Source organism: Pelodiscus sinensis, chromosome 14 (genome assembly GCF_052426305.1).
Source record: "Pelodiscus sinensis isolate ZL-2025 chromosome 14, ASM5242630v1, whole genome shotgun sequence".
Classification (NCBI taxonomy): Eukaryota; Metazoa; Chordata; order Testudines; family Trionychidae; genus Pelodiscus; species Pelodiscus sinensis.
Window position 1 is genome coordinate 7,679,393 of NC_143065.1, and position 69,521 is coordinate 7,748,913.

A 69,521-nucleotide genomic window follows, 5' to 3' on the forward strand; every position below is an offset into this window, starting at 1 on the left:
GACCCCATGCCCAGTTCTGGGCCTAGAAAAGTACCATGTAGGTCAGATCCTGCGATGTTTTTTCCTCGAGGGTTTCAGAAGAAACCGGTGCTTTAAATGCTGACTGGGTGTGGCGGCGCGTTGGGGTTTTCCAGTCTCCTGCACCCCCGTAATGGCACGGACAGACTCCACCAGCCAGTAGACTAGAGGGAGTTTATTGCTTCTCCAGGATACAGCACAGCACAGCACAGATGTCATCTGGTTCCAGGGCAGGCCTAGGATGCCTCTGCCCCCCTTGAGATGGGGGAGACTGGGCGCCTAAATCCCAGCCCCTTTCCCTAGGCTGCTTCCTCCATGCTCCCAGACAGAAACTAACTACCAGGGCTCCACTCCCCTTCTTCCCATTGTTCCGCTCTCTGGGAGATGACTGGTCAGACAGGTTCGAAGCCCCCTTGCATAATGACTCATCCCCTGCCCTGCTGGGCTGTGCTGCAGACAGCAGCCAGTGGAGGTCACTCGCAACCCAAGCCTAGCAACCAGCAAGGTACCCCCACTACGTCACACTGGGTTTCCCGGCTCTCCCTCCCATCCCTCATGCTGGGGACCGGGCAGTCCAAAGCCAGGTGTGTCCTAGCAGTGGGGGCAGGGGCTGGACAGGGCCTGGATACTGGACAGGGCTAATTCTAGAACCCTGAAGAATTCCTTGGCCTGCTGTTTCTCTGTTTATTTTTCTCCTTCTCTTAGCATCCTCCCCCCCCCCCCCTTCACTGGGGGCTGGAAATGGCAATGCTGATGTAAGGGGCACTTGCCAGCTGTCTGAATAACAGAGTTTTTTGTTCAGCGGCAATTCAAAACAAATTAGAAGGGAAAAGTCAATTTGGTTCAAATTAAAAAGAGCAAATAGCAACTTAGCTAAATGTTCATTTTGGGTCAAATGTAAGGTTTTGATTGCACAAAAGTAAAAAATGGCCATTTTAAAACATTCCATTAAAATAAAACTAAAAGGAAATGTTGAAACAATAAAGTCATGTTCAAACAAAAAATGAAATACCTTTCCATGTTTACAGCTTCTCCTCCTGCCCCCATTGGAACACTCTGGCAAAACTGACATGAATTTGCCAAGTGTTTTGGAGTTGTAGGATCTGAAGTTCTTGCCAAATAAAGTTTTGTTGGAAAAATGTTACCCAGATCTACGGAAAAGGCTGCGGAAAGGAACTCCACTAGATGGTGCTCTGAGCCAAGAGCTCCAATGCACTGGAGACAGGGGATTGGGTGAAACTGGAAACAAGGTTGGGACTAAAATAGGAAAAGGGAAATCAGAAAAGTCCCGCCCCCCGGAAGGGGCAGATGGATGGAAAAGGAGGCCCCCGATATTTTGGGCTAGCACAATGAAGTTCTGGTCCATGACTAGGACTCTTAGCTACTCTTATAATGGAAATAAATAAGGAGACCAGAAGACCCTGGACATAAGAGATTAGCAAAGACACATGGTGCGACCTGCAGATGACTCCCCCATGTGGGTTTCTGCACCTGAGCTGGGTTTCAGGCAGCACGGTGCAGAGAGCTGTGGAGAAAACCTCTGGAAAGCCACACACAGAGGAGGTTCTGGTCCTGCTCCAAGCCAGGCCTTACTCTTGAATCGCCAGCGTTCGCTTGGGCAGATATTTCTGCTGAGGACAGCAGATACCAGAGCCTCGGCTGGACACACCCGCTCACCGTGGGACAGGATGGAACTGGGACCTCTGGAGCTAAACGCATGAGCCTTTCCTGCAGGAGCTCAAAGCCAGGTGGACATTAGCTACGCCTGGAGCCAACTCATTCATCTCCGTGCCCCTAGGGGCGACAGAGCACCCCCACAGGAGGCTTGGGCATGGGACACTGGGAGCAGAAGTGCCAGTTCAGCCTTCTGCGTGTGAACTCTGACCCTATTCCCCCATTATGACAATGCATCTGGGCCCCCCAACGAACGCACACAAGCACTGAGGCTGCTGATGGGCGGGAGGACTCAGATTCACTCGACGCATGCTTGGGTCGGGACTCCATGTCAACCCCGAGCCCAGACAATTATCCACCGGTTGGGGCACGGCCCAGAAATAGCTGGAATTGAACTGTTCCAAAATTGCCCCCTCTCCAGCAGCCGCCGCTTCTGCTTGGCAGCCTTCCAGAGAGCCGGGGCTAGCTGTGAAAGCAGAACACATAAGCCTCCCTCATTGCTGTCTCCCCACAGGTAGCACATGGAGAATGACAGTGCACCTGCCAGCCAGGGAGAGCCTCAGTGACTGTCTGGCATCTAGCTGGGAACAAGGGATTGTTATCTATTGTTTGCTTAGAGGGGAACATAGGCCTCTTCTCGGATGCAGCCCAGGCCGGCCTCGGCATGCCCCTCGGTCGACGGGCGCACAGGCGGGTATCACTGACAGAGGCCTCGTCCCTCCGGCCCTAGGCTGGCCGAGTAGCCCTTGGATTCCTGTGGCGACAGGCACCAGCCTCCAGAGCACTGCAAACTGGCACGCGGTTCTCTGCGGGTATGGAGGCGGGGGGGTTAGAGCCACAAAGGGGCTAAGCACCAGCTGCCCCTTTGGGTACCACTCCGACCCGCAGTCACGTGCTTCAAGCTGCACGGCAGCACCGAGCCTGCCTGGCCTGCCTTGCTCCCCAGGTGGCCACACTGGATGGGCCTTTGGTAAATACCCTTAAAGCATGTAACTCGGGGCCTGGGATGGCAGGACCTCTCACTCAGATAGCAGCAAGAGCTTGCTACTGCTGACAGCAGTGCCCAGGTAAGCCTCTCCCAGCAGGAGTTCATGCTGCCCAGGCCCAAGCTGCCTCCCCTTTCTGATTGGCAGGACACAAAGTGACTGTCCCTGGCTCTTCATTGCTTCCTCCTCTGCCTTGATCCGCCTTTAGCTGCATTAGCAGGGTGTCTGATCACCACCTCCCGTTCACTACTCTCACCGTCAGGCCCCCCAGGGCACTGCCGGGAGTGATCCCAGCGCACGGACAATCACCTGGCCTCTTGGACAACGTGCACGTACAGATACGCACCACCAAGTCACACAGCAGGCACCTAACCTGTCTTGGTGCAGGCACCTAAAACTACTTAGTCACCTTTGTAAATCCCTCTCGCAGCCACAGCACCTTGGTAAGTCCGGCCCCAGGAGAGCAGGGAGCCCCGCCATGGCTCCATCCCGCCCCTCAGCAGGACCTGTGCTGCTCCCAGACACTGGTTTTCTCTCGGAGCCCTCCGAGAATGGGGCAGTGATGTGTGGCACACCTGGGGCCCAATCCAGCCTAGTGAGTAGCTGGGCTGCCCTTGGCTTCCAAGCTGGGGGGCGCTTTCCATTGCTTGCTGCTGTAGCCTAGTGTGCAGATCACTCCCAGCCTGGGCGTGTGCACTGCGGCCAGCCACACCTCGGCCCTTACAGCCTGCAGGGAGACCCCAGCACATGCAGTCGTACTGCCCAGTCCACGCGCGTCTGCGACCCGCCATTTCATTCCTAGACCTGCTCTGCCCACGACTTCTAACTGCAAATGGGGCTTCCCAGACGCCTCCTTTCAAACATGCCGGTCTGGCTCAAACTAGCTCATTCAACAAAATGCTTCCTCTGGGTAGCTACCACAGGTAGTGAGGCATAAATGGCCACAAGACAAATCCAGCCCCCAGTCCTGGGGCCAAGTGCCCAAGGCCAGCCTTAGACAGCTGCAGCTACTAGCCACTAGCCGCGGGAGGGGGGCAATTCCAGGGGGGATGCCCCTTACCAGCAGCAGGGCCCCTAATTCCTACGCACCCCTCAGCAAGCAGAGTCCTGCAACGTGCAGCCTGAGTGTTTTCGAGCCTGAGCAGCAGCTCTGCAACAAGCTCACACGGACCCCCCTGCTGTGGGGCCAGGACCCCTTGGAGACAGTGGGGTTACCCTGTGTATAACCAGTTCCGCCCAAAGCCTGCAAAAGTGAGCAAGAGGCTTTTCATTGCCACTAATAAGAATATAAGAACAGCTGTACTGGGTCAGACCAACGGTCCATCCAGCCCACGGCCCTGTCTGCCCACAGTGGCCAATGCCAGATGACCCAGAGGGAGGGGGCAGAACAAGTAATCCTCACGTGATCCCTCCCGTCACCCACCTCCAGACAAACAGATGCTAGAGATACCATTCCTACCCATCCTGGCTAATAGCCATTGATTAACCTAACCTCCATGAATCTATGTAGCTCTTTTTGGAACCCTGTTAAAGTCCTGGCCTTCACCACATCCTCTGGCAAGGAGTTCCACAGGTTAATAACTGTGTGCTGAGTTGACTTCCTTTTGTTTGTTTTAAACCTGCTGCCTATTAATTTCATTTGGTGACCCCTAGTTCTGATATTGTGGGAATAAGTAATGTGGGGGAAATCTCGTTCCCCTGGGGTACAGAGCCCCCAGAAGGGTCCGAGGCCGGAGGTCAAATCAGTGAGGCAGGAGAGAAATCTAGAAAGGAAAACTTTATTATGCATGCATGCAGGCTGACAGCAGAGCCATCGCAGTCAGCCCTGAGTTACAGGTTTTTGGATCCTTTATACAGAATGCTTAGACAGTTCAGTTGTGGATTGTTTTTCTTTAACATATCAAAGTCTCAGCAGAAGTACTCTGAGACTTCTGTTCACCCCAGGAGTGCTAGAAGTAAGTTTTACAAAACAAAGGCACATGAGAATGTGGAGTGAGTAGTCTTACAAGGCAAACTGTGACAAAGATAAGAGTATACATGATAATTTGAGACAGACTAGGAGTATCCATGAATTTGAGATAGGCATTTGTAAGGGTCTTTGATTAGAGTTAATTTGATTTCACTCTGATACAGGGAGAGAGGTCTGGAAAACTTAACCCTTACAGCAGTTTTCTTTTAGAGAGTTTTGATTTCTGCACAGTCCCCCCTTAGACACAATTGGAGTTATTTGATTTTCCCCACAGTAAATAACTTTTCCTTATTCACTTTTTCCACACCAGTCATGATTTTATAGACCTCAATCATATCCCCACTTAGTCTCCTTTCTTCTAAGCTGAAAAGTCCCCGTCTTTTTAATCTCTCTTCATATGGGACCCATTCCAAAGCCCTCAACATTTTTGTTGCCCTTTTCTCAACCTTTCCAATGACAAAATATCTTTTTTGAGATGAGGCAACCACATCTGTATGCAGTATTCAAGGTGTGGGCGTACTATGGATTTATGTAAGGGCAATAAGATATTCTCCGTCTTATTCTCTATCCCTTTTTTAATGATTCCTATCATTCTATTTGCTTTTTTGACTGCCGCTGCACACTGAGCGTATATTTTCAGAGAACTATCCACAATGACTCCAAGATCTCTCTCAAGTAGTTGTAGCTAAATTATTCCCCGTCATACTGTATGTATCGCTGGGATTCTTTTTTCCAGTGTGCATGACTTTACATTTATCAATACTAAATTTCATTTGCCATTTTGTTGCCCAGCCACTTAGTTTGGTAAGCTCTTTTTTAAGCTCTTCCCAATCTGCTTTAGTCTTAACTATCTTCAATAGTTTGGTGTTATCTGCAAATTTTACCACCTCACTGTTTACCCCTTTCTCTAGATCATTTATAAAGAATTTGAACAGGATTGGTCCCAGGACAGACCACTGGGGGACCCTGCTGGTTACCTCTCTCCATTCGGAAAATGGGCTGTGCATAGACACAAAGGACCCATTTCCGACCCTAGGAGCAAAGTGTCGTTTTCTAGGCTGCACTGGCTTACTGGTTGTGACTATTTTCTTACACTATTTGATATGAGGAAGTGGGTCTGGCCCACGAAAGCTCATCACCTAATAAACCATCTTGTTAATCTTTAAAGTGCTACATAGTCCTGTATATTGAAACAGAAGAGTCTCAACCACCTACTGAATAATCAACGCCTCCTGCAGCACTTTACTCTGAGAGGCCTCCCACCCAATTATTCAATATAAACCTGCTGACAATGCCAGGGCTGAGACCATCAGGTACTGTGGCTACACGAGGAAGGGGCTTCCGAATTCAGTAGCAATTTTGGCTGTGCACAAAGCAGATTCTTGCCTGGTCACAGCAGTGCAGGAAAGTGGAACAATTTTCAGTTTGAGTGACTGGAGGATATCTGGAGCCATAGTGTACAACTGTCCCATGTTCTGAGGAAATGTGGAAGCGACTTTATTGTTTTGTCTTAGTTTCTGTGGGAAATTGCCAATGCAATATTACCGGCATCTTTAAAAAAGAAAAAAACCTGAAACTGGTAATAGCTGTTGAAAATAGCAACTCCAGGCCCAATTAACACTGGGAACATACCAGCATGTGTTGCTCAATGTAGTTACCCTACCTTTTCTACAGCTAAGGGCAGGGTTAGTGTCTGACTTGGGAGAAATGAAGTAAGACCAGCCCAAACTGAACTTCAGCTCTCCTGAAGACTGATACCATCTACATGTTTTGTCAGTCTTTAGGTGCTACCTGGCCATTTGTTGTTTGCTAATTAATGGGTCTTATCTGCCTTTTTTGACTATCCAGCCCATGGGTTCCCAAACTGGGGGGTGAGAAGAAATTCCAGGAGGGAACGAGGTGACCCAGCCCCATACACCCGTCAATCCCACCCCAAGTTTTGATGCTTTTTTTGTGGGGGGGAGGGATGAAGGTTTCTCAAAAATGAAAAAGGGGGCGTCATGCCAAAAAGTTTGAGCACCACAGATCCAGCCTTCAGGCACTGAGAAGCGATTTGTCTTTCCTAGTTCATTCCACCTCCGCTTTCCCCGTGATATTCTCTATCGCCGCCTTATCCCCTGGCCTCTATCGCTCTATCGCCGCCCGGCCCCTGGTCTCTATCGCCGCCCGGCCCCTGGTCTCTATCGCTCTAGCGCCGCCCGGCCCCTGGTCTCTATCGCTCTATCGCCGCCTTATCCCCTGGTCTCTATCGCCGCCCGGCCCCTGGTCTCTATCGCCGCCCGGCCCCTGGCCTCTATCGCTCTAGCGCCGCCCGGCCCCTGGTCTCTATCGCTCTATCGCCGCCTTATCCCCTGGTCTCTATCGCCGCCCGGCCCCTGGTCTCTATCGCCGCCCGGCCCCTGGTCTCTATCGCTCTAGCGCCGCCCGGCCCCTGGTCTCTATCGCTCTAGCGCCGCCCGGCCCCTGTGCGTTTCCATCCCGCTCTCCCGCACCTGGCGAAGGCTGCGCCAGGACCCCCCCGGCGAGGCTGCGGGCCTGTGCCGAGCCCCCGTTAGACAGCGGGGGGGGAGCGCCCCCCGCACTGCTCCCCCCCGCGCCCACGTGATCCCCATTCACTGCCCCAGCCGCTTCCGGCCGCCGGCTCTCCACCCACAGCGTCCCGCGCCCTTTCCTGGCGCCCCAGCGCATGCCGGGAGATGTAGTCCCTTGCCCGCGCCGGGGCCGGCCCGCCAGGCGGGGAGCTGGCCAAGGAACTACAGTTCCCAGGCTCCCTGGGGGCGGGGCCGCCATGGCCAAAGGGCTGTGGCCCCGCCCACGCGGAGCACGTGGCGGAGGCGGGCGCTTCGCTTTGCCCTGGGCCCGCGCGCCCAGATCGCTTGTTCTGCGGCAGCTCGTGACGTGCCCCCCCCCCCGGGCAGTGGGGTGCGCGGGACGCCCAGGTGCCCCCCCGCCGCGTGCGGGGCCCAAAGGAGGGTTCGGGGGGTCCCGAGACTTGGCGCCAGATCCGCCCCCCCCCCCCCGGTCCCCGCCGCGGAGTCAGAGCCGGGCCTGCGGGCACCGGGCCATGGGGCTCGCCCAGCCTGCCGGGCAGACGCCGTGTCACAGCGGCGGGACTGGCAGATTCCCACGGTCTGGTCCTGCTCCCGCGAGTTCTCCTGGTTGCGGGAATGGTTGAACGCACAAGAGACGGAAACGAGGAGGAGGGAGATCGAAGGGTTCTGTTTGCAGAATCCCCGACCTCCCTGCCGTCCCACCCATGCGGCCCTAGCTCCCTGGCTATGTGCACAACAGTCCCCGTGCAGGGCGCTAGTCGGACATGGGGGACATCAGGGCCTGATGAAATGCATCCCAGGATACTCAAGGAACTGATAGAGGAGGTATCTGAGCCTCTAGCTATCATCTTTGGAAAATCATGGGAGACAGGAGAGATTCCAGAGGACTGGAAAAGGGCAAATCTAGTGCCCATCTATAAAAAGGGAAATAAGAACAACCCAGGAAATGACAGACCAGTTAGTTTATCTTCTGTGCCAGGGAAGATAAGGGAGCAAGTAATTAAGGAAATCGTCTGTAAACACTTGGAAAGTGGCAAGGTGATAGGGAACAGCCAGCATGAATTTGTAAAGAACAAATCATGTCAAACCAATCTGATAGCTTTCTTTAATAGGATAACGAGTCTTGTGGATAAGGGAGAAGCAGTGGATGTGGTATACTTACACTTTAGTAAGGCGTTTGATATGGTCTCACATGATATTTTTATCAATAAACTAGGCAAATACAACTTAGATGGGGCTACTATAAGGTGGGTGCAGAACTGGCTGGATAACCGTACTCAGAGAAATGTACATGCATCTGACGAAGTGGGTCTTTGCCCACGAAAGCTTATGCTCCTACGCTTCAGTTAGTCTATAAGGTGCCACAGGACTCCTCGCTGCGTACTCAGAGAGTAGTTATTAATGGTTCACAATCCTGCCAGAAAGGCATAACAAGTGGGGTTCCGCAGGGGTCTGTTTTGGGACCGGCTTTGTTCAATAGCTTCAGCAATCATTTAGATATTGGTATAGAAAGTACGCTTATTAAGTTTGCAGATGATACCAAGCTGGGAGGGATTGCGACTAATCTGGAGGATAGGGTCATAATTCAAAATGACCTGGACAAATTGGAGAAATGGTCCGAGGTAAATAGGATGAAGTTTAATAAAGACAAATGCAAAGTGCTCCACTTAGGAAGGAACAATCAGTTTCATACATACAGAATGGGAAGTGACTGTCTGGAAAGGAGTACGGCAGAAAGGGATCTAGGGGTTATAGTGGACCACAAGTTGAATGTGAGTCAGCAGTGTGATGCTGTTGCAAAGAAAGCAAACATGATTCTGGGATGCATTAACAAGTGTGTTGTGAGCAAGACACGAGAAGTCATTCTCCCGCTCTACTCTGTGCTGGTTAGGCATCAATTGGAGTATTGTGTCCAGTTCTGGGCACCGCATTTCAAGAAAGATGTGGAGAAATTGGAGAGGGTCCAGAGAAGAGCAACGAGAATGATTAAAGGTCTAAAGAACATGACCTATGAGGGAAGGCTGAAGGAATTGGGTTTGTTTAGTTTAGAAAAGAGAAGATTGAGGGGGGGACATGATAGCCGTTTTCAGGTATCTAAAAGGGTGTCATAAGGAGGAGGGAGAAAACTTGTTCATCTTTGCCTCTGAGTATACAACGAGAAGCAATGGGCTTAAACTGCAGCAAGGGAGGTTTAGGTTGGATGTTAGGAAAAACTTCCTAACTGTCAGGGTGGTCAAACATTGGAATAAATTGCCCAGGGAGGTTGTGCAATCCCCATCTGTGGAGATATTTAAGAGTAGGTTAGATAACTGTCTATCAGGGATGGTCTAGACAGTATTTGGTCCTGTTATGAGGGCAGGGTACTGGACTCAATGGGGGCACAGCCAGAGGGCAGTGCCCTGAAGACAACACCAAAAGGGGGCATGTCGGAACAGTCAGCTACTTCCCCAAAGCCACCTTGAGAAAGGAGCCATGCTGGTGAGTCATAAAAACATAACATAAGAACGGCCGTACTGGGTCAGACCAAGGGTCCATCTAGCCCAGTATCCTGTCTGACGACAGTGGCCAGCACCAGGTGCCCCAGAGAGGGTGGACCGAAGACAATGATCAAGCGATTTGTCTCCTGCCATCCATCTCCAGCCTCTGACAGACAAAGGCCAGGGACACCATTCCTACCCCTGGAGTCAAACCCGTTACACCCACATTCCCTCATCATCCTCCCCACCCATAACAGAGCTCAGCTTTCTCCCCCCTTGTCAGTCTGTGATCCCCCCCCCCATTGCTCTGTGACTCTATGCTGACCCCCGTCGGGCGGCTGGCAGAGCAGAAATGGGGTGTTGTGCTGGAGATGTTCCCAGGTGCCACCGACCACTTGTCTGATCTACAGTTGACTAAAAAAGTGCTGAAGCTGCAGCTTTGCGTCTGTGGAGCTGTTCAAAGTCACCGTGTGGCCATCAGCTGGGAGTAGGAACTAGCAAGCTCAGCCATTCAACCCTGAGGGGTGCTCAGAGTGTGAGCCAAGGGCTGGCTGTTCTGACTGGCATCCATCTCTGAGACAAACCGAGGCCAGGCAAATCTCACTGATTTTCAGTGGGACCTGAGCACCAGGGTCCCTCTTGTGCCTTTCCAAAAATCTCCTCCATCGGCCTCTCACCTTTGCAGAGCAGGTGTGGACCTGGGAAGTGCATTGCATGATTAGACACAAAGAAGCAGACTCCCATTCGCGCCTGTGCTGGAGGACGCGGTACCGACAGATTCTCGATGTCTGATCCACAGGGAAACCGTTAGTCTAACTTTCTAAGTGACACTCATGCAAATTAGCCAAAGAATCTGTCCATTTTGCCTGAAATTTCTGGCAAATTAAAATAATTGCTTGAATTGTGAATTAATTTATTTGAGAAGCAATGACATTAATTAGCAACTTAATTGCCTAAATATTTTAAGTGATTTAAAATAACTGGCCATGTGAGTAATTGGATCATATTGAATTATTGGGTGACTTAGCAGACTCAGATTTCTGAAGCAAACAGATCTGTTCAACCCACGGAACTGATTTATAATTAGGAGCAAAAGAGCATGTTTGACTGTGGCCAGTTTGTAAGTGGAGCTGTACGTTAAATGTGTCTCAGGGAAATCACCGACAAGCATCCCTGCACTGAGGCAGGACCAGGTACCCTGAATGGCCCTGATAGGCGTTTATCTAACCTGTTATCTAAAGCCTCCAATGACAGGGACCCCGTCACATCAGCTGGCGACCTGCCTCAGTGCTCACCTATCTGCATCACCAGAAAACTTTCCCTAATATTCAGCCTAAACTTCCCTTGCTGCGGACTAATCCACTGCTTCTTGGCCTACCCTTGGTGGATATGTAGAATAGTTAATCTTCCTTCTGTGCCTCCCCTCTGACTCTTCATCTCAAGACTAAACAGCCCCACTTTTTTCAACCTTTTCTGGCAAGGCAGGTTTTCTAAACCTTTTACCATCTTTGTTGCTCTCTGTGTAAAGGTGCTATTAAATTATAAAATTATATATGGAGAAAGTAAATAAGGAAGTGTTATGTACTCCTCATAACACAAGAACTAGGGTCACCAAGTGAAATTAATAGACAGCAGGCTTAAACTGAACAAAAGGAAGTATTGCTTCACAAAATGCACAGAGAATCTGTGGAACTCCTTGCCAGAGGAAGTTGTGGAGGTTAAGACTATAACAGGGTTCAAAAAAGGTCTAGGTAAGTTCATGGAGGTTAGGTCCGTCAATGATTTTTAGCCAGGATGGGTAGGAATGGTGTCTCCAGCCTCTCTTAGAAGCTGGGAATGGGTGACAGGGGAGGGATCACTTGATGATTCCCCGTTCTGTTCATTCCCTCTGGGGCACCTGGCCTTGGCCGCTGTCAGCCGACAGGACACTGGGCTGGACGGACCTTTGTGGCCATTTTTACATATAGAAAATGAAACCATGAATTCACACGACTGTTGCTATTTCGGGTCACGTTGATCGCTAATTTGGCTCCTCTCCCCTGGAGGTATCACTGCCCGAGAACGGGATCTCTGAACTGCCAATGGTTATTTCTGGGAACTCAAGCAGGATGGGCGAGGTCCCAACGCACTGGAGGAGAGCAAACGTTAACGCCTCTCTTGAAAAGGAATCGCAGGCCAGCCCGTCTAACATCAATCCCCAAAAGACACTGGGACACATTCATCAACAATCAGTTTGTTCCAACCTAGAGACTAATGAAGTGTTAGGTAAGAGCCATTCTGGATTTCTTAAGAACAAATCATGACAAAGCAGCCTCGTTTCCTCCTTTGGGCTGGGGGATGTGGGGAAGCCGTGGACGTGCTTTATCTCGACTTTCGACAGAAGCAGACCTGGGAACCAGGGTGTAAGTGGGTGCACAACAGATGGAGAGACCGTGCTCCGTGTCATGGTCAGTGGCTCACTGCCTTGCGGTGGGGGCATTCTGTGGGTTCTGTTCTGTTCATGAGGAGGGGCAGGACTGGAGGCGTTAATCTCACCCGGCCACTGTCCAATACCAAGCAGTGTTCCCCTAGGTCCAGGCTGTGGTACACAGAGACCTCGGCCTGCACTGTAGTGCGGCGAACACACCATCAAAGGTCCCTTTCGCTTTCTGCCTTGGGAATGCGCAGGTGCCACCTGATTCCATACCGCTCAGCTGTTTGGTTTCTTCCCCTTTAACTGGAGAGGATTTTAGAGGGGACCCACCATCCCTCCCCCACTTGTTTGACGGCCTTGGGTGGTAGCAAGAGGGTGTAACTGTCCTTTTGGGGGCCAGGAAAGGCAGGCGTAAGAGGAGAGGGAGCCGCTGTTCAAGTCCGATCCCGTTTCTGGGATTGTGCTAGAGCTGCTAGGAGAGGCGAGGTCACCTGGGCTGCGTCTCGTCTCTTCAGAGTTTGCGCTGCTCAGGACAGCTCTCCAAATGAGGAGGAAGGAAGTTTGGGATCCCAGGAAACGGTGGCAGCCACAAAGGACACGTTTGCTTCAGTAGCCTCCACAACCCCAAGTCTCTCTCTTAAAGGACCCGAAAGGGAGTGATGGGTGGAATAGCCCATCCCCCCATTTCTTTGCCAGTTGGACCTAACATCAAACACGCCAGCTTTGCGTCATTAGTGTCCGATTCCACCGATTCTGTTTGTCCCCTGCATGATTTTAACACAGTCCTTGAACCAAAAGGGTAGGCCTGTTGCTCAGAGGAATCCAGTCTGTCTCCTTTTCATTCTTTTCCCATTAGCCTGCATTCTAGGCCACTGCAACATCTTCTGAACATTCACATGCCTTTTTATTCTTGGATCTGGACTTCTAATACTCCGGTCATCTAAAGAAGTGGGCTGTGCCCACGAAAGCTCATGGTACTATCCACATGTTTTGTCAGTCTCTAAGATGCTGTGATGGCACGTTGGGGTTTTCCCATCTCCTGCACCCCCGTAATGGCACGGACAGACTCCACCAGCCAGTAGAATAGAGGGAGTTTATTGCTTCTCCAGGATACAGCCCAGCACAGAAGTAATCTGGATACAGAGCAGGCCTAGGATGCCTCAGCCCCCCTTGAGATGGGGGAGACTGGGCCCCTAAATCCCAGCCCGTTGCCTAGACTGCTTCCTCCATGATACCAACCAGAAACCTAACTCACTCACTTCAAGCCCTGCCCCCAGCCAGGGCTCCACTCCCCTTCTTCCCATTGTTCCCTTCCCTGGGAGATAACTGGTCAGACAGGTTCTTAGCCCCCTTTGCATAATGACTCATCCCCTGCCCTGCTGGGCCGTGCTGCAGACAGCAGCCAGTGGAGGTCACTCACAACCCAAGCCTAGCAGCCTCCAAGGTACCCCCAATACGTCACAGATGCTACTAGATTACTTGTTGTTTTTTTTACGTTTTTCCTGTTACAGATGAACTCGGCTCCCCCTCTGAAGCTTTTTACACCTGTGCTCCCAAGTAGAGTTAAGTTGTCGGACCCGTTTTTGCAACAGGTTGCAGGGGGTCTGTCCTGGGCCCGGTACTGTGTTCAGTATTTCCATCTACTGCCCTGGACGAGAGAGGGGAGAGCACATTCACAAGGTGTGGCTGGCTCCAAACTGAGAGGAGCTGCAAACACTTTGGACAAGACCACATCTGCACACAGTATTCCAGATGTGGGCGTACCATGGATTTATATAAGGGCAAAAAGATATTCTCTGTCTTATTCTCTATCCCTTTTTTAATGATTCCTAACATCCTGTTTGCTTTTTTGACTGCCGCTGCACACTGAGTGGATGTCTTCAGAGAACTATCCACGATGGCTCCAAGATCTCTTTCCTGATTCGTTGTAGCTAAATTGCCCCCCATCATGTGGGGGATAGGAGGGATACCTTTCTCTTCTCCGTCAGCATGTCTGCGACTGTTCTCCCTCCCTCCAGAATGTATCTGCGCCCCCCCCCCTTTGAAGTCTCCCCACAAACATGCTAAGCCAACAAGTGCATGGGGGCGCTCCCAGCATTTTCCAGCGTGTCTCTGCAGCCAGAGGGGAGGGCAGAAGCCACGTAGCACAGCACGAGCCCTTCGGTGAGGGGTTTGGAGACCCATTGCTGGTGCTTCCTGGGTTGTCTCTAGGTGACAGGTGCAATGAGTTGGCAGGTCTCACTCTGATCTTACCTCCCACATTGAGGTCAAACCTGGACTCCATTCACAGTCCATGGCAAATGCACCCCCTGCCCACAGAGCCAAGCTGTCCAGGCCGCAGCATGGGAATGCAGGGAGTGACAGCACCGGCTGTGGAGGGTTGCCCACGCAGCCAGCGTGACCCTCCCGGCTGTCTGAAGTTTGGGATGCAAGAGAGGGTGGGCACGCCCTGTGCCATAGTCCAGAAACCCGTCCAGTCTGCCCTAGCAGGCTCACAAGGGGCTCGTTACCACCGCCCCTCCCTCCCTGGGCATCGGCAAAAGGAGACGGTTGACGAATCTCAGGCACGGCTCTGGTCCCACCACTGCAGCATCCAGGCGTCTCTCCCTGTGGAATGTTCCTCTCCCCACAGCATCCTGGAAGGCAGGCAGAGCTACTGTCCCCATTATGCAGATAGGGGACTGAGGCAGGGAAAGACTAATGGGTTGCTTGAGGCCACAGGACGTCTGTAGCCCGGGGGGTTGAGGTACGAGCTCCCAAGTCCCTGATAGCTGCCCTGGACACTTTATCATCCTTGTCCTCAGCTGCCCGGGGGCGGCATGGGCAGGACTCAGCGGTGTTTAGAGCCGCAATAGCAGGGGCTGCGGGTGAGCACTGAGGTGTCTTGGCAGAGCTGGGTGGGACCCAGGCCTGGCATGCAGGGACACAGCTGGTTCTATCTGCAGAGAGTTTGGAGGAGAAGCAGGGGAAGAGGGGGTGCAGCACTGGGATAGCAGAAGGCTACATGCTGGGACTGTGGTTCTCCGGCAGAACTGGGGGTGGGGTGGGGCAGCAGGTCAGGGTGAGATCAGGCTGCAGTCGGGCCAGGATTTCACCCCAGGAGGGTGGTTCATCAGGAAAGGTGGGATTGGACAGCAGGGGGAAGGTCGGTTGCTGGTGTGAACTCGTGCTCGGGCCCCTGTGGCCCCTGAAGTGGCAGAGAAACCCCATCCTCGGGCCTCGTGTCTCCACACACGTGTCTCCTGGGCCATCCCAGTCCGCCTGCTCCTCCCCATACACAGCAGGCCCCCGGTGGCCACAAAGGGCTAAAGCTGCACGGATCCCTTCAATGCAGGTGCCCAGTCCTGCTGCACCACCCCGTGGTTAAAGTCCCTGGTGCTGGTTCATCTGGTGGCTCCCGGAAGCCGTTAGCGCGGGGGGTCTGCAGAGAACGGCTAGGCCGTGGCTGGGGAGCCCTTTCCACCGCCTCCTGCGGGCCAGCCAAGAGTGGCAGCTTCTCACTCGTATCAGAGCATCTGGCCAGGCCCCTCTGCAGCCCCTACCCTCCTCTGCAGCCCCTACCCTCCTCTGCCCACGGCCTCGCGGGCCCTTCGCCCCGAGCTCTGACAGGGACATTCCCTCCAGGACCGGCCCAAAACAGCCGCCGCATCCTAGGACAAGAAGCAATGGGCTTAAACTGCAGCAAGGGAGGTTGAGGTTGGACATTAGGAAACACTTTCTACCTGTGCGGGTGGTTAAACACTGGAATAAGTTTCCTAAGGGGCTGTGGTCTCTCCGTCACCGGAGACCTTTCAGAGCAGGTTGGACACACCCCTGCCAGGGACGGTCGGGTGCTTGGTCCTGCCGGGAGTGCAGGGGACGGGATGTGATGACCTCGAGGCTCTGAGCGAAAGCTTCCAGCATTCCCAGAACTCGTCTGGGTGGGCACAGCCTCGTGCAGCCGTCAGTGACCCAGCTCTGTGCTGCTCAGCCAAGTTTTACACTTGGCTTTAGCAGAGGCTGCTGAATCACAGGGTGACCTTTGTTTCCTGGGTGCCCGAGGGGCAGAGGGAGGCACAGACCCCCCCAATCTCTGTGGGAAGCCCAGTGTGGGGGGCTGCTCTCCAGAGCGGGGGGCAGGGCTGAGGATGTGGCCCTGCCGCCACCGTGATCACAACAGAGCACCTGACTCGCTCACAAGCTGGGCAGGTTTGTGGAAACTTTTAGGTGATGAAAAGGAAGCTACCGATTTATCAAGCGTTAGGGACCTGTCGGAGGAAAGAGACAGACCCTGGGAGCTGTGGAGAAATCTATCCCCCGGCCTAATGAGCACACTCAGCAGCAGAACAAAGCCATTTAGATACTGTCACATTTTATCTTCTCCCCCCCCCAGTGTTAGCAGGTTCGTGCAGCAGAGAATACATTACAGGGCCAAGAACCGTGCTGAGGACAGAGCCAGCCTGCACAGCCAAGAGCGCCAGGGACGGGGGAGCCGTTCAAGAGCCGGAGCCTGCAGCAGAGGGCGGGCGGCGGGCGGGGCACACTGGCTGCGCTGTTTGTCGGGGCGTTTGAGCTGCCCTCCTTCCGGCTGCCAGCCAGGCCAGGCAGCGTGGGGCCGGCTAACCGTGGAGAGCTGCTGGCTTAGAGCCTGGGCCTTACTCAGACAGGGAGCCTGGCAGGCGGGTACAACGCCCATGCCAGGAAGGATCTCGGTCTCGCCCCCGGGCAGGGGCGCTAGCTCTCGCTGCAGCTGCTGGAGGTCACTGGGGCAGGCGAGGGGCAGGCACTACCCAGGGACTGGGGGCCTCAGAACTAAACCAAGTCTCTGGGAGGGTCAAGCAGGGTAGGGTCAAAAAGGAGCGTCCCATGGATGTGGGGCTCCGGCTGGGACCCATGGCAGGTGTGACGTGGTGGGCAGCCATACCTTCTGGGCACCCACTGGTGGCTGTGTGGGCCGGGGTGACCCCTACTGGCCAGTACCTGTAGCACTGCCCGGGCCCCCCCCAGTCCAGGAGCACACCAGAGCCGTGCGGTCACAGAGAAGGGCCAGGCCAGCGAGTGGAGAAGAAGCGATTGGCCTCCTCAGCGCTCCGGGCCCCAGTTGCTGAGAGGGGAGGGGCAGGGCCGGGCTCTCTCCCTTGGCAGTGGGAGATGCAGGCAGAGCAGCACACACAAGGAGGCTGGCAGGACTCAGCTGTCAGAGCTGCAAGGGAGCAGTCCCCAGCGGCCAGCTGTTCTGCCGCGAGCCTGGCACCAAGTGCTGGCAAAGGATCCCTCGGTCCAGGAGCCCCCACGCTGCCGTAGGCCCGGCCACGCTGCCGTAGGGCCCCGGGTAACACCTTGCTGTAATGCCGCTGCGCCCGCCAGGCACCTCGCACCCCTGCTCTTTGCAGGAGAAAGGCTCAGCTGCGCCTGGCACCACAAGCCTGTCCAGGCCTCATTCTTTGTACCGCCCAGCGCCGAGTCTGCCCTATGCCCCCAAGGCCAGTCCCTGGACATGCACTCAATGGCCAGGCCGCAGGAACCCGACAGTGCAGCAGGCCCTTAGAACACGGTGCTTAGAGCTGCTTACAGGTAACGCGAGCCGGGCGCCACCCAGCACAAGGCCCAATGGTGAGGAGAAGCACAGGAGACCAGCGGCTACAGGCCACGTGAACTGAGCAGTGCCCAACGGTGAGGAGAAGCACAGGAGACCAGCGGCTACAGGCCACGTGAACCGGGTGGTGCCCAATGGCGAGGAGGAACACAGGAGACCAGCAGCTACAGGCCACGTGAACCGGGCGGTGTCCAATGGCGAGGAGAAGCACAGGAGACCAGCAGCTACAGGCCACGTGAACCGGGCGGTGTCCAATGGCGAGGAGAAGCACAGGAGACCAGCGGCTACAGGCCACGTGAACCGGGCGGTGCCCAATGGCGAGGAGGAACACAGGAGACCAGCGGCTACAGGCCACGTGAACCGGGTGGTGCCCAATGGCGAGGAGGAACACTGGAGACCAGCGGCTACAGGCCACGTGAACCGGGCGGTGCCCAATGGCGAGGAGAAGCACAGGAGACCAGCGGCTACAGGCCACGTGAACCGGGCGGTGCCCAATGGCGAGGAGGAACCCTGGAGACCAGCGGCTACAGGCCACGTGAACCGGGCGGTGCCCAATGGCGAGGAGAAGCACAGGAGACCAGCGGCTACAGGCCACGTGAACCGGGCGGTGCCCAATGGCGAGGAGGAACACTGGAGACCAGCGGCTACAGGCCACGTGAACCGGGCGGTGCCCAATGGCGAGGAGGAACACTGGAGACCAGCGGCTACAGGCCACGTGAACCGGGCAGTGCCCTATGGCGAGGAGGAACACAGGAGACCAGTGTTTACCTGTGAAGCGAACCGGAACCACGCGCTGGAGACTGAACCCAACACGCTCGCCTCAAGCCAAAGCAGCTTTCACCTCCCTTTTCCCCAGCACGATGCCGAGTTCACGTCCATTTGCTGCTGGGGGAAGGCTGCTCCATGTCCTCAGTGCTCTGCAGCCCCACAGCAGAACCCGTGGATGGTTACTCCAGGGAGAACAGGCCCCTCTCCCGCTTACTGGGCTGTCTTGGAAGATTTCCCAGTCCGGCGCTAGCTCGTGGTGGAGACCGGGCAGCGGAGGCCTCCTGACACAGCCAATGCGGGATGTAGAGGTGAATGGGCAAAGAGAAGCAGGCCTGGCCTGAAAGAAAATGCATGGTCCCCCTTGCAGGCCACTGGCCCTCAGCACAGACATTAGGAACACTGCGTGGTGTGCCTACACAACTCACAAAACGCCTGTGGGACGGGCTCTCAGAGACCTCGCCTGGCCCCTTTGGCGCGCGCCGAGCCTGTGGGTTCCTGTAGCCCCCTGGGGGTTTGGCAGCTGTCGGGGCCAGTGGGCACAGCGCTGTCTCCTTCAAGCGGCGCAGACTCGGGAGTTCCCTGCGAGCTCGCCAGGCCGTCGCCTTCCTCAGCTCTGCGAAGGGCCCCCGAGGCGTCGCAGCGCAGCTCTCGCGACCTCTCAGTGCGGGCTCCCCGCTCCCGGGAGACTGCCCGGCACGTGGACCGAAGGGTCGGCTCACACCCATCCGCGGCTTTGTGTGCCCAGGACTCAGCCCGAGGGACGAGGATTCACAGAGTCAACCAGACAGGACTGGGGAGGAGTCGGAGAGCCCTGGCACCAGACTCCTGGCCTGGCCTAGTGCCCACACAGCAACCAGAGCCTTCCCATTGCCAGCACGGGCTCTGGGGACAGAAGCAGCAGCAGAGCTGGAGGAGGGGAAACTGAGGCAGCACAAAGCTTGCACGCGGGCTGACTGTAGCTCCTGAGAGCAGGGCGGTGCAAAAGCACCAGCTCAGTGCGGGATGCGTCCGCCAGTGCTTGTCCGGGGCAAGCCAGGACCCTCGGGGGCTCAGCAGAGGCTCAGGAGCACACTGCAAGAGGGGGCACTGGGCAGGACTCAAGGACCGATGATGCGGGGGGGCCACTCCTGGAAGAGGGGGGGGTGCACAAGACCAGGCTCCCCAGGCACTGGGGGTCTGCAAGAGGGGGCTGGCAGAGCAGGAAAGGGGGAGGAGCAGGGGGCCTGGCCGGGATGGGAAAGCTGCACCCAGAGCACAGCTGGGGCCCACGGGGGACGGAACGCCTGGCCATTGCCCAGGCAGGGGAAAGCGATGGGACTGGGGCGGGAAGGGTCCCTGCCCAGGGGTCAACTTCCCTATTTACGCACTTGAAGTGAGAGGGCGGCTTGCGCATACTGAATGGGCCTGATCCAGCCCCAGACCAGACCCAAGTCCCCCCCACCCCGGCACCCTGCCCAGCCCAGCGCCCTCCCCCACCCCGGCACCCGGACTCTGTAGCCCGTATGGCCCGGCCCAGCCCAGCGCCCTCCCTCCCCCCCTGGCACTCGGACTCTGCAGCCCGTATGCCCAACCCAGCCCAGCGCCTTCCCCCTCTCCCCCAGCACCCGGACTCTGCAGCCCATACGGCCCGGCCCAGCCCAGCACCCTCCCTCCCCCTCTGGCACCCGGACTCTGCAGCCCATACGGCCCGGCCCAGCCCAGCACCCTCCCTCCCCCTCTGGCACCCGGACTCTGCAGCCCGTATGCCCAGCCCAGCCCAGCGCCTTCCCCCTCTCCTCCGGCACCCGGACTCTGCAGCCCATACGGCCCGGCCCAGCCCAGCACCCTCCCTCCCCCTCTGGCACCCGGACTCTGCAGCCCGTATGCCCAACCCAGCCCAGCGCCTTCCCCCTCTCCCCCAGCACCCGGACTCTGCAGCCCATACGGCCCGGCCCAGCCCAGCACCCTCCCTCCCCCTCTGGCACCCGGACTCTGCAGCCCATACGGCCCGGCCCAGCCCAGCACCCTCCCTCCCCCTCTGGCACCCGGACTCTGCAGCCCGTATGCCCAGCCCAGCCCAGCGCCTTCCCCCTCTCCTCCGGCACCCGGACTCTGCAGCCCGTACGGCCTGGCCCAGCCCAGCCCAGCCCAGCGACCTACCCCCCCCCCCCCCCCGGCACCCGGACTCTGCAGCCTGTACGGCCCGGCCCAGCCCAGCCCAGCCCAGCCCAGCCCAGCCCAGCCCAGCGACCTGCCCCCCCCCCGGCACCCGGACTCTGCAGCCTGTACGGCCCGGCCCAGCCCAGCCCAGCCCAGCCCAGCCCAGCGACCTGCCCCCCCCCCCCCCGGCACCCGGACTCTGCAGCCCGTACGGCCCGGCCCGGCCCGGCCCAGCCCAGCCCAGCCCAGCCCAGCCCAGCCCAGCGACCTGCCCCCCCCCCGCCGGCACCCGGACTCTGCAGCCCGTACGGCCTGGCCCAGCCCAGCCCAGCCCAGCGACCTGCCCCCCCCCCCGGCACCCGGACTCTGCAGCCCGTACGGCGCAGCTGGCTGTCCCACCGCGAAGGTCCAGCTGGTGCCTCTGGCTGCAGCTGACATGCCGTTGGGTCCAGGCATGGGGCAGGGCTCTAAGGGCGGTGCCCACCCCCTGGTTTGTCTGGGGACAGAAGAATGGAGCCTTGTCTCTGTCTGGAGCCCTGCCCCATTGGCTCAGCTTGGAGCCGCCGTCTGCTGCGTCCCGGCACGTCCCTTGGGGTCTGTCTACACTAGCCCCCAGTTCGAACTAGGGAGGCTAATGTCAGCATTCCAAGTTGCAAATGAAGCCCGGGATTTAAATATCATTTGCATGTTCCTGTCCAGTCGCCATTTTTAAACCCCCCTAGTCCAAACTAACTGCCCACGGCTACACGCGGCCGTCAGACGGTAACTTGAACTAAGTCCTTAGTTACACCTCGCGGAATGAGCTGTAACAGCTAACTCCAACTAAGGATCAGTTCGAGTTAACGTCTGATGGCCGCGTGTAGCCGCGGGCAATTAGTTCAGACTAGGGGGATTTAAAAATGGCGTCCGGGCGGGACGATGCAAATCAAGCCTGGGATATTTAAATCCTGGGCTTCATTTGCAACTTGGAATGCCGACATTAGCCTCCCTAGTTCGAACTGGGGGCTAGTGTAGACAGACCCTTGGTGCAGGGCCCCCTGAGACAGGGCGACTGCAGGCCCAGTGCTGCCTGGTGCCACATGGGCACACCCAGGGGGAGGGCATGGTTCCAGGAGCCCAGGGTCTCACCTCCAGGCTTCGGGGCTGCTCTAGGCTGGCGCCCCGTGGGGGTACCGCAGAGCAGCCCCGCCAGGGGCTCGTGTGCTGCCCCCCTCCCCTCCAGCGCTGTCAGCCCGCCCCGCCCCCGGGCGCAGGGGTCCTCGCTTTGTTCAGATGCCAGGGCCACCCTCTGAGGCCTTTTGCGCATGCGCTGCCATAGCCGCGACTGGGCCACACCCGTTTATTGCTCTACGGCTCCCTCTGGCGGAAGAACTCCTTCAGCTCGGCTGGGACCTGGGGAGAGAAGGACGGGTGAGACTCCGGCCGGGCGATTCGCCCACCGCGCCCGCTCGCGCTACCTTGTCCTCGTGCTCCCGGAGCCGGTCGTACAGGCAGCAGGCCGTGGAGATCAGCTCCTCCGCCTCCAGGTCCAGGATGCTCCCGCAGACCTGGGGAAGGAGAGTGGAGATGCCGGGCGGGAGGCAGCTCCCTGGGGACCCCCCCCTGCGCTCACCCCGGCTCTGTGCCACGGGCGCCTGCCACCTATTCTGACTGGGCAGGGACTCATTGCTGCTGCACCGGGTAACCCCCTGCAGGAGCCCCCGGGTCTTCAGCCAGCCCCGAGCCCTGGGCGTTTCCGGCACTGGCGCCACGTCCCTTATCCCCCTCCTCCTTCCCGCCCCCGGAAGTCCAGCCGTGGCACGGTCGGGCTGGGTGTGTAGTCCAGCCCCTGCACTGGGACAGGACCAGGTGAACCTGGCTGGGACCCTCAGGAGAGATGCTGATGGGCTCCAACGTGTAGCCCAGAGCGGCTGTCCCCTCTCCCCTGCCCTGCCACTGAGAAGGGCTCGAGTGGAGCCTCCCCAACAGGGGCCATGGCCTGGGACGGCGTCTGTGTGTGTGGGGGGTCTCCCTCACACCAGGCTCCCTGCTGGCCGGGGGGTCTCCCTTACCCCGGCTCCCTGTTGGCCGGGGGGGTCTCCCTTACCCCAGGCTCCCCGCTGGCCGGGGGTCTCCCTTACCCCAGGCTCCTCACTGGCCAGGGGTCTCCCTTACCCCAGGCTCCCCGCTGGCTGGGGGTCTCCCTCACACCAGGCTCCCCGCTGGCCGGGGGTCTCCCTCACACCAGGCTCCCTGCTGGCCGGGGGGTCTCCCTTACCCCGGCTCCCTGTTGGCCGGGGGGTCTCCCTTACCCCAGGCTCCCCGCTGGCCGGGGGTCTCCCTTACCCCAGGCTCCTCACTGGCCAGGGGTCTCCCTTACCCCAGGCTCCCCGCTGGCTGGGGGTCTCCCTTACCCCAGGCTCTTCACTGGCTGGGGGGGGGTCTCCCTTAACCCCAGGCTCCCCGCTGGTCGGGGGTCTCCCTTAACCCCAGGTTCCCCGCTGGCTGACTCACCATTAGAATGTCGTCTCCACCCATGTTTTCCCGCAGGATTTGGTCTCTGACTCCCTGCAGCATGGTGTAAGCCACGATCACTTGGAAATTTCTGCAGGGCATCCCTGTCAGGAACACCTGGGCAGGAGCAGCCCCCGGGCAGAGCCAGGGAATGGCCTGAGAGGCGGGTTCAATGCTCCACCCAAAGCAGCCACCTCCGAGCCAGGTGCCCCAGAAGCCTGGAGACCTCAAGGCTTTTCCTGAGCGCCAGGAGCCCCCGCCGCTGCCACCCGTGAGGCCGAACAAGGCCGCTATGGCAGAGCATGCACCCCGATAGGCTACCCTGTGGCGCAGGGGCTGGAGAAAGGGGCGGCACCTGGAATGCCAGGAGATGTCGGGCACATACAGCGCCGAGCCCCCGACTCCCTCGGTCCATACAGCGCCGAGCCCCCGACTCCCTCAGTCCATACAGCGCCGAGCCCCCGACTCTCTCGGTCCGTACAACGCCAAGCCCCCGACTCCCTCAGTCTGTACAGCGCCGAGCCCCCGACTCCCTCGGTCTGTACAGCGCCGAGCCCCTGACTCCCTTGGTCCGTACAGTGCCGAGCCCCCGACTCCCTCGGTCCATACAGCCCCGAGCCCCCGACTCCCTCGGTCTGTACAGCTCTGAGCCCCCGACTCCCTCGGTCCATACAGCGCCGAGCCCCCGACTCCCTCGGTCTGTACAGCTCTGAGCCCCCGACTCCCTCGGTCCATACAGCGCCGAGCCCCCGACTCCCTCGGTCTGTACAGCTCTGAGCCCCCGACTCCCTCAATCCATACAGCGCCGAGCCCCCGACTCTCTCGGTCCGTACAACGCCAAGCCCCCGACTCCCTCAGTCTGTACAGCGCCGAGCCCCCGACTCCCTCGGTCTGTACAGCGCCGAGCCCCTGACTCCCTCGGTCCATACAGCGCCGAGCCCCCGACTCCCTCGGTCTGTACAGCTCTGAGCCCCCGACTCCCTCGGTCCATACAGCGCCGAGCCCCCGACTCCCTCGGTCCGTACAGCGCCGAGCCCCTGACTCCCTCGGTCTGTACAGCTCCAAGCCCCCGACTCCCTCGGTCTGTACAGCGCCGAGCCCCCGACTCCCTGGGCCATACAGTTCAGAAAAATCCATGGAAAAGCAGTTGGGGGCAATCTGGGGCCGGCCTTTCCCAGTGGAGGGGGGCCTGTCACTTGGCGTCGCCACAGAAGTGCTGCAAGGGCTGATTCGTGTGTCCCCCTGGAGTCCCATCCCCTCGGGCCGGTCGCTGGCTGCCCCTCCGGCCAGGAGGGGTGGGTCCCTCTCGCCCCCCGGAGCCAGGGGAGCCAGGAAGGCAGCGCTCACCTCCCACAGCCGCCACACGTCCGCGAAGGATCTGAAGACCCGCTGGAAGAAGAGGCAGAACCAGGGGAACAGCGACTGCACCACTCGGCCCTTCCCTTCTGCAGGAGAAAGCGCCCTCGGGTCAGGCAGCGAGGGGCAGCGGGGTCGGAGTCGCCCACCAGGCCTCGCTGCCTTTGCTGCCGCCCATGCCGGGCTGCTGCCCAGCACAGCCATCCTGCTGCCAGGCCCGGGCGTGGCGTGGCTGTGGGGCCGGCAATGCCGTGCCGCACACAGGACCATTGGGATGCTGCCACGTGGCTGGGCAGCGAGGCATGGCCATGGCAACGCCACGCGGTGTCCTGGCAAGAGGCTGTCGCACAGGCCCCCATGGAGTCGGAGATTCTGATGGCCTCTCCCAGGCTCGGAGAACATGAGTCAATATTGTAGCTGGCCCAGGGGAATGGCAGCCCCAGGGCGGGGGGCAGGGTCTGGGAGGGAGCAGGAGGGCAGAGAGTTGGAGTGCAGGAGGGGAGGGGAAGGTGCCAGAGGCAGGAAGCGCTTAGCCTAGGCTCCTCCTGGCCAGCAGTCCAGCAGGACCTTGGGCAGGTGCCCTGCCTGCACACCACTCAAAGCAGCCGGCTGCAGGGGCCACGTGTCTCTGCTCCGTGGCCCCAAGGGGAGGCTGCGCTACACATGCCGCAGGCATGGCCCAAGCCGCTCCCAGAGGCTGGTTTCTGGCCAGAGGATCGCACTGGAGGCAGACGCGAGGAGCCACAGGACACTGGAGTCCCTGAGGCTCACAGCGGGGGGATGTGACGGAGCCAGGTGAAGCCAGTCACTGTAGAAATGGTTCCCTCGGGAATGGCCCCCCTTGTGGGTCTGTGGGTGGGGGGAGACTGGCAGGACTCACCCAAGTGCTTGGCAAAGGCAGGGTCCATAAATGCAATCAGGGCTTTGAGCATGATGAGGTTTCTCCCCACGCCAATGCTCACGACACAGCTGTGCTCCTGGAAGAGACAAGCCGGGAGGGCTGGCAGGAGAGGCAGAGATCAGATGGCCCAGTCTGCCTCCAGCCTCGCCGAAATCCAGGAAGCCAGATTCATCCTTCCCATAACGCCATTGGCCTTACCCCGGGGCGGGGCGGGCCAGGGCGTGGGCTACCGAAGTCTGTGGGAAAGAAGCCCAGCCTGAGCCTTCTGGCCAGTAGTGGAGATTGCTGCACCTCACTCGCTGGTGGCAGCAGTGGGCTCTTGCCAGGGTCCCTCTAATTTCTTCTATCCATGTGCAGAATACATTTTGTTATGCGCATCAAGGCACATGCAGATGTGCACCACCAGCAGAAATACCTGCTGCCGGCCGTGGGTGCTCTGCTAATCAGCTGGGTGGCTCCTGAATCTCTCCTGGGCCGCCCAAGCCCACAGCTTACAGGGAGCATTGGCTGTTCCCCACCGGCCGGCCGGCCCCAGACACGAACGCAGCGCACGCGGCGAGAGCTCAGCACACTCGCAGCCCAATCCCCGCCTGCGCGGTGCACACACACCCGGCCTGCGCTGTCAGGTTGGGGGGAGTCTGTGTGAAGCAGCCAGCAGCCCGGGCGCGAGGCCCTGACAGGCCTGGGGGGACGTCAAGGTGAGGACACCGGCTTCCTGGGTGTTCAGTGGCGGCTTCCCTAGGGCGGTTTTTTCCAACCTACCAACCCCAGGGCCTCTTGGCTTCCGTCCTGCTCAGTCTGGCCTTTGGGGCTCTTAGGAGCAGGGACCTGCTCCGACCCACACGGATGTTTTGCCAGTCGCTGCGATGTTCCCCCCAGCAGCTGGGCAGGCCCTGTGGGGCTGGCGCCATCTCCCCGTCAGCGCGACTTGGCAGGATGGGGCTCCGCTCACATCACTGTCGTCCAGGGGCGGGCGGGAGGGCCTGCAAACCCGGGGGCAGACTAGCCCTGTTCTGCCACGGCTGGGAGTGGGGGTCAGGCCAGGCTGATCAGCCCACGGCCCAGTGAGCCCTGCAAACCCTCCGACCTACTGTTCTCTGGAGGAAGAACTGAAACATCCAGTAGACCTCATGCTCCTTCTCCACCAGCAGTTGGAACAGCAGCAGCATCTCGTGGAAGCCCTGCTGGTACCCTGCCAGGGGAGAGGACACACAGACGCACGGCCATGCAGACAGACAGACCCTGCAGCCGCCAGACACACGTCCCGGGGGCGAGGCTAGCAAGGCGAGGGCAGTGCTCCGGCCAGTCACTCACCCAGACTCTGACGTGAGGGAGGGGCCACAAACTCCAGAAATGAAACCCCAGCATGGGGGGGGGGGGCGGTCCCAGGGCCTAACCCCCCGGCCCGTGGAGGGGTCACTGGGACCGCGGTGGAGATCAAAGTCCTTTATTTATCCCTGGCTTGGGCAGCGCCATTGTAACCCCTCCCCTCGTCCACCACTGGGCCGCAGCCCTGCCTGGGGGGGTCGCTGCCAGAGGGGCAGGGAGCAGGGTTCCAGCGGGCAGCCCCCTGGTACGCAACACACAGCCCCCAGCAGCCTGGCAGAGGGGTTCCTGTTCTACGGTCCCTGCGCATCGCCGTGGGGTCTGTGTGGAGACCTGGCAGAGAATTACATGGCAGGGCGTGTCACCAGCTGGTGGAGGGGAGTCTGGGAGGAGGGATTCTGGCCAGTCTTAAGTAGGAAAATGGAAAGTCCCTTTCACCATGCCCAAGGCCCTATTTACCCACTGCCCCCCCACTGCCTCCCCGCCACCCACTGCCCATGACCCCCCACTGCCTCCCCGCCACCCACTGCCCATGACCCCCCACTGCCTCCCCGCCACCCACTGCCCATGACCCCCCACTGCCTCCCTGCCACCCACTGCCCATGACCCCCCACTGCCTCCCCGCCACCCACTGCCCATGACCCCCCACTGCCTCCCCGCCACCCACTGCCCATGACCCCCCACTGCCTCCCTGCCACCCACTGCCCATGACCCCCCACTGCCTCCCTGCACCCACTGCCCATGACCCCCCACTGCCTCCCTGCCACCCACTGCCCATGACCCCCCACTGCCTCCCCGCCACCCACTGCCCATGACCCCCCACTGCCTCCCCGCCACCCACTGCCCATGACCCCCCACTGCTCTCTGCACCCACTGCCCATGACCCCCCACTGCCTCCCTGCCACCCACTGCCCATGACCCCCCACTGCCTCCCTGCCACCCACTGCCCATGACCCCCCACTGCCTCCCCGCCACCCACTGCCCATGACCCCCCACTGCCTCCCTGCCACCCACTGCCCATGACCCCCCACTGCTCCCTGCACCCACTGCCCATGACCCCCCACTGCCTCCCCGCCACCCACTGCCCATGACCCCCCACTGCCTCCCCGCCACCCACTGCCCATGACCCCCCACTGCCTCCCTGCCACCCACTGCCCATGACCCCCCACTGCTCCCTGCACCCACTGCCCATGACCCCCCACTGCCTCCCCGCCACCCACTGCCCATGACCCCCCACTGCCTCCCCGCCACCCACTGCCCATGACCCCCCACTGCCTCCCCGCCACCCACTGCCCATGACCCCCCACTGCTCCCTGCACCCACTGCCCATGACCCCCCACTGCCTCCCCGCCACCCACTGCCCATGACCCCCCACTGCCTCCCTGCCACCCACTGCCCATGACCCCCCACTGCCTCCCCGCCACCCACTGCCCATGACCCCCCACTGCCTCCCCGCCACCCACTGCCCATGACCCCCCACTGCCCATGACCCCCCACTGCTCCCTGCACCCACTGCCCATGACCCCCCACTGCCTCCCTGCCACCCACTGCCCATGACCCCCCACTGCCTCCCCACCACCCACTGCCCATGACCCCCCACTGCTCCCTGCACCCACTGCCCATGACCCCCCACTGCCTCCCCGCCACCCACTGCCCATGACCCCCCACTGCCTCCCCGCCACCCACTGCCCATGACCCCCCACTGCTCTCTGCACCCACTGCCCATGACCCCCCACTGCCTCCCCGCCACCCACTGCCCATGACCCCCCACTGCTCCCTGCACCCACTGCCCATGACCCCCCACTGCTCCCTGCACCCACTGCTGGGCCAGTCACCACCTCCAGGTCCACATGGCGTGTCTCCCTGCCCGGCCGCACACCCCTTGCTTGTCCTGCACCTCACTTGGCTGGAAGTACCAAGACCCCCCCTTGCAGAAAGGAGCCTGGGCAGGTGATGGTATTTTCCAGAGAGAACGCAGGACACCCCCAGCTGCTCACCCGAGGGCCCCGTCCCGGGAGCCCCGCCGGGCAGGGGGTGCTCAATCCCCCCAGTGGCAGTTGCCTGGTTGCTGGAGCCCCCAGTGGGGGTCCCACATACTGGAATTGGGAATGCTGCTGCCTCCCCCAGCCGTGCCTCCCTGTGGGGGCTGGCCTAGCCGCTTGCCCCCAATCCCACTCCCCCAGGACAGCCATTTTCCCATTTGCGCCCGCCCACTGAGCAAGTCAGCGAGAGCACACGGGCCAAGTGCCCACCTCTGGGAAACCAGGCGGGCCAGCAGGGCCCGGGCCCAAACTCACCACGAGCCTCAGCCACACAGCAAGGTGCCTTTGCCCAGGCCCCGGTGTGCTGCTGCCCCCGCACTCACCAGCCTCCGTGTTGCACACGTAGGTTAGCAGCAGGATCTTCTCCAGCTGCTTCTTGTCCACCATGGAGTTGCCTTGTGCATCTCGGATGTGCAGCCTCTGCAGGTCAGAGCCTGCGGGGAGAAATGGCTGTGTCCGTACTTCCCTAGACTACCTACGGGACACCCGCAAAATTACGTGGAATCAAGCCAGGTCAATGGCAACCAATCAGAACCATGCAAACGTTCAGTCCCCGTGGAAAAGAAATACTGCATAGCTGGAGTCCAGGAGCCCATAGAGGAGGTGCTAGCTTCCTCTTTGAGAAGCCATGGACGTCGGGAGAGATCCCAGAGGACTGGAAAAGGGCAAATCCAGAGCCCACCTATGAAAAGGGAAATAAGAACAACCCAGGAAACTACAGACCAGTCAGTTTAACTTCTGTGCCAGGGAAGATAATGGAGCAAGTAATTAAGGAATTCATCTGCAAACATCTGGGAGATAATATGGTGATAGGGAACAGCCAGCATGGATTTGGAAAGAACAGATCACGTCAAACCAATCTGATAGCTTTCATTGATAGGATAACGAGTCCTGTGGACAAAGGGAGAAGCGGTGAATGTGGAATACCTAGACTTTAGTAAGGCATTTGATACAGTCTTGTGACCTTTTTATCAGTAAACTAGGGAATACACCTTAGATGGGGCTACGATAAGGTGGGTGCATAACTAGATGGATAACCGATTTCAGAGAGCAGTTATTAACAGGCTCTGTTCAATATCTTCATCAACAGTTTGGATGATGGCAAAGGTAATATGTGTGATGGCGCGATGGGGTTCCCCCGTCTCCTGCACCCCGAAATGGCACAAACAGACTGCACCAGCTGGTGTAATGGAGGTTGTTTATTGCCTCTCCAGGATACAGCACAGCACAGATGTAATCTGGTCACAGAGCTGGGCTAGGATGCCTCAGGCCCCCTTGAGATGGGGGAGACTGGGCCCCTAAACTCCAGTCCCTTTCCCTAGGCTGTCACCTCCATGCTTCCAGCCAACAACTCACTAACCCTCTTCCAGCCCTGCCCCCCAGCCAGGGCAGCATTCCACCTTCCTTTGTTCCTCTCCATGGGGGGTGTCTGGCCACTGGTTTGCATAGTGACTCATCCTGTTTTGCTGGGTCGTGGTACCCACAGCAGCCAGTGGGGGTTACCCCAGAGCCAGCAGCATAGAAACCAGCCAGGTACCCCCACTACATCACAATATGCTTATAAAGTCTGTGGAGGATCTGAAGCCAGGAGGATTGTAAGTGCTTTGGAGGATGGGTCAGAATTCACAATGATCTGACAAACTGGAGAAATTGTCAGAGGTAAATAGGAGGAAGTTTAATAAGAACAAATGCCAAGTACTCCACTTAGGGAGGAACAGCCCACACAGAGAGAATGGGAAGCAACTGTCTAGGAAGGAGCCCTGCAGAAAGGGACCTGGGGTCATAGTGGATCACAAGCTAAATATGAGTCAACAGTGTGACACTGTTGCAAACAAACAAACAAACAAACATAATTCTGGGCTGCATTAATGTTAGTGCTGTGAGCAAGACATGAGAAGTCATTCTTCCGCTCTACTCTGCGCTGATTAGGCCTCAGTTGGAGGATTGTGTCCAGTTCTGGGCATCTCATTTCAAGAAAGATGTGGAGAAATTGGAGATGGTCGAGAGAAGAGCAACAAGAATGATGAAAGGTCCAGAGAACATGAGCTATGAGGGAAGACTGAAAGAATTGGGTTTGTTTAGTTTGGAAAAGAGAAGATTGAGGGGGGACATGATAGCCGTTTTCAAGTATTTAAAATGGTGTCATATGGAGGAGGGAGAAAAATTGTTTTCCTTGGCCTCTGAGGATAGAACAAGAAGCAATGGGCTTAAACTGCAGCAACGGTGGTTTAGGTTGGACATTTGGAAAAACTTCCTAACTGTTAAGGTGGTTAAACACTGGAATAAATTGCCTAGGGAGGTTGTGGGATCTCCATTCCTGGAGATATTTAAGAGCAGGTGACAAGGCTGTTCCCCACTCTGGCATGACAAATGCAGACTTGGGGGCCCACAAAAGCACCCCGAAACCTTATTTTTCCAGGCTTTGGTACAGAAACTTCCCTCCCAAAATCGTAATACCCGGATTTTGGAGAATAAAAAAACCGCTGCCACCACTCAAGTATTTATAAGAAAACCAGGGAAGAAATCACTTGGGAAATCTCATCCCTAAGGTAAAACCAAGACAGAAAAATGAACCAATACCAGTTAATTAGAAAAAGAAAGCAAACTTTTATTATCAAAACAAAATTACTGTTGCAAGCATAATGACTAGATGGAAAAGAACCACCAATTAATCTAGATACTCAGGGGAACCCTCTTGACTCAGGACTTAGTTACAAAAGAGGGGGAAAAAGAACACTTTTAACAGCTCAGACATCAATTCCAAATTCCCAAACCATAAAACAAATAAAACCTGACAGGTTAACTTGCCCTACTTACATATTGTGAAAAGACTTTTCTTGGAGACACGAACCAATACCAGGTTAAAAAAAAAGAAGCAAACTTTTATTATCAAAACAAAATTACTGTTGCAAGCATAGTGACTATATGGAAAAGAGCCACCAATTAATCTAGATACTCAGGGGGACCGCCTGGGCTCAGGACTTTAAGTACAAAAGGAAAATACTTTTAAAGGGAAAAGAAAAAAAATACATTTTGAACAGCTCAGACATCAATTCCACATTCCCAAACCAGAAAACAATAACACCTGATGGATTATCTAGACTTTGCCCTACTTACGCATATCAAAAGTCTATTCTTGGGAGAGAGACAGGCCTTCCCATCTCCCTGTTATGTGGAAGAAAACGCTCTGACTCAGACAAAGGAGGGAAAAGTTAAAAATTCCTTTGTCCCAGTTTGAAATCCCTACCTGCATTGCTATTGGCTGACCAGATACCTGGCTAGGTTAACCCCTTAACCACCAGGCTGCTGGTCAGCTCTCCTAGTTGTGACAGCAGGTTGGACAGACACCTGCCAGGGATGGTGCTGGGTCCTGTCGTGAGGGCAGGGACTGGACTCGATGCCTCTCGAGGTCCCTTCCAGCTCTAGTGCTCTGTGATTCCGTGATTCTGTGGATGGCGACAGCAGCTGGTGCTAAGCTACACTTGCTCACAACTCCTCCCACGGCAGGTGTTCTGTGTTCCTGTGTCCATGTCCCACATGCGGCATTCCTGGCTGTGGGCTTTGGCTGGGTGAACGTGGCCCGAGTGCTATGGGAGTGTGGAGACACAACATCCTTCACCAAGCTGAGCAAGGAGCGGCGCTGGAACGCGGCGGAGCTAACAGCTGAGTGCACGGCCTGGCTCACACTGGCATGTTCGGCGCTGTCACTCACTGCGCTCGGAGGGGTGCATGCGCAGGTTCTGTCCCGGCGCTGGAGAGAGCCTGAGCCTGAGCTTAGGACAACAGCTGGTGTGACTAGTGAGGTGCGTTCCCCTTTGCATCGAGCCAAGACGTCCTTTCCCTGCACTCACAGTCCTGGTGACAAAACAACCTTCTGCGAGGAGCAGGGCAGTTGTCACTGCTTGGCTGTCACACTGGGAGTCCCGCCGTCCTGGCCGTGGCACCGCCAGTACGTTCCTTGGTGACTTGGAGAGGGTCCCGACCGAGCCCACAGGCACAGCGAGCACCACGCGGGAAGGGTTAGAAGTTAGAGCGAGTCAGAGAATCGGTCTGAGACCCCCAGGATGGCCCTAAAGAAAGTCAAGTGCAAACTCCTTCCCTCGGAGGGAAGAGAAACGCACAACTGCACGATGGGGAATAACTGCCCGGTGGAGGGAATGGTGCATAACACATGGGATGAGAGTCGGTGTGTGGTGCACTTGTGAAAAAGGCGAGGCTCACTTTGGGGGCACTAGCAGGAGCATTGCACACAAGGCCTGGAGGAACCATCCGAAGCCGTTCCACCCTGGGGAATCTCGGCTCAGTGTGCTCTAGGAAAGCTGTGGAGGAACTGGAGAGAAGAGCCCTTGTGAAAGGCTGGACCTCTGGCCTGGGAGGGGAGGTTAAAGGAACCAGGCCTGGTTAATCTTGGGAAAGGAAGGCTGCAGGCAAAGCCAATGAATGGTGCGGAAGCAAGCGTGTTACAGGCTGTGCTAGAGCGGGCGGGAATCCCTGGTTCCCAGCATCCACTGCAGGGAGGACAAGAGCTAATGGGCCTCGTCTGCTGGCAGGAGACTCCGGAGTCTGAGGAAAGGGCCCCTGCTCCGCAGGGCAGTTCAGCTCTGGCAGCTGCAGAATCCCGGCCGTTGGGGGCTGCTGAGGGCAGGTGGACACTCGGTTCTGCACAGAACAGCTGCTCACGGGGCTGTCCCTGCATTTCTAGGGCCCTGCGCTGGTCCTCGGGCTCATCACCAGCTGTTGCTAAAGAACCCACCCAGCCCTGCCGAGCGGCTCCAGCTCCCTCCTGCCTCCGTGGGGCTGGCTCGTGCGGGTGGCCAGCTAGCGCAGCAGGGCCCGTGCAGCATGGTTTAACACACCCTGTGCAGCACACCTGGCTATGGAGCGCTACAAGCAACGGCCCCGGGGCTTTCCAGACTCCTCTCTCGGGCTTTGTCTCTGTGTAACTGCCTCCCCCACCCACGTGGGCCAGCTCCGAGACGCTGCCGGGTCAGGCACTGCTGTGGCTTCCACGTGCTCACGCAATAAATCCTGCGGTTCAGGACTAGAAGAACATCACAAAGTGGGACCGCAGGGCGGGGCTTAAGTGAGCAGTGGGGGCAATTCCTTGCGTTGGAATCTGGCCAGGACACCGGGGTAGCACTCCTGCTCTTCCCGATAGCATCATGGGCTCGTTAAAGACTGGCCGTGATCAGGACCGTGGGCTTCCACCTGCTGTGAAGGGCAGAGCTTCTAGCAGTACAGTGCCTCTCAAACAGTGTAAGGGCAGACGTTCGAGCCAAGCACAGGGCACGTTTACACAGCAGGGCAAAAGCCAAAATAAGCTACACAACTTGAGCTCCGTCCATTGCTTAATTCGGCTTTTGGTGCTGTCTACACAGAGCCTGCTTCCTCTGACTCCCCTTACTCCTCCTCCCGTGAGGGTTACGGGAGCCGGAGGAAGACGTCCTCCCATCGAGTTATTGTGCCATTGTCGAAACAGCTGCTTGTGGTGTGGATATGGATTAGGTTGTTTCGGAATCACGTCAGTGATTGAGACAACACGGCTGGGTAGACGTACCCAGAAGGAACAAGGCTACCAGTGACTCGCAGCAATCACATGGGTAGATCCCACCCAAGCTAAGCAGAGGTGGGAGAGTGCAACCGAACAGGCGGTGTCCGTAGGTGTGGGACGGGCAAACACCCCTCAGTGCTTGAGTGTTGGAGCCAAACCTCCAATGCCGGAGCTTAGCGAGAGCCCCAGGCAAGGGCTAGCGCCCTGCGAATCACACCGAGTCATCTGTCTGCTGCCCCTGGAAAAACCCCGCTCAGGCCCGCGACGACTTACTGATGAAGCTGCAGACCTGCGGGAAGCCCCGGTGCTCCGTCTCCAGCAGCGGCTGGATCTTGTCGTACATGTTGCACAAGGCCTCGTAACTCTTCCTGAAAGAAGGTGGGAGGGGGCTGAGAACATGCTGCAGGAATGGAGCCTGGTGCCAGACTCTCCAGCTCAGTAGCCAGTGCACCAGAGGGCCACGCCCCGCTCGAGCAGTTTACACCTCCACAGCCCTATGCTGCCAACCCGCCCCTGGCGCCGCTAGCACCTCCCTCTCTTCCGCTAAGGCAGCCCCTCCCTCCCCGGGCTCCCAGAACTCTCCCTCTGCCCACCCATGCAGCCTGGAGCGTCTCCCTGGGGTGCCCTTGTGACGTGCACTGGGACTCGCTGCTTCACTCCCCGTCTCACTGCTCCAGATGCTTGGCGGGGTGCCTAGGTGCTGCCGTAATCGTCACCATCAGCTCCGTGTCTTCAGGGATGCCCGGGAAACCACCAGCCGCCCTGCTATGTGGTGGCGCCTGCTCTCGGGGACCTACCTCCTCATACTCTCCGTCGTCAGCCTCTCGTCCTGCGAGCTCCGCCAGGAGTAGTAGCCCGTGAGGAACTTCCATGCCTCTGGCCTCACTGCGAGGTCCAGACCCTGCAAGGGGGGTCATGAGTACAAAAGGCAGCTGGGCGCCCACTTCCCAGGGAATTCACTCGGGCCTCAAGCCTCTGAACGCTTCCTTAGTCCTCGTGTCTTGGCATTGAGAGGGGCAGGCAGCTCCGCGCACAGGCCAGACCCGGGCGAGTGGCCATGGGGCACTACTCCCGGAACCTCACACGCTCCTTGGCTTTACTCCCTGTGCTTTTGCCAGCCACGCGGAAATGCCAGAGGAAGGACTGCCATTCCCAAGGGCTCGCCGGGCCCAGCCACAGCTCCAGCGCCCCGGGAGTGAGCTGAGTCCCACAAAGTGCAGACAGGAGACCCGGGGCAGGCAGCTGAGGCCCGCGGAGTCGTGCCGGGGAGGGCGGGTCTGCGGGGCCGAGGGCTGAGCACTAAGATTCCTCGCTCCCGGCAAAGCCCAAGGGGAACTGGGACATTTCGCGGCTCTCTGAAAAGGTGCCGACTTGCCTGGAGTCAGCTCAGCATCCCCGGCTGCTTGCAGGCCAATTCCCAAAGCACCAGTTCTTGTGGCAGAAATCGGGCCACAGGGGTCCCTCTGTGAGCAACCCCTGGCTGCAAGAGCCAAGAGGGGGCTGGCCGGCTGGGTTTGGGAGGGCAGGGGCGCCAGCGGGCCCGGCGTTCCTGCGCTTTCCTGGGAACGCAGGCAAATTACTGTTTTATCCAGGGAGGCCTCCCGCCCACACCTGAGAGGCTCAGTGGCATTTCAGATGGTCCCAGCCACCTGGGGTCCGAGGCCAGCGGCAGACACCGACCCCTCGGATGGGCCTTAGCACCTGCTGGACTTTGGCTACATTCCTCCTGGGGCGGCTCCCACGTGCTCTGCTGTGCCAGCATGGGGCATGGGGGAGGGGCACTGAACTGGCGGACGGGTCCAGCCTCGCCCCAGTGGCCTAAGGCTGTGGGAGGGTCCAGGAGCCTTGAGGCCACCTTCATGCCCCGCCTGGGTGCGCCTTGGCGGCAACCGGAGCCCCTGCCCCACTCAGCCTGGCCCCCCCGCTGACCGTCCCGTCCCCCGCAGACCCGGCTCACCCTGTCCAGGATGTTGGCTGAAATAAAGTCCCAAGATTTCACAAGGTGGCCGCTCTCGTCAAAATACCCATCCCACTCGGCCGTGTCGATCGGCACCTTCCTCATGCCCTGGGGACAGAAGGAGAGCTCAGAATTCACGCCCAGTGCCAGTCCGGGAGCCCCAGGGGTCATCTGGCCTTAACGAGCTCGGGACGCCAGGGGGATCTCGGCTCCAGATGCCTCCCGCTGTGGCTGTTACACCTCCGGGAAAACTCCCGCAGTGGTGCCCAGCCCCCTGGCCAGGCTCCCTTAATCCTCCCTTCCGCGCTCGATGCAGCTGGAGAGCTGGTGTCCTGCGTGTCCCGGCCAAAACTGCTGTGTGCCGACTCCGGGCCGTCCCGCGCGCGCCAGGCACTGCACTGTGGCAGCAGGGAAGGTGCCTGTCCAGCTCTTCTCACCAAGAGTTTGTAAAGTGCTGGGCCCGCCCTCCGGACGAGAGCCTGGCACCCGCTGCAGCACCTGCTTTGAGCTCGGGAGGGCCCTGCTCCAGCGCCTTGGCTTTCCCCAGGTTACGTGGGTCCCTCTAGAGGTCACGTCCCAGGGCCTCCCCTCGAGCAGCGTTGCGGCCTCTATTTTCAGGCCAGGGAGCCAGCAGGAGGCGAGTCCCAGGGCCTAGGCGAGAGCAAAGCGAGCAGCGGTGGGGCTCAGGCCGAGGCCTCTTGCCTCCTTGCTCCCGCTGCCTTGCGGCCAAAGGGACTCTCCATCGCTCCCCGGCTGTGGGACGGAGAGGGGCGCGCACTCACCAGCAAGGAGGAGAGAGACGATTTGATCAGAGAAACGCTGGCGTGCGGGGCGCTGGCTTCCAGAGCTCGCTCCCCCTGCCCTGGGGAGTCCTCGGCAGAAGCAGCCGCCATGCGAACGCAGCCACCGGTCTTCGCCCACGTGCGTCCTGCCCTGCCCCTCCAGGAGCCCTGCAGAGTGGCGCCTCCTGTGTGCGGCGCAGACACGCTCTGAGCTCCTGGCCCATGTCATAGAGCAGTGGGGCCGCTCGTCACAAAGGCGCGCTCGGGTCGCCAGCGAGGACATTCTAGAACGGCCCATCTCTGGCCACGGCCTCCGATCACTCCCCGGCCCAGGCCCGGTGGGGCTAACGGTGCCACCCTCCCCGGGCTGCGAGGGCCTGTTCCCAACGGACCGGGCCGCTCCGATGCAGTGACGGGCTCTGCAGCACAATTGCTCGGCTGGGGTTTCACACACACTCAGGCTCCTGGCGCAATTAAAAGCAAACCTGAATCAACCGGCAATGTAGACGGAAAAAGGCTGAGTCTCTCCACGCTCACCCGGCAAAACTCACCCCGGGGGACGGAACAGAGCCCCCTGCAGCAGCTTTACCTGAGCCAGGCCACCCAGGGAGTCCCAGGCCCCCATCTGCCCTGGGCGGGGTGCCCGGGAGGAGCCCTGACCATCCCCCCACCCTCCGAGTGCTGCCCTGGGCCGGTGGAGAGTCTGGGCTCCCCAAAGTGCAGCTCTGGCTCCTGGGCTGGCTGGGGGCACGTGGCCCACCTGGGGAGGCGGAGGGCTTTGGGCTTGTTTAGCCAGGTGGGGAGGGAAGAGTGGAACTGGAGAAAGCAAGTCAGGTTTGAAGAGGGACCTACACCTGGCTGTGCTGTGGGGTGTGATTCCCACTGACTCACCCCACACGTGGCTTGGCCCAGACCCCTAAGTACCAGCCTGAGCAGAGAACAAGGCTCGTCCCAGAGGCAGAGACAAAGGGAGGGAGGCAGGGCCTGGGAGCTGGGCAGACTGGGCGGAGGGAAGCATGAAGGGAGCAGACTAAGTCCAGGACAGGGGGGCTCAGGGGCCTGTGAACCCCTCCCCCCAGAGGACTACGGCTCTGCCGTGGAGCCTGCACCGTGCTGTGTCCCTGCGCAGCGATAACCCTTCTGTTCTACGGCCCGGCGGAGAGTCCTCTCTGGCTGCGGGTGAGGGTGCAGGGCCGGGGGCTCCCCACCGCGCCGTCAGTCCCAGGCAGGCACGGCCCTCTCCCAGTCCCCACGCTTCCCTCCAGCCAGCACGAGTGTCCGCAAGGCCCCGCGGGCCCGGCTGCTGCTCGAATGCAGCGCAGAGCCAGGCTGCTGCTCAGTCACCCGCTGCTCGGGCTCTGGCCTCTCCTCGCTGCACACCCGGAGCATGACGCGGTCAGGTTGTTTTTCACAGGCGCTCAGCTCCTAAAGCACCGGCAGCAACGATTGACCAGCCCCCGCACGCCTCTCGCTGCCGCCACTGCTGCACAGTCGCAGGTTCCAAGGCCGGGCGGGGCCGGCTGATAACACTGAGCATCTCCCCCGGGAACACAGCCCATCTGGATCACAGAGCGGCTAGGGAGGGGGACCCCCCCCCCGGAAGTTGTTCCAACAGTTAATTAACTCACCGTTAAAAATTGTTCCCCATTTCCAGGCTGCCCTGGTCTCAGGTCAGCGGCCAGACTCTGCACCGTGTTGGACTTTTCTGGCGAGGCCGAAGGGCCCGGAGCGGGTCATGTCCCCCTCCCCTCTCTCTTGAGCAGCAAAGGGAGCGGAGCTCTTTGATCTGTCACTGCCAGGCAGGCGCGGGCTCTTCTCTGGAGCGATGCCGCTGGAACCAGAGCCAGCTCGCTGGCAGCGGCCGCCACAGGGCAAAATCCACAAGGGTAAAATCGGCTCCGCTCCTGGTCCCGATTCTCCTGCCAATGCTCCCAGGGCCACGTCCTTCCCTTTGGCCACAGTGTGGTACTGGGCGCTTCGCGGGAGCCTGCCTCTCCCACTCCAGGGCCCCAACCGGGGCTCCGGGCTAGTCTAGGGCCAAGGTCGCCTCGTCTCCGTTCATGTCCATGGGCACAAAACCAAATGCCGACATCTCGACCCGTTTGCAGAGCAGAATTCCGATGGCCTTGCCGGTCCTATGGCTGGTCCGGAAGGCAACTTCGCCCGGCTCTGGCTGCAGGAGCGGGCTTCCAGGACTGATAGGAACGTGCCCAATGGCTTCCCCCAGCCCCGAGGCACGGGGGACAGAGAGCTCACTCGCAGCTGGCCTCCGAGCGGGCCCCACGTGTGCAGCACAGCCACCTCCCCCCACCCCGAAACACACTGGGGCCAGCAGGGGTTCTGAGAAGGGACTTTGCTGCCTGATTAAGATCAACAGGAAGGGGGCGGGATTCAAACATTCGTAGGAGGGATGGTCGCGCAGGGATCAGTCACCCTCCTGCCAACACCGGAACACGGAACCAGTCGAGGCAACAGATTGGCAACTGACCGAAGGTAACACTTCGTCGCCAGGGCCAGGGATGCCAGGGCCGGGGAGCTTGTGGATCTCCTGGAACAAGGCTGCCCTGCGGGCCCGGCTCGCAGCTTAGCGATTGGCCTGACGGGATTAGCTGTGCTCCTGGATGACACGAGCCCCCGCGTTAGCTTAGTAACTATGGGTGTGTCTAGACTACACGGCTCCGTCGACAGAGCCACGTAGATGAGTTTACCAAACAGAGCAAAATGAAGTGGCGATTTAAATAATCGCTGCTTCATTTACATCAAAATGGCCGCCGCGCTGTGCCGATCAGCTGATTGTCGGCTCAGCGCGGTAGTCTAGACGGGGATCAGCTGACCCCAGCACCATTTATGCTGAGGCATAAAGGATCTGACGACAGAGGGAGCTGGGTTGGATGATCCCCGTCTAGATTACTGCGCTGAGCCGACAATCAGCTGATCAGCACAGCGCGGCGGCCATTTTGCTGTGTCTAGTAAACTCATCTACATGGCTCCATCGACGGAGTCTAGACACACCCTAAGAGAGAACAAGCAAGAGCTGGGGAAGGCGTCTGAGCTCCCTGCTGCGAGGGCACTGTGAGCTCGCTGCTGCTGGCGGAAACGGGACGCCCAGCCAGCCCTCTTCACGGACCTCGCTGGAGGCTGGTGTGCAATCCGCCAGGACATCCCCCTTTGGGGGTTGCCATGACGACGAAGAACCCACAACTGCCCTTTGTGGGGTTTCTCGCACCTGCCTCTGAGCGTCCGGGCCAGGCCTCTGTCAGGTGCAGGACGTCCGCCAAAGTTGGCCGGAGTCTGACCCCATCTGACAGCTCCCATGCTCCTTGGCATTTGGCCAAGGGTCCGTTCATCTCGGCGAAACCGCAGCCAGTGTGCGCCTGCGGCATTTCGGGGCCATCCTGGATGCTGCACTTGAAAACACGCCCTGCTGATAGCAACGCCTGCCAGAAAGGGAGCGAGGCCACTGCGACCCAGGCCCTCCCGCTGGGCCACACTGCCCCAGGCAGCTGAAATGTTCTGCATTCCACGCCCGGCAAAGAGCCCCCCTGGCCCCTCGGCCAGCCAGACCCCAGGGGCTGCCAAGGGCCGAGTGCCCAGCGAGGCACAAGAAAGGGTCCTGCACGAAAACCAAGGGACGCCGCCCAGTGCCGTATCCTGCTCCCCCTAATGGAGCCAATCCGCAGCCCAGCAGAGCTCTGGACACGCACTGTAGACAGGACAGCAGCTGGCACTCCAGCCACTTGGCAGCGCTGGGGAGATGCAGCACAAACAGACCCTATCGGGGAGCCCGCTCCTGGAGTTACAACGTCACACGGGAGACAAGCTGTGGAAATGCAATGGTGGAGGGGAAAGCCTTTTCACATAGGCCCTGTGGTTAACCTGTGGCACTCACTGGTGCAGGCTATGACTGAAGCTCTGTGTTTTCTGTTGTTCTAGTAAGAAGAGGCGAGAGAAGAGAATCTATCTAGTGCGGATCAAGCTATGGAGATTGGCTGAGCTTCGTGAAGCCTGGCTAGGTGCAGGAGAGACTTTGGCCTCTGGAAATACTGGGCCTGGCGTCACCCTGCCTCAGCAGGTTACAACTGAGTACGCCGAATGAAGGACAAACTGCCGTAGGCTAAGCCACCCCAGAACTGGTGGTTATGCTTCTGTACGATGTACCTGCACCAGTGGCAAGTCTCCTCACGCTGGCAACAAGACGTCAGCCTGACAGCCTCCGCTGGGGTCCGGTCCTTGGTCCAACACCCAGACGCTCAACGTCACCATGAGTCATTATTTTAAACCAATTTCATCAGAATCCTACAGGATTAGGGCTGGACGAGCCCTCGGGAGTCACTGGGTCCAGCCCCCTGCCCGAGGCAGGAGCAACCCAACTCAACCAACCCAGCCAGGGCTTTGTCAAGCCGAGACTTAAACACCTCTAGGGATGGAGACTCCACCCCCTCCCTGGGGAACCCCTCCCAGTGCATCACCACCCTCCTAGGGAAAGAGTTTGTCCTAATATCCAACCTGGACCTCTCCCACTGCAGCTTGAGACCATTGCTCCTTGTTCTGCCATCTGTCACTACTGAGAACAGCCTCTCTCCTGCGGTGTGGGGCCGGCTCCGGAGACCCGCCAGTGGCAGAGCCTGCGGTGTGGGGCCGGCTCCGGAGACCCGCCAGCGGCAGAGCCTGCAGTGTGGGGCCAGCTCCCGAGACCCGCCAGCGGCAGAGCCTGCAGTGTGGGGCCAGCTCCGGAGACCCGCCAGCGGCAGAGCCTGCGGTGTGGGGCCGGCTCCGGAGACCCGCCAGTGGCAGAGCCTGCTGTGTGGGGCCGGCTCCGGAGACCCGCCAGCGGCAGAGCCTGCAGTGTGGGGCCAGCTCCGGAGACCCGCCAGCGGCAGAGCCTGCGGTGTGGGGCCGGCTCCGGAGACCCGCCAGTGGCAGAGCCTGCTGTGTGGGGCCGGCTCCGGAGACCCGCCAGCGGCAGAGCCTGCAGTGTGGGGCCAGCTCCGGAGACCCGCCAGCGGCAGAGCCTGCGGTGTGGGGCCGGCTCCGGAGACCCGCCAGTGGCAGAGCCTGCTGTGTGGGGCCGGCTCCGGAGACCCGCCAGCGGCAGAGCCTGCGGTGTGGGGCCGGCTCCGGAGACCCGCCAGCGGCAGAGCCTGCGGTGTGGGGCCAGCTCTGGAGACCCTCCAGCGGCAGAGCCTGCGGTGTGGGGCCGGCTCCGGAGACCCGTCAGCGGCAGAGCCTGCGGTGTGGGGCCGGCTCCGGAGACCCGCCAGCGGCAGAGCCTGCGGTGTGGGGCCGGCTCCGGAGACCCGCCAGCGGCAGAGCCTGCGGTGTGGGGCCGGCTCCGGAGACCCGCCAGCGGCAGAGCCTGCGGTGTGGGGCCGGCTCCAGAGACCAGAGCCTGCCCCGCACTGGGAGGCTCGGGAGCCGGCTCCATGTTGCTGGGCGAGGGCCGATGGGCCAAGTGGGTAGCATGGCAGCCTGGCACACAGGTCCCAGCACCTCTCAGGCCTGCCCCCCCCCACCTTTGGTGCCTGGCAAAGCCGCGTGCGCCAGCGGAGCCCTGCTGCCCCCCAGATCGCGCCGTCACACCTACCATGCGGGAAGCCCAGACCACGTACTGGCCGTGATGTGCCAAGACAGACAGAGCCCGGCCCTGACCAGCGTCAGTGGGGGCAGAGCCATGGGGTCTGCACAAGGCTGGCTCAGGCCAGCTGGCCCAAATAATTTCTGGGGTTGCTGCTTATTCTCATGCAAGGCCTCCGGCAAGCCCAGGAATCCCGTCAGCCCAGAGCCTGTCTGGGGCGGCTCCCGGGGAGATGCTGCCCCAGCTAACAGCGCATGCTTACGCCTGAGTCCCAGCGCAGCCATGTCAGGTCTCCTCGTAGCCCTACAGGGCCTGCTTCCTTCACGAGCCACCGCCCGCTTGCCCCACAGCGAGAGACGCTGCTGCCGAGGGCCACGCACCCCTTTCCTGGGGAGCAGCCTCCTGCGTGAGAGAGGCCCGAGCAGAGAGGCAAGCATGCGAGCTCCCGGGGCCCAGCCTGGGCACTGAGGCCCCATCCCAGGGCAGGGAAATCTGCTGAGCGGGAATAATTCCCACAGCTTCCCCGCTCTGCTTCCATGCTCACTGCAGAGGAGACGAGCGTGTCCCCCGCCCAGCCAGCGGCAGGGGCAGGTCTGGGCAGGTCTCACCGCTCCTGAGCGCTCCTGGCACCAGGCTGGCTTGCTCCTGGCCGTGAGGTGATTGGTTTTTCTTCCCAGGCCCGCCGTCGCTTTGGGGGCATCAGGAGGGCTGTGAAGTTGTCAGGGGGGGCATTGGTCGCAGTCTCGCCCCAGCCCCACACCTGCACAGATGGCAGAAGGCACATTGGGCCAGGGACTGGCATTGGCCCCCCAGTCTCCATTCCAGCGGGGAGCTGAGCAAGGCCACTGAGCACGGGCGGGAGCGGACCCACACCAGGCCAGTGTGCACAGCAGAGCGTGATGGGCTCGCACTGTCCCATGCCGAGAAGTGCCCCGAGCCCCAGACACAGGTCTGGCTGGAACCTCAAGATGCCTTCTGGCCCTCTGAGCTCAGCATGGGTTCCGTGTTACCTAGGCCATCTCTGGCGGGTCTCAGACCCCCGGCCTCAGAGATTCCTCGGCTTCCCTGGGCAGCGTGTTCTGCTTGGCCACCTCATGCCCTTGCTGCACTGTGAGCCCAGCGCTTCTTGTCCTGCCCTCCGAGGGGAAGAGCAACGCTTCCTCCCACCTCCTTGTAGCGCCCTCTGGTGAACTTGCAAACTCTTCCCGAGTCCCAGACTGAACCAGCTCTGTTCTTCCAGCCTCCCTCTCGGGGCTTGGTCTCTAGGCCTCTGACGCAGTCTTGTTGCTCCCTCTGGGCCTCCTCCAGCTTGTCCGCGTCTCCCCTGACATGCTGCGCCCAGGAGGGGACAACGCTCCAGCCTCAGGGTTTAAACTCCAAAGGAGCCAGGCGCAGCACAAGGGAGTTGTGTGAGCGAGGTCGGAGGGGGCACGCGAGACCCAGACACGCCAAACAAACATACGCTGCAGTCAGGCGACCGTCTCCCCTGACCTGAGGAAGAACTTTGTGCCAGCTTAAAAGCTTGTCTCTCACCAGCCGAAGCTGGTCCAATGAAAGCCAGCACCTCGCCCTGAGGTAACCCGAATGCCAGATCTTACCTGAGGCTCTTGCTAATACACACAGCCCAGAAACGAGACGGACCAGGCCTACTCGATGGGGCCAGTAATACCTGGACACAAAACACTTAGGAACAGCTCTCGTGGCGGGGGGGCGGGGGTGGCACGAGGTCTGAAGACAAGGGCGAGTAAAACACAGGACTAGCCTGGCCCCGCGGCATCGAGAGCCCCCCCACGCCTGCAGAATAGCGTCTCGCGTAGCCCCCTCCACGGTGGAATGCTCAGGGAGAGGCTATCGAGTAAAAACCTCGATAATACGAAGAGCAAGGGGTCCCCCGGGACTGGGTACGGGTCACCTCAGGCCAGGATAAAGGTTCTAGGTGTTAACGCCTCCTTGGAGCAGCTCCTTGTGGGACCTTCCTGCTTTGTCCTAGGCGGGGCACGGGGCCTGGTCCGAGAGGTGGCTCTCGCTGACTGGTCGGTAACAGTGACCCTAACAGCAGCTTCCGAAGGGGGACCACGCCAAAAGGAGGAAGCGAATTGAATGGAAATGAAGAGGAAGAGGCACAAGAGGAAAGTGCCTGTAAGCTCCATCGATGCTATTTATCTCCATCCCCCGAGGGGCAGGACCGTCCGTACACCCCCAACTAAAAACAAAGTGAAGAGGCCCAAGAGCACCCCCAGGGCTACCCAGAGCAAAAGACGCAGGGAGAGCCAAAAGGCCCCTGGAAACGCGGGAAGTCAAAGCTCACCGAGGAAACAGGCAAATGACGTGCAAGCATCTAATTAGAACATGCAGAACAGCTAGCGCCAGACGGATTTTCCATGCGTCTCAGAGGCAGGAATCCTGCCAAGGAATCCGCGGGGCTGCTGGACGATTGAGGCGCCCGAGTAGAGCCGAGCCACGGCTGGCTGCCAAGCGCATGCCTGGAGTCTCGGGCGGGCGGGTACTCGGGTCCCTTCGTGCTACCCCCAGGCCAGACTTCTCGGAAGCTGGCTCGGCCGCAGCTAGCGCAGAGAGGTCTCCTCAACTGTGGCCCCACGTGATGTGTCGCTGCAGCAACGCCGGGTAACCGAGCTCCCAGGCGGCTACGCTGGCGCGTTCTTGGCCCAGGGCTCATGCCGTTAAAAAAGCAGGGCCCCTCTCGTGAGCAGCCTGAGTCAATAGGCTTCACAATGCTTGACGCAGACACGGTACTGGGGGTGGGGCAAGAAACATGGCTGCTGAATGCAGACAGCGTGCAAGGCCCCCTACGTACACCAGCTGCCTGGTGGCATCTGAAACCCTGCTTGAGGGCTCACCCCGGCTGTGACCTCACGCCTACACGCCGCAGGGTGTTCTCGTCCGATGCCCGGAGCGGGGCCTGGGTTGTTTTCAGGGCTGGGATGCCTTAGCACAGGGTTTTATTGTGAGGAACTTTGTAACTAACTTGGGTTTGCTGGAGAAGGGCCTGGTTTGTCAAAACTGAAACGGGGCTTGTTTGACTGAACTTCCTGCTTCAAAGCTAATTGGAAACACAGGGAACGTTTTTGAAACCAACAGCTCCCCCCTTCCCTTCAAAGCATGTTTTCATTCCGAGATCCAGGCTACTTTGTAGTAAAAAGTAGAGTACAAAGATTAGGGCGAAATCAAAGCGTCATGTTTAGAAATGACCAAACCAAACTGTTTCCGCCAGTTTGTGACCATTCGTAAAGTTCCACTGTGTCCCGATTCAGAGTGGGAAAGAAAGTTAAAGTCTCACAAAATCTTTTGGGATGGGAAAATGATTTCCTGCTGAGTTCTAAATCTGGGGGCAGAAATCCACATGGCGTAGATCTAAGCAATCCTGGTTTCCTTCCGCAGCCTCCGTGGGATTCTGACGCAGCCTCCGTGGAATCTGGAGTAAGGAAGAAGAGGCTCAGCTGATGGAAATAGGGAGGAACCCAGAAGTCCAAGTATTCCGACGGGAAGGAGGGGGGGGGCATCACGAGCAACACATCTTCTCAGCAACTCTGTTCAGTGTTTCACACAGCTCCCATCCCGGCATTTGGGCTGGAAGCTGGTTCCCAGAGAAGCCTTGTGATTCCGTGGATCAATCCCCTGGAAAGTTGCAGGACGGTTCTCTCTTACAAGAGGACGGGTTCTGAGAACTTCCTGTCTCCTTCGGCCTTCCCTGCAGGCCCAGGCTGTGCGAGAAATCCCTCTCCCTGGAATTTCCCAAGATGGGAGCCCCAGGCCTTAGCCCAAAGGCAGACCCACTCCCGTCCTGTGGGTCGAAGATGCTCTGAGAGGGGGCGATGGAGGAGGAGGCTCACTGGCCTCCGGATGCTTCCTTCCCTCAGCCACTCTGCAGAGCGCGATTGCTAAGTCTCTTATCTGAGCGCCGGGGGAAGCTTGCAGGGAGGAGGGGAGCAGAGAGATCAGTGTGGGACAGAAATAGCAGCAAAGCGCCCTGCGACGTCCCTCTCACTGGGGCTGAGTGCAGCGTTTGCACACGTGGCGTTGAATTTCTTCGGCACACTGGGCATCCCAGCCCCAGACTCTGTTCCACTGGGGCTAGCAATGCGGAAGAAGAATGAAACGATACGAAACTCCGTGGGGCCACATTGGCTACCGCGGGGAGAAGCGGCTTTCCTCCGGGGAGCCACTTGGCCCACGATGCTCGAGGAGCTAACCGGAGACTGACACTCACTCTGACTATAACAGCAGAGGTGCAAAGGGCCGGGGACGAACCGTTGTGACATCGCACGAGGAGGGGGCTGCGTTTAGATGCCAGACAGCCCACGCCCCGCCTTTCGGCCCCACTTCCCTACACATTACGCTGAATCAGCCTGAGACGAGGGGAGCGAGAAATTAACTTGACCTGATTTACAGCACAGAAACTTCATTGAATGGGACCTTTGCATCCCCGGCCTGACGCCCCATTAGAAAAAAGACACCAGGTAGGGATTAGGCAGGAGCTGGTGGTTCAGAGCCAAGTTACGTACCCAACCAAGAGCCGCAACAACCACCCCTGAAAGCCATGTTCTCGGTGCAGCATTGGCCTTTCTGAGAGCCAGACAAGGAAGCCCCAGGCCATCTGCCCAAGACTCTTTTAGCCACAGCTGGATGCTAGCCCAAGTATCGGGGCTAAGTCCTAGCGGGTGTAATTATGGATTTCCTGCCCCCGGGGTTCTCTCCTGAGGCTGCAGTTGGTGGCAATATGCGTCGCCTCCTCTCTACCCCCAAAAGCGTTCTTTGTGGTTGTGTGCTCTGTTAATCAGCTGTGGTGTTCCACCCCAGAGGCGGCTGCTTTTTAGTGCTGGGTGGACTATTCCTGCCGATGCCTTTTCACCCCACAGGGCTTTCTTGTGAGGCTTAATTAGTTAATGTTCCTAAAGCGCTTTGAGGCCCTCAGGCAAGAAGTGCCGCAGAACTGAATAGCATCATTGGGGGGGGGGGGTGGTAATTTTCATTGAGGATGTAGAGTTCTGCACATCTGTGTGCATGGTCTTCCTTGGGCCTCCTGCCCGGCTTTCTTCCCCTGGCCCGGCTCCTCCCGCGGGGCCGCCTCTGCCCGTCAGCTGAACCAGACGCGGCTCCCTCCGGTGCAGCATGTGGAGTTAATTGGCCCCCGAGGGGCGTGTCTTTACCCCCTCCGGGCTCAGGTGGGCCAGCCCCAATCGCGCCCAGCTGTCAAAGGATGGGAGCACTGCTATTTCCCATAGTTGGAAAGCCCCGTGGAGTTCCTGGTGCGAAGCACAAGTGCTGGGTGTGCTGGTGTGATCAGAGCGGAGAGCACGGGGTCTTCTCTTTCCTGCCCACGTGGAAATGCACAGGGCGGGGCTCACCGCCCCACCTGCTCCCCTTGCTAAGCTCCATGCAGTCCCATGCATATCCAGAGGGGCTATGCTGGCCACGTGCTCTGCTCCCCAGCCTAGCGCCAGCCAGGGAAGCCCTGCGTCGACCCCCCTTGCACCCCACGTGAGCGGGAGCAGGGCCGGCGTGCGCAGGGGAGTGCCACGAAGAATCGGGTGCGCTGGAGAATCGGGTGCGCTGGAGAATCGGGTGCGCTAGAGCCACAGGCACTGCCGCTGCTTTTCTGTCGCTGCTACAAAAGCCGCTTCCCGTGTTTAAGCATTTTCTTCTGACTCAACGTATGAACTATTGAGACAAGCAGAGAAGGAAGAAAACAGAAGCCTCCAAATAGCTCCCACTGGGTCACAATGCGGAGCTCCGCCTCCGCCCTGCAGCCCGCCTCTCAGGAAGCAGCCAAAAGAGAAATACGCCACCGCCGTGAGCAAGAGCCAGCCAGAGACACGAGCCTGGATGCAGAGAAAGAGCCATCGGGCTCTTGCAGAGCTAGTCAGGGGGGGCACTGTGGGAGGTTTGCTCCTGCTCCAGCCTGGGTAATTACACTCTCCCGACCTAAGCTCCTCAGGGCTCTCTTAACTAGGGCCCACAGTTTTCTTGCCCTGACCTTTTGGTGCAGTGTTGCTTTGCTCTGCCCCAGAGCTGGCTGCATTTCAGTGGGAAGCGAAGTGAAGTGATCCGGGAGTGTGTGGACATATATGTTAACAACACGGCCTAGAGCCTCACCAGGCATAAATTGTCCTAGCTCCATTCAGGGGGGCCAGGTGGTGGTGGGGCCGCTCTGTGATCCGGAAAGGGGCAGGGCCTCCAGCAGAAAGGGCGGGGCTGAGGCTAGCCTCCTCCCCCCCCCAGCCCTTCAGCACTGCCCAGTGCCACCCAGGGAGCTGGAGCGTGTCCTGCCTGGCTCTGGCTCCAGATCCCGGGTCCTTTTGAATCCGAGGCTCCGGGGCAGCTACTGCCTGGCTCCGTAGACGCCGATGGAGCTTTGCCAGTCCCGTCAGCCTCTTACATCGTTACTATTAGAAACCGAGCGCGACCTCAGCTCAGAGTGCGACGGGCGCGTGAATAATTCGGCAGCGTGGCGATGCAGAGGGGGCCTGGGAATCCCTCATTCACGTGACAGTCGGATGCAGGCGCCTTAGTAGTTCCTGATGGGGGTGGGGAATTTCCACTCCCGCGGGTTCCCTAGGCTCCTGGCAGTCAATGCGGGTCGCTTGCCACCCCGGCAACTCTGGCCTGTTCAGACTAGACACCGGCTGGGCATAAAACAGGCCTCACCCTCCTGGGACCCTCCTGCAGGGGCGCTCGAGCCGAACGAGAACGGCAGGGCCCTCCCCGTGGGGGGCGCTGGGCCGGGTCTGCCCTGGCGGAGAGCCCTCCCCGTGGGGGCGCTGGGCCGGGTCTGCCCTGGCGGAGAGCCCTCCCCGTGGGGGCGCTGGGCCGGGTCTGCCCTGGCGGAGAGCCCTCCCCGTGGGGGGCGCTGGGCCGGGTCTGCCCTGGCGGAGAGCCCTCCCCGTGGGGGCGCTGGGCCGGGTCTGCCCTGGTGGAGAGCCCTCCCCGTGGGGGGCGCTGGGCCGGGTCTGCCCTGGCGGAGAGCCCTCCCCGTGGGGGCGCTGGGCCGGGTCTGCCCTGGCGGAGAGCCCTCCCCGTGGGGGTGCTGGGCCGGGTCTGCCCTGGCGGAGAGCCCTCCCCGTGGGGGCGCTGGGCCGGGTCTGCCCTGGTGGAGAGCCCTCCCCGTGGGGGGCGCTGGGCCGGGTCTGCCCTGGCGGAGAGCCCTCCCCGTGGGGGGTGCTGGGCCAGGTCTGCCCTGGCGGAGAGCCCTCCCCGTGGGGGGCGCTGGGCCGGGTCTGCCCTGGCGGAGAGCCCTCCCCGTGGGGGCGCTGGGCCGGGTCTGCCCTGGCGGAGAGCCCTCCCCGTGGGGGGCGCTGGGCTGGGTCTGCCCTGGCGGAGAGCCCTCCCCATGGGGGCGCTGGGCCGGGTCTGCCCTGGCGGAGAGCCCTCCCCGTGGGGGCGCTGGGCCGGGTCTGCCCTGGCAGCAGGGCCCTCCCCGTGGGGGGCGCTGGGCCGGGTCTGCCCTGGCGGATAAAGCCGACTTCAGTGCCGCGACTCCAGCTATGGGAGCGCGTGCCTGGAGGCGACGTGCCTTACGCCCAATTTCTGCGCGTCCCCACTGCGGGAGGCCAAGGGAAGAAACTCTCCCCTCGGCTTCCCTGAACCCTCTGCACCCGGTGGAGTACGGGGCCAGCGGCGCTTTCGGCGCTCGATTTAGCAGGTCCTTACTCGACCTGCTGCCGAAAGATGGATCTCAGCACGCCGCTCTCCGGGTGAGCGTAGGCAAGGGCCGATGCTGGCAGGCCTATGCCCAAAGACGGGCTGGGTCCCAGTTGCTTGGAGAGCACCCGCGGTCCCTGCCAGCCTGTTAGCGAGTAGCAATGAACAGGGGAGCCCACGGCCTCCCGCGCTTCAGCAGCAGCCCCGGGAACAACAAGTTGTGGGCTACGCACTGCGGCAGCTTCCTGGTTCCTGCCTGGCTGTGCCATCTGCCCCCAGCAGGTCTGGGCAGGGCTGAGCTGGGAGGGCGTAGCTGGCAGGCAGAGAGGAGGCTGCGGCTCTAGCCCTGGTCCGGGGGTGGGTTGAGGTGCACGCACAACGCACAACGTGCCAAGGGGCCGAAGTCACAAGGCTCCTCCTCTGGCCCCAGGCTTCCCATGGGGCTGTGCAGGTGCAGGAGTAGCAGCCCTGTCCGGACTCTGGCCCATTGCCAGACCCCCTGAATCTCTGGCCGCGTCCGGCTGGGAGGTTGCGAGCCCGTCTCCTGCTCCAGCACAGGAGGGTCACCCCTGCCGCTACCTTCCTACCCGGCTGCCCTGCCCAGGGTGTGCCCTGTCTCTCTGCCTGCTGGGTGCCCCCCACAGCGCAGCCGCTGACCAAGCCCACAAGTCTCTCCTCTGGCTCTAGGGGGCCCGTGCAGTTGGGAGCAAAAGGGCCCAAGTTCTGTTGCCGTGACCTTGCCGGTTGCCATGGTGCAATTCCCAGCGGTAGCCTAATCATTTTGGTCACCCTCCGCTGGAGCCTCCCCAATGCGCCCACGTCCCTTCTGTAGTGGGGGGCCCAGAACTGGACTCAATACTCCAGATGTGGCCTCCCCAGAGCCGAATAAAGGGGAATAATCACTTCTCTGGATCTGCTGGTGTGATGGGGCGTTTGCTCTGCACTGGCCCTTTGAGGGCAAAGCCCCAGCCCTGAGCGAGGGCTGAGAGGGAAGCCCCAGCGGAGGCCAAGGAGGGCCCAGCCGGGGGCTGGAGAAGGAAGGACTCCTGGCGGGAGCGCGCCGGCTGGAGGGAAGTCGAGCCCTGCCTGCCAGGGAAGCGGGAGGCCGTGGAGATGCTAGATGGAGACTGGCAGGGGGTCACTGAGACGAGGTAGGTGCAGGGGGACGGAGTGTTCCCTGGGCAAAGAACTGGGGCTCCGTGGGAGAAGGGAGGACCCTGGAGTGCACGGTGGAGTAAACAACAGGGGGCGCAGAGAGACTGGAGGGGGCGCTGCCGGAGGGCCGTGTTCTGAAGAGGACTCTGGGGTTAGAGGAACACGGGGAGACACCAGCTGGAGGGAGGTGCCCAACGAAACAACAAGCTAATTCCCCAAGGCAACGAGCTGAGGGCGCCATGCTGGTGAGTCTGCCCCATGGCAGCTGGCAGTGCTCCTCCTAATGCACCCTAATGTGCCATTCGCCTTCTTGCCTACAAGGGCACCCTGCTACCTTAGATCCAGCTTCTCATCCACTGGAACCCCAGGTCTTGTTCTGCAGAACCGCTACTTAGCCAGTCGGTCCCCAGCCTGTACCAGTGCTTGGGATTCTTCCGTCCCACGGGCAGGGCTCTGCACTTGTCCTTGTTCAACCTCATCAGATTTCTTTTGGCCCAATCCTCTAATCTGCCTAGGTCACTCTGGACCCTCTCCCTGCCCTCCAGCGTATCTGCCTCTCCCCCTAGCTCAGTGTCATCTGTGAACTTGCTGAGGGTGCAACCCATCCCCTCATCCAGGTCATTAGTAAAGATGTTGAACAAGACTGGCTCCAGAACCGAACCTTGGGCACTCTGCTAGAAACCAACCACCATCCTGACATCAATCGGTTGATCACTCCCATTGGGCCCGGCCTTCTAGCCAGCTTTCTATCCATCTTACCGTCCATTTATCCAATCCACATTCCCTTAACTTGCTGGTAAGAATATTGTGAGAGACCGTATCAAAAGCCTTGCTAAAGTCCAGGTCTATCACATCCACCGACTTTCCCACGTCCACAGGGCCAGTTACCTCGTCATAGAAGCTCGTCAGGTTGGTCAGGCAGGACTTGCCCTTGGTGAATCCATGCTGACTGTTCCTGATCACGTCCCTCTTCCAAGTGTCATGCAGTGGGGGTACGCTCTGCTGGGCGCTGTGCTTGGGAGGTGCTCTGTGAGCACTGAGGGCTCTGATGTGTAGAGCATGGCCCAGCCGTTCTCACCGGAGAGGGAAGGGTTGGAACAAAGGGAGGGGGTGGTTTGGGGAAGGGTCAGTGGTCTGGAAAAATAGGAAGGGAAGAGACTAAGCTGAGTACTGAGGGGCCAGGGGTCTGTGGACCCCCCAAGGGGTCTGAGGCTGCCTGGCCCTGACTCCTTATACCCACGTCACATCTGTGCTGGGCTGTATCCTAGAGAAGCAATAACCCCTCTATTCTACTGGCTGGCGGCGACTCGCTGCTCTCGGGGGTACCTGCCACCCCAAGTGCCTCAGAATGGATTCCTTGAGGAGCCCCTCCATGATTGTTCCAGGGACTGAGGTGAGGCTGACTGGCCTGTAGTTCCCTGGATCGTCCTTCTTCCCTTTTTTGAAGATGGGCACTGCCTTTGCCTTTTTCCAGTCAGCCGGGATCTCTCCCGATTTCCACGAGTTCTCAAAGGTAACCGCCAAAGTCTCCGCAAGGACATTTGCCAACTCCCTCAGCACCCTCGGATGCATTAAATCCGGACCCATGGATGTGTGTATGTCTAGCTTTTCTAAATAGCTCTTAAATAGTTCTTAACCTGTTCTTTCCCCACCGAGGGCGGCCCACCTCCTTCCCATACTGTGCTGCCTAGTGCACTAGTCGGGGAGCCGGCCTTGTCCATGAAGACAGAGGCAAAGAAAGCATTGAGTGCTTCAGCTTTCCCCACATCATCTGTCACTGGGTTACCTCCTTCATCCAGTAGGGGCCCCCCCTCTCTGATCACCGTCTTATCAGCAGGGTCTCTGGGTACCATGCGCCCCCCCAGCCCAGCAGGGTCTCTGGTTACCGTGCCCCCCCCGCCCAGCAGGGTCTCTGGTTACCGTGCCCCCCCCACCCAGCAGGGTCTCTGGGTACCGTGCGCCCCCCCCACCCAGCAGGGTCTCTGGTTACCGTGCCCCCCCCCCCCCCACCCAGCAGGGTCTCTGGGTACCGTGCGCCCCCCCAGCCCAGCAGGGTCTCTGGTTACCGTGTCACCCCCCTCCCACACCCAGCAGGGTCTCTGGTTACCATGCTCCCCCTCCCACCCAGCAGGGTCTCTGGTTACCGTCCCCCCCGCCCCCTCCCCGCCCAGCAGGGTCTCTGAGTATTGCACGGGGTTCTGAAGATGAGCAAGGTTTCTCTGCGGCTGGTTCCAGTCACTATTTCAGACACTGCTCCATGCAAACCTTGCTGTGAGCAAAGGAAGCCAGAAGGCAGATTGTGGAATGAACGGCTGGCTAGGTAAATGGGGTAAGGTTTGGAGAGGGTCTGAGATGCCCTTGATGGGGAGGAGGGAGCTGTACCATTGGATTCTCCCCATCTCTTCAGAAGGACCAGTCGTCCAGGGGATTGGCTAGCTAGACATGTCAGGCGGCGAGGCCTTTAACAGAAGGGGGGTGCGAAGATGGGAACAACAGAGCACGAAGCACAGAATCAGGATGTTGGGAACAAACCTAATCGAGGCACTAAGGAGCAAGAAGAGGAGAAAATACTGAACTGCCTAGACAGCAGTGCCAAGAAACTCCCTAAGAAACACAAGTGCTGCACATGATGGAGTATTCCGCAGGGTCTGCCATGGAAAATCAAGCCACTGTAGGGACCAGCATGCCCCGCCAGCTAAGCGTGTGTGTCTAATACTGCATCAGTATTGGGGACTTCAGCTGGAAGTCTCATGCTGCTCGTACTAAAAACTAATTGGCAATTTCCTAGCTCAAAAAGTGTAGCATCCAATCTGAGGGAATTCTATATTAAACCTCACCTAAGAGAGAGAAAGAGGAATTGATCACAAAACTAAAGATGGAATGATCCCGACTTGATTGTATTTATTATGTGAAAACGGAACAAAGTCCAACCAGTAATCTATATAGTTTGTGTTTTAAAATGACCAATTTCAATAAAGCTAAAAAGCTTTTGAACAGCGGGGAGAAAGCTGGTTCCAAAACAGCTGGGAGAAAGAAATGAAATGGAAAAATGTGAATGATAATTGAGAACCGCTGAAGAAAATTCTATTAGATCCCCAGAAGCTGCAATGGAGATAGAAGACTGTGCAGATTAACACTCCAGCCTAGCTGAGAGGGGGAGTGAAAGCAGCATGAAAAACCAAACACACATTAGAAACTGGGCACTGTAGAGCACTGATAAGAGAAACAAAAGGACACAAAGCAGAACTGTGGGCAGTGGAGTGAAAGACAATAACGAGTCCGAGAGTCTGCTCGCAGCAGCAAGGGAAGCTGACAGCAGTATTGGCCTCTTGCAGCTGGCAGTGGCAGACTGATCTCAGAAAAGGTAGGCGTCTCCTGGAAGCGCCGCTAGTCTGGATGCTGGAGAGACCCCGCATGGCCGGTGAAATATTCCCCGTTCCAACCGCAGCGACTGCAGTGAGCCCGTTTTCAATCCGCGGCCTAGGGTAACCCGTAACCGAACGGTTTAGAAGAACTGGCTGGGAAGCTCTCGGGCCCGCTTCCGTGAGTCGTGGGACCTGTTTCTCCGTGGCCTGGAGCACCCCCAATGCTGTGTCTCGGCTGAAACGTGGAAACGGGATGGCCTAGCACTGAACGCTGGCAAATCCTGGAGTGCTTGATCTGGGACTCAGTTAATACAGCGTTAAGGAAGAGTGATACAACGAGCTACTGTCAGTCAGCATGCTTTGTGGAAACAGCCAGTCAGACTTACTGGGTGTCTTTGTAAAGGAGGTGAACAGTTTGATTCCAGTACTAATGGGACGTAGGACTTCCATAAAGCACCGGATTTGGTGCTGCGTGACATTTGGATGAAGAATGTAGCGTGAGGCAGCAGCCGGCATGGCATGCATAACAGAGAGTGCACAATGGCCCACTGACATGGGATTGTAAATGGGCGGGGGACCTTGTCACGGGGGCAGTCCTCTAGGGAAGGATCCAAATGGCTGCTCCATGCTCTCTCATATTCCTTATCAATGATCTGGAGGAAAAGCAAAGCGCTGCTGAGGTCTGCAGATGAGATACAAACGGGGGAGTGGGAATCAAGGAAGAGGACAGGTCATTGATGTGGAGTGATTGCTTGGTAGGTTTTGTGCAAGCCAACACTTCTGCCCCCGGACGTGCACCCCGTCCCCCCCGGATTCCCCAGGTTGCTCGGCTGCGCACCCTCCGAGTGCTCCAGCTGCCGAACATCCGGCTCCCTCGGGGCGCTCGGCCGCTTCCCAGCTGCGCACCTCCGTCGGGCCGTGGTTGCAAGTGTGGGGAACGCCTTCCCCGTCACAGACGCCCATTAGACGCGGGCAGTTCTTCTGGGCCAATCAATATCCAAAATGGTGACTGCCCGGGAATGTGCTAATGAAGCATGGGATATTTAAATCCCCCACTCCATTTGCAATTTCAGTGGCCCTCATTAGCCTCCCTAGTTCGAACTGGGGGGCTAGTGTAGACGTACCCTATGAGATGGGGGGGGAACAGATCATCACTGAGCTATTGAGATTCCTGGCTGGACTATCAGGAATACTGAGGAGGAGCAGAAAAGTTCTCGTCCTGCTCTGCTGGGCCTGCTCCGGGAATCCCGTGGGCAGCGCTGGCGCATGCAGGCTGATGGCTGGAAGAGGGCTCAGCGAAGAGCCACGAGAACGATTAGCAGCTTAGAACGTGTCTCACTGTGAAGGTGGCAGGAGCTCGGCCCACTTAGTCTGCAAGGAGAAGGCTGAGGGGTAGCTTGGTCACAATCTGTGCAGCCCATAACCGCAAGTAGTTACCCCTCTCCCACTGAAATCAAAGCCCACAGGCCTACCCATGGGAACAGACGTTTCATAGTAGTGGGGCCTCAGCCCAGCAAAGGAGCAATAAGACCCAGTGTCTGGCAGAAGAGCGTGCCCCGGTTCAGAGGGCGGCGTGAGAGCGCGCCCCGGTTCGGAGGGCAGCATGAGAGCGCGCCCTGGTTTGGAGGGCGGCGTGAGAGCACCCCGGTTCGGAGGGCGGTGTGAGAGCGTGCCCCAGTTCGGAGGGGCAACGTGAGAGTGTACCCCGGTTCGGAGGGTGGCAGGAGACCGTGCCCTGGTTCGGAGGGCAGTGTGAGAGCACTCCCCAGTTCAGAGGGTGGCAGGAGAGCGCCCCCCGGTTTGAAGGGGCAGCGTGAGAGCGCGCCCCGGTTTGGAGGGGCGGCATGAGAGCGTGCCCTGGTTCGGAGGGCGGCGTGAGAGCGCGCTCCGGTTCGGAGGGGCGGCGTGAGAGCGCGCCCTGGTTCGGAGGGCGGCGTGAGAGCGCGCCCCGGTTCTGAGGGCACTGTGAGAGCGTGCCCCGGTTCGGAGGGCGGCGTGAGAGCGCACCCCGGTTTGGAGGGCGGCATGAGAGCGCGCCCCGGTTCGGAGGGCGGCGTGAGAGCGTGCCCCGGTTTGGAGGGCGGCATGAGAGTGCGCCCCGGTTCGGAGGGCGGCGTGAGAGCGCGCCCCGGTTTGGAGGGCGGCGTGAGAGCGCGCCCCGGTTCGGAGGGCGGCGTGAGAGCGCGCCCTGGTTTGGAGGGCGGCATGAGAGCGCGCCCCGGTTTGGAGGGCGGCATGAGAGCGCGCCCCGGTTCAGCAAAGAGGGCATTTGCCCTGAGGCCCAGTGATTCAAAGGGCCCCATGGTCCCTGGTGCCACCCCCACAATGGCAGCAGCAACTGTGGCTGTAGCCGCCTGAGCACCACACAATCACTCTGTGGCGCTTCTAAGGCTGGGGGGGCTGTCTTGCTCCGGGAAGCCCAGAGGGCTGGCTGAGCCCAGGCCCGTCCCTTCCCGCCCAAGCCCTGCGTAGGGCTGCCAGGACAGTCCAGTATCAGAGCTTTCTATTCAGGAAACACACCAAAGAAATAGAAGTGAGGGTACGTCTACACTACAGCGCTAGTTCGAACTAACTTAGTTCGAATTAGTTAATTCGAACTAAGCTAGTTCGAACTAACGCATCTAGAACTAAAAACTAGTTCGAACTAGCGTTTTGCTAGTTCGAACTAGTAAGTCCACATTGAGTGGACTCTGAACAGGGCTTAAGGATGGCCGGAAGCAGTGCCGGCAGGGCATAAAAGGAGGACTTAGAGCATGGAGATGCTGTCTCAGGCTAGCCGAGGGCTGCGCTTAAAGGGTCCCGACCCCCACCCCGGACACACAGTTCTAAGGGGTGCCCCGCTTGCAAAGAAGTTCTGGCTTGGAGTGCCCTGAGTGCCCACACTGGGCACATCACACCACTCGGCCATCAGCCCGGCTGCACTTGCCGCAGGCTGCCATCTGCGGAGAGGGAGTAATTGGGGGGCTGCAGGAGAGCTTCCACCCCCAGAAGCCCGCAGAGCCAGCCCAGTCCTCCCCATCGGGGGCTCGTACCCCATTCCTCCCTCACCTCCTTCCACTTACCCTTCCTTAGCCCCCCTTCTTATTGATGTACAAAATAAAGATAACGTTTCTTCCAACATTGACTCTGTCTTTATTGAAAAAAAACTGGGGGAGACTGGGAAAAGGAGGTGGGAGAGGGGAAGAGAAAGGCTGGGAGAGGGGAGGGCAACTAACATGATCAGGGGTTGGGAACAGGTCCCATATGAAGAGAGGCTACAGAGACTGGGACTTCTCAGCTTAGAAAAGAGGAGACGGAGGGGGGACAGGATAGAGGGCTCTAAAAGCAGGAGTTGGGTGGAGAGGGTGCATACAGAAAAGCTCTTCATTAGTTCCCATAAAGAAGGACTAGAGGACACCAAAGGAAAGGAATGGGTAGCAGGCTTGAAACTAGTAAGAGAAAGTTGTTCTTCTTCCCAAAGCAAATAGTTAACCTGTGGAACTCCTTGCTGCAGGAGGCTGTGAAGGCTACAACTAGAACAGAGTTTAAAGGGAAGTGAGATCAAGTCATGGAGGTTGGGTCCATGGAGTCCTATTAGCCAGAGGGTAGGAGTGGTGTCCCTGCCCAAAGTTTGTGGAAGGCTGGAGAGGGATGGCACGAGACAAATGGCTTGGTCATTGTCTTCGGTCCATCCCCTCCAGGGTCCCTAGGGTTGGCCGCTGTTGGCAGACAGGCTACTGGGCTAGATGGACCTTTGGTCTGACCCAGGACGGCCATTGTAAGCTCAGGGCTCAGGGTCGGGGGTCTCAGTGGACCCCCTTGATTTTCATGCACACCTGGTCCTGGGTGGCCAGGCTGGCAGCTCTCCTGCCCTAGACGGCCACTTTCCTGTGCCTAGTGAGGAGATCGTGGACGAGGTCCACGATGTCCGCACTAGCCCAGGAAGGTGCCCGCCTCTTGCGGTCCAGGGCAAGCTCCCGGGAGCCACCAGCCTGGTCCCGGCAAGAGGGGGTGGGCTGGGGGGCATCGGGTGGGTGGCTCTGTGCCGTGCCAGGTGCAGGGTCTGCTAGCTGGGTGCTGGCAGGCTTGCACCTGGCACGGGCACCGTAGCCAGCCCGTGCCCCTTTAAGGGGTCCGGGGCCGGGAGGGGGGCATAGAGTTTCCCTGGTGTTGGCCAGAGTGGCCACCAGGGAAACCTGGGGAGGGCTAGCCTCCCACTAGTTCGAACTAAAGGGCTACACAGCCCTTAGTTCGAACTAGCTAGTTCGAACTAGGCGTTAGTCCTCGTAAAATGAGGTTTTCCTAGTTCGAACTAAGCGCTCCGCTAGTTCGATTCAAATTCGAACTAGCGGAGCGCTAGTGTAGCGCCTATTAAAGTTAGTTCGAACTAACGTCCGTTAGTTCGAACTAACTTTGTAGTGTAGACATACCCTGAGACAATAAAACTGTCTGGTGTTTCTAGCTCAGATGGGATGTAGATTGTGACGTCATGTCAAGCATGTCCTGGATTTTTGTTGAAACCATCTGGCAACCCTAGCCCTGTGCCTTTCAGAGGTACGGAGCCACCCCCCCCACCACCACCACCACCTTGCCCACAGGTCTGCAGAGCCAGCTGGCTCCTCTGTACACTTAGTATAGCTAAACATCTGTATAAATCCTTTACAAGTCCATGCACTTTTCCCTCACCTCCATTTCATCATGTGCAATGAGTTCCGCTGGCTAATGATGCACTGTATGAAAAAAGAGTATTTCAGGGGACAGAGGGTGAGGTGAGGAAGGAAGAGGAGGAGAAGAGAGGACAGGGGAGGGGAGGGGAGGAGAGGAGCTGAAAGGAGAGAGGAGGGGAGGGGAGGAGCTGAGAAGAGCAGGGAGGGAAGGGAAGGAGAAGGGGGGAGGAGAGGAGCTGAGAGGAGAGGAATGGAGAAGGGAGGAGCTGAGAAGATAGGAGAGGGGAGGGGAGGAGAGGAGAGGAGAGGAGAAGAGAGGGAAGGGGAGGGGTGGAGCGGAGAGGAGAGGGGAGGGGCAGAGAGGGGAGAGGAGGTGAGGATAGGAGCTAAGAGGAGCGGGGAGGGGAGGGAAGGAGAAGGGAGGAGAGGAGAGGAGCTGAGCAGAGAAGAGAGGGGAGGAGAGGAGGAGAGGGGAAGGGCAGAGAGGGGAGAGGAGGGGAGGATAGGAGCTGAGAGGAGCGGGGAGGGGAGGGAAGGAGAAGAGAAGGGAGGAGAGAGGAGGGGAGGGAAACAGAAGGGACGGGAGGGGAGGAGCTGAAAGGAGCAGGGAGGAGAGGGGAGGGAAGGAGAAGGGAGGGGAGGGAAGGAGCTGAGAGGAGCAGTGAGGGGAGGGAAGGAGAAGGGAAGGGAGGAGAGGAGAGGAGAGGAGAGGAGAGGAGAGGAGAGGAGAGGAGAGGAGGGGAGAGAAGGAGAGGAGAGGGGAGGGGAGGGGAGGAGAGGGAAGGAGAAGGGAGGGAAGGGGAGGAGCTGAGAGGAGCAGGGAGGAGAGGGGAGGGAAGGAGAAGGGAGGGGAGGAGCAGGGAGGGAAGGGGAAGGAAGGGGAGGGGAGGAGCTGAGAGGAGCAGGGAGGGGAGGGAAGGAGAAGGGAGGGGAGGGGAGGAGCTGAGAGGAGCAGGAAGGAGAGGGGAGGGAAGGAGAAGGGAGGGGAGGGGAAGAGCTGAGAGGAGCAGGGAGGGGAGGGGAGGGAAGGAGAAGAGAGGGGAGGGGAGGAGGGGCGGGAAGGAGAGGAGCTGAGAGGAGCGGGGAGGGGAGGGGAGGGAAGGAGAAGGGAGGAGGGGAGGAGAGGAGCTGAGCGGAGAGGGGAGTGGAGGAGAGGAGAGGGAAGGAAAGGAGAGGAGAGGAGCTGAGCGGAGAGGGGAGGGGAGGGAAGGGGAAGGACATTACTGGTTTGCAAACCAAGGACTGAAATGTAAGACTAGGATTTATTAAGGAACTAAAGCCCATCATTCATTCTGTTTTTCTCCCCTTCCATGGTCTGTTTATCTAATGTGTCCATAGCTATTCACAGCTCTATCTGTCTTCTGCGTGGCTGTCTGGCCCTGCCCGTATTACCGCTGTATGCTAGTACCCTGCTAATATGGAAGGAACAGCCAGCCAACGGAGCAGCTGAAGCTGGAGGAGGGGACGTGAGCACAGACAGGCAGCACAGAAAGAACAGAGTGCATGATGGGTTTATTGTCAGTCTTTGCTTTGCAAACCAGCCATGAGCCACCCTTGGCAGATGGGCCGGGCGTGCCAAAGCTCTTTGCCTGCTCTCCAGTAACCAGAGGCCAGGGAGTCCCTGAGGGCGGTGCTCAGTGTCTACAAAGGGGCGTCTGGAGACGAAGGATGGAGGGGAGCCAGGCAAGGCCGACCCGTCTTCGTTCCCGCGCTCGTGGCGCGGGGGAGGGAGCAGAGGGGTTCCGGGGCCCGAGGGCCTGCGCCGGACGCTGGCGAGATCGATAGGTAACAGCTCTCCTAAGGCTTCTTGAACATTTCCCATCAGCTCTCTCTGGGAACTTGAGCCCTGGACCGACCGCTGTGTGGCCCTGACAGCTAGTACCACCTGCCCCGGGAGGGGCTCCAACTCAGCACTGCCGCGCCCCCTGCTGCGTGTCCCGGGGATCAGCTCTGCTAGCCAGTGCACCGCTCCTGGTGGCTGCAGAGCCCCACAGCACTGCCCGGGGCCCTGTGGCCCTTCCCCGCGTTGGCCTCGGAAGCACGGGGCCGGGAGGCAAAGGCTGTTTTCGGTTCATGCTCCGTGCTGTGCAACCACAAGGAGAATGAACTGGGGTCTGAGCACGTTCCCGGCAGGTGAGCCAGCCAAGGGCGGCTTGGCTCAATAGCTACCCCCCACGCCCAGAACTCCAGCCAGGCAGCCAGGGGGACGGGAGCGAGCTACAAGCATCAGGACTTTCCTGGCCTCAGCCGGCTGCTGGCACCAGTCCCAGGAGCCCTCGGGCAGCTCAGCCAGGGGCGGAGGGAGGGAGGGAGGGAGAGGAGAGTCGGGGAGTTCAGAGCAAAGCTGGGGGCGGCGAGTGTCCTCAGCAGCCCCAGCACGTGTCACACCCAGCTGGGCAATTGCACATTGGATGTGAGGAGTGAGCAGAGGCTGACCACAGGGGATTTTCACATCCACAGACGAGCACGTGACTTCTGTGGGGGCTTTTCTTTGGGACTGGATGGGAGCAGAGTGTGCCCAGGAGAGCCCCTGTGCGTGTGACCTGTGCACAGCTGGCAGTGTGTGCGTGAGTGTGCAGTGAGTGTGCCCAGGAGAGCCCCTGTGCGTGTGACCTGTGCACAGCTGGCAGTGTGTGCGTGAGTGTGCAGTGAGTGTGCCCAGGAGAGCCCCTGTGCATGTGACCTGTGCACAGCTGGCAGTGTGTGCGTGAGTGTGCAGTGAGTGTGCCCAGGAGAGCCCCTGTGCGTGTGACCTGCGCACAGCTGGCAGTGTGTGCGTGAGTGTGCAGTGAGTGTGCCCAGGAGAGCCCCTGTGCGTGTGACCTGCACACAGCTGGCAGTGTGTGCGTGAGTGTGCCCAGGAGAGCCCCTGTGCGTGTGACCTGCGCACAGCTGGCAGTGTGTGTGTGAGTGTGCCCAGGAGAGCCCCTGTGCATGTGATCTGCACACAGATGGCAGTGTGTGCGTGAGTGTGCGGTGAGTGTGCCCAGGAGAGCCCCTGTGCATATGACCTGTGCACAGCTGGCAGTGTGTGCATGAGTGTGCCCAGGAGAGCCCCTGTGCGTGTGACCTGCACGCAGCTGGCAGTGTGTGTGTGAGTGTGCCCAGGAGAGCCCCTGTGCGTGTGATCTGCACGCAGCTGGCAGTGTGTGCGTGAGTGTGCCCAGGAGAGCCCCTGTGCATGTGACCTGCACGCAGCTGGCAGTGTGTGCGTGACTGTGCGAGAAGTGTGCCCAGGAGCACCTCTGTGCGCGTGTGTGTGATCTGTGCACAGCTGGCACTGTGGGTGAGTGTGCAAGAAGTGTGCCCACGAGAGCCTGTGTTCCAACACCTAGGCCATTACAGCTCCAAGCGAGTCTGGCTTTCCCATGAAGTGATGAGGGGCCAGGCTAGAAGTGGGGCACAAGGGGCTGGCGAGGCCTCGGGCGGATTCTTACCCAGCCCAGCACGGACGCTAGCCATGCTCCCTTCCCAGCCTGCTCTCGGGGGGACGAACAAGCCACTCAGGGCCATGACCTGACCGGCAGGTGTTCCAGACCGAGATGGACAGTGTTTTCCCCAGGAATTGAAGTTGGGGGGGGGTGTTCACATTTACAGGGGGTGTCAGGGCCGATGAAGGGTGAGACCTGAGGGGCAGGCGGGCTGTATGGCAGGAAAAACTGAAGAACGTTTCCTGACCGTTTTATTCGATTGAACTCGTGTTTTACAATCACACCAGTTAAAGTTGGCTGCTCGAGCCTTCTCTGGAGCACGGCGTCCACACCCTGCTGGCTTCATGTTATAATTTTACACAACTCTGTGAATGAACGTCTCGAATGCAATGCGGTCAGCTTCGGCGGCTTCTCGTGCCCGGCCCTTCCATTCCCGCAATGGGCATGATCAGGTACGCACCCCTCATTCCCCTCCACCTCACCCCACTCACTGGTTGTGATGTAGTGGGGGTACCTTGCTGGTTGCTATGCTGGGCAGTGGGTTGTGAGTGACCTCCACTGGCTGCTGTCTGCAGCACGGCCCAGCAGGGCAGGGGATGAGTCATTATGCGAGGGGGCTTCGAAACTCGTCAGACAGGTATCTCCCAGGGAGCGGAACAATGGGAAGAAGGGGAGTGGAGCCCTGGCTGGGGGCAGGGCTGGAAGGGAGTTAGGGTATGTCTACACTATCACCCTAGTTCGAACTAGGGTGGTTAATGTAGGCAACCGGAGTTGCAAATGAAGCCCGAGTTTTGAATTTCCCGGGCTTCATTTGCATCTTGCCGGGCGCCGCCATTTTTAAATGTCCGCTAGTTCGGACTCCGTGCCCGCGGCTACACGCGGCATGAACTAGGTAGTTCAGACTAGGGTTCCTATTCCGAACTACCGGTACACCTCGTTCTGAACTACCTAGTTCGTGCCGCGTGTAGCCGCAGGCACGGAGTCCGAACTAGCGGACATTTAAAAATGGCGGCGCCCGGCAAGATGCAAATGAAGCCCGGGAAATTCAAAACTCGGGCTTCATTTGCAACTCCGGTTGCCTACATTAACCACCCTAGTTCGAACTATGGTGATAGTGTAGACATACCCTTAGTTAGTTTCTGTCTGGTATCATGGAGGAAACAGCCTAGGCAACGGGCTGGGATTTAGGGGCCCAGTCTCCCCCATCTCAAGGGGGGCTGAGGCATCCCAGGCCTGCCCTGGAACCAGATGACATCTGTGCTGTGCTGTATCCAGGAGAAGCAATAAACTCCCTCTAGTCTACTGGCTGGTGGAGTCTGTCCGTGCTATCACGGGGGTGCAGGAGACGGGAAAACCCGATGCACCGTCACACCGGTGTCCTTGGTCAGTGGAGACTCAGAGGTCAGAGGTGCGTTCCCGTGAGTACAGCTCCCAGGTGGGTGGCAAGAAGGCAGCTTGCTTGTTCCTCCAGCTGCTCACTGCTCGCTCTGGCCACTGTTGCTCGTTGTGCCACGGTTCACTCCATCGCTGTTGCCAGTGGCCCTCTGGCCATTGCAGTCTGGGCTGCCTCTTACACAAACACACTGTCCCCGCGGCAGGACTAAGCACTCAGACCTGATTGGCAGTGATTTCAGCTGGAGTGGTCACTTAACAGAACAAAAGACCAGATATAGAGCCTAATCAGCTCTGTCTTGAAGCAGTGAAGAGGAGCAGGTCTTGTGTACTTGGGACTCAGACAGACCATGGAGCAAAACCTGTCCCCACCCCCTCTCTGGATGCCCTAATCAGTGCCGGGTAAGCCCTTTGCTCATGCAATCAGAACAATGTTTCATTCCCTCCCCCCACCCCCACATTCAAGTGTTTTGTAACCCAGCCCCAGCCAAAATCTATCACAGGGCAACACAGCTCTGTTTGCTGGACCCCCAGGTATTAGGTGTGAGTGTAAATTCACGCTGGTCCTGAAACCTTTCCCCCAGCTCCCAGCTCATCACTAGCTGTCAGGGAAAGCTCATTTGGACTTTGCTTACAAATCCTCATTTGAAATGATTAGGTTGGCCAACATACCACAATGAATGCACTGACATTGGCATAAAACCCAGCAGCTGTAGAAGGAAGCTGGTCGATGTTCATACTTTTCAAATCCGTTATACTTTTTCAGATACACATATCGTAGCATGCACTGGATATGCTTTTAAAGTGTGTATTAATGTTTCAATTTCAAGTCAAATTTCCAAACAATCACTAAATTGGCATGTAACTAGTTCACAAAACTGGGGAGGGGGGGGGCTGGGGAAATTCAGAGGGGATATACACCCCCATAGGGGGAGTGTAGGGAAATCCCTGGAGATGGACATGACTTCTATTTATAGAAGACCTTTTATAAATACATTAAAAGCAAGAGGAAGACCAAGGACAGGGTAGGCCCACTGCTTAGTGAGGAGGGAGAAGCAGTAACAGGAAACTTGGAAATGGCGGAGATGCTCAATGACTTCTTTGTTTCGGTCTTCACCGAGAAGTCTGGAGGTGTGCCTAACGTAGTGAATACAAGCAGAGAGAGGGTAAGTTTAGAAGATAGGATACACAAAGAACAAGTTAAAAATCACTTAGGAAAGTTAGATGTCAGCAAGTCACCAGGTCCTGATGAAATGCATCCCAGGATACTCAAGGAGCTGATAGAGGAGGTATCTGAGCCTTTAGCTATGATCTTTGAAAAATCATGGCAGACAGGGGAGATTCCAGAAGACTGGAAAAGGGCAAATATTGTGCCCATCTATAAAAAGGGGAATAAGAACAACCCAGGAAACTATAGACCGGTCAGTTTAACGTCTGTCCCAGGGAAGATAATGGAGCAGGTAATTAAGGAAATCATATGCAAACACTTGGAAGGTAATAAAGTGATAGGGAATAGCCAGCATGGGTTTGTGAAGAACAAGTCATGCCAAACTAATCTGATAGCTTTCTTTGATAAGATAACGAGCCTTGTGGATAAGGGAGAAGCGGTGGATGTCATATACCTAGACTTTAGTAAGGCATTTGATACGGTCTCGCATGATATTCTTATTGATAAACTAGGCAAATATAACTTAGATAGGGCCACGATAAGGTGGGTGCATAATTGGCTAGATAACCGTAGTCAGAGAGTGGTTGTTAACGGTTCTAAATCCTGCTGGAAAGGGATAACAAGTGGAGTTCCTCAAGGGTCTGTTTTGGGACCCGTACTGTTCAATATCTTCATCAATGATGTAGATATTGGGATAGAGAGTACGCTTATTAAGTTTGCAGATGATACCAAACTGGGTGGGGTTGCGACTTCTTTGGAGGATAGGGACATAATTCAGAATGACCTTAGCAAGTTAGAGAAATGGTCGGAGGTAAACAGGATGAGGTTTAATAGAGAGAAATGCAAAGTGCTCCACTTAGGAAGGAACAATCAGTTCCATACATACAAGATGGGAAGCGACTGTCTAGGAAGGAGCATGGCGGAAAGGGATCTAGGGGTCATAGTGGACCACAGGTTGAATATGAGTCAACAGTGTGATGCTGTTGCAAAAAAAGCAAATATGATTCTAGGTTGTATTAACAGGTGTGTTGTAAGCAAAACTCGTGAAGTCATTCTGCCGCTCTACTCTGCACTAGTTAGGCCTCAGCTGGAGTACTGTGTCCAGTTCTGGGCGCCACATTTCAAGAAAGATGTGGAAAAATTGGAAAGGGTACAGAGAAGAGCGACAAGAATGATTAAAGGTTTAGAGAACATGACCTATGAAGCCAGGCTTCATGAACTGGGCTTGTTTAGTTTGGAAAAAAGAAGATTAAGGGGGGACATGATAGCGGCTTTCAAATATCTAAAAGGGTGTCACAAGGAGGAAGGAGAAAATTTGTTCCTCTTGGTTTCTGAGGACAGGACAAGGAGTAATGGGCTTAAAGTGCAGCAGGGGAGGTTTAGATTGGACATTAGGAAAAAATTCCTAACTGTCAGGGTGGTCAAATATTGGAATAAATTGCCAAGGGAGGTGGTGGAATCTCCCTCTCTGGAGATATTTAAGAACAGGTTAGATAGACATCTGTCAGGGATGGTGTAGACGGAGCTTGATCCTGCCTTGAGGGCAGGGGGCTGGACTCGATGACCTCTCGAGGTCCCTTCCAGTCCTAGGATTCTATGATTCTATGATTCTAAAAGCATCAGGGCAAAATTGACATTCCTCCAGCTGAGGCAGTGGCTGACTCCATCGCCCCACCCTGTGGCCTGGCTGAACTGTTGGCGTGAAAACCGACTGCGCGCCCCTTGCTCCCAGAGGCCAGACACAGAGAACAGATATTTTCACGCTGCCCTTTTGTGTTTGCTTGTTTGGGCGATTACCAGCCCGAAGGAGCAGCTGCCCCTAAGAACGCTAAGCAGCAAGGGGAAGAGAGGCCGTGGAAAGCCGAGGCCGTGACCGTACACTGGCTGTGATGGGGCTTTCCCTATTCTTTATGGGAATACGCCTCGGAGTAGAAATTGGACACATCTGGAATATGCCTGATGTGAGATGCTGCATGGGAGCCAGCGCTGGAGAGCTTGTAATCTGCTGAACAGGATTTTCCCATTCTGTGCACGTTCCTTTTCTGGGTCTGGGCTGAGGAATGTTCTGTGGATTTACTAGCAATGGGGTCATGCTGGGAAAAGCCAGTTACCAGTCCATCAGGTGCAGCAACAAAGGAACCAAACACGGAGCTAATGGCCCATTAGCAAGAGGCAACGGGTCTTCACCTTCCCGCCCATGCACCAGGCAGCCTGTGGCTATGGAGACGGGCCTGCCAGAGACGCCTCCATCTTGGATGCTGCGTTTTCCCGCCAGAGCAGCCGGGAAGGAGAGAGGGAACACGAGGGATTGCGTGAGACTGGGGAGGGGGGTCGGTCATTTCGGTCCTTGTGCGGCCCTGCCAGGAGGGAGGGGACTGGCCCTGACGACCTCTCGAGGGCCCTTCTGGGTCTCGGGTTCATCCGAAGAAGTGGCTGCGCCCACAAACGCTCCGGCCACTCTGTTGATCAGCAGGGTGGCGCTGGACTCTCGCCTGAGCAGCTGCCCAAGGCGGGGAACGTGCTTCACCCCCAGATCCCTGCGTGGAGCTACCCCGACCCCGGGCACGCTGACACAGGACATTGGGAAGGTACCCGAGGCTGTGTGGATGCCCTTGCAGCACAGACGCGATCACTCCAGCTCCGAGCCGCAGCCACTGTCAAGCCGCAGACACACTGCAGCCCAGCGACGCCGAGATGGGAGCCATCAGACACTCCCCATGGTCCGTCACTTTCGTACCCTGGCCGGTGAGGCTGAGCTAACTGGGCCAGCACCCTGAGAGTGGGGCCTGCCGGAAGCTGCAGAGAAGTCCCTGTGTGTGCGCTAGTCAGCTCAGAAGCCTTCCCTTTACTTAGGGCTCCCAGCAAAATGGTGCCTGGGCCCCTGGATTTGCACCTCTGTCGGCCTGGCACCGACCCCTGGAATCGCCTAGCGGCTGAGCCCAGCGGGCAGCCTACTGTATTTTGCGAGTGACACGTTTTGGAAGAGCCGCTGCTGCAGCCAGTGACATGGATCAATGGCTTTAAGCAGCATCCTCAGACTGCAGCCCAAATGGAGTTTGTCAGCAATTTGCAAACGCTGCTTTCATGCTGCTGCACTTCCTCCGGCCTCCACTGCAGGTCTGCAGGAACCCAGCTCAGCTCCCGGCCTGCTTGTGGGAGCGGGAGGGAAAGAGATCAGCTCTTGCCCTGTCTGACTGCGCGACCATTTGAGGCACAGCTCTGCAGATTTGCAACTCCAGCCCCACCTCCTGCCCTGAGCGACCCCCCGCCCCGGTAGTACCACAGACTGGTAAGGAAGGTACGGGGCTCTCTCCCCCAGGTGTGACAGAGTGCTGGGCCCGCGCCCTGAGCACGTCCACTCCAGTTAGTCCCCCTGCCCGCTGGGCCTGAGACGTGAGCGGGGCAGGAGGCAACACCAGCCTCGCTGTGAAGGGCACAAGGCCGGGAGCGAGGGGGGTCGGGCGGAAGGGTCTCTTCCCGCACCGTGGCGAGGGCTGAAGAGGAGCCTGAGGCTGTAAATCCCTGGTCCCCTGGGGGCGTGAAGGAACACTGGGGGGGGGAGGGGGCACAGCAGGGCCCAGGCCAGCCTCTATGTGGGGACGCCACCCAGCCTAGCTCCCGCCCCAGTCACAGCTCCACACCACACCCAGCTCCATTCCCAGCCCAGCTGCTGCACCGCCCCCTTCTGCCCCCAGGTCGGCCTCAGCCCAGGCTCCTCTGCTGAGCCCGCTGCAGTCGCGAGGTTCCCTTACAGGTAAGCGGGGGTGCGGGTGGCATGACCCCGCTGCTGGAAACGACGTGGTGCGGGAGGAGCTGGGGACCGAAGCAGGGTGTTGGCGCTCAGCACGGGCAGGTCTCTGACTAGGCTGTAGACACAGCAGAGGGCACAAGGGCTGAGCCTTTCTTCCCAACGTTGGCTACTCCCACCAGCTTCCCCAGGCCGGGCAAAGTAGGCAGGCAGGAAATGGGTGCACCTTGGCCACAGCTTGCCAGGAGCTGCGCCAGCCTGTTGGGTGACATACGTTGGGGGTATGTCTACACTACAGCACTAATTCGAACTAACTTAATTCCAATTAGTTAATTCGAACTAAGCTAATTCGAATTAGCGCATCTAGACCTAAAAACTAGTTCGACTTAGCATTTTGCTAATT

General features: G+C 58.7%; 1 protein-coding gene across 1 annotated transcript; it reads right to left on the minus strand.

Moving 5' to 3' along the window:
• Window positions 1-21,896: 21,896 nt before the first annotated feature.
• On the minus strand, window positions 21,897-38,770 carry TBC1D21 (TBC1 domain family member 21). Its single transcript, XM_075897576.2, has 12 exons — window positions 38,608-38,770; window positions 36,980-37,164; window positions 36,198-36,305; window positions 35,038-35,141; window positions 34,514-34,608; window positions 29,013-29,123; window positions 26,413-26,513; window positions 25,301-25,397; window positions 24,412-24,509; window positions 23,065-23,181; window positions 22,029-22,118; window positions 21,897-21,963 (listed from the first exon to the last, which is right to left on the minus strand). Exons 2-12 carry the CDS (start codon window positions 37,088-37,090, stop codon window positions 21,919-21,921), a joined length of 1,077 nt encoding a protein of 358 aa, XP_075753691.2. The 5' UTR covers window positions 37,091-37,164; window positions 38,608-38,770; the 3' UTR covers window positions 21,897-21,918.
• Window positions 38,771-69,521: the final 30,751 nt, after the last annotated feature.

What these genes read in the sequence shown, in the direction of transcription:
- TBC1D21 (XM_075897576.2), bottom strand. Translation starts at nt 37,090, where the DNA reads ATGGCGGCTGCTTCTGCCGAGGACTCCCCAGGGCAGGGGGAGCGAGCT. An exon ending in CGTCTCTCTCCTCCTTGCTG is followed by an intron (nt 36,306 to 36,979) that starts GTGAGTGCGCGC and finishes TTCTGTCCCCAG; the next exon opens with GGCATGAGGAAGGTGCCGAT. An exon ending in ACGTGTGGCGGCTGTGGGAG is followed by an intron (nt 23,182 to 24,411) that starts GTGAGCGCTGCC and finishes GCTCCTGCCCAG; the next exon opens with GTGTTCCTGACAGGGATGCC.